Source organism: Rhea pennata, chromosome 4 (assembly GCF_028389875.1).
Source record: "Rhea pennata isolate bPtePen1 chromosome 4, bPtePen1.pri, whole genome shotgun sequence".
NCBI lineage: Eukaryota > Metazoa > Chordata > Aves > Rheiformes > Rheidae > Rhea > Rhea pennata.
In genome coordinates this window covers 26,030,200-26,102,288 of record NC_084666.1, presented here as the reverse complement: position 1 = coordinate 26,102,288, position 72,089 = coordinate 26,030,200, and the positions used below count along the sequence as shown (strand labels likewise).

General features: G+C 42.0%; 1 protein-coding gene across 1 annotated transcript; it reads left to right on the top strand.

The window, feature by feature from the left end:
• The first annotated feature begins 38,676 nt into the window (after positions 1-38,676).
• BEND4 (BEN domain containing 4) lies at positions 38,677-69,205 on the top strand. The gene is made up of 5 exons (XM_062574756.1): positions 38,677-39,061; positions 47,799-48,365; positions 61,322-61,413; positions 65,495-65,735; positions 68,988-69,205. Exons 1-5 carry the CDS (start codon positions 38,677-38,679, stop codon positions 69,203-69,205), a joined length of 1,503 nt encoding a protein of 500 aa, XP_062430740.1.
• Positions 69,206-72,089: the final 2,884 nt, after the last annotated feature.

The following is a 72,089-nucleotide window of genomic DNA, read 5'->3' as shown; positions in this document are numbered from 1 at the left end:
CAAGTCCTTGGAATTTGCTAAAGCAGCCTATGCCTGCAGCTCATTAGAACATGCTTTCTCTCCTGCCAGTGTGTGCAAACAAATACAAGTTGTGCCATGAAAAGGCATAACTGGCAGATTCAGGAAAACATTGACACATCCCAAACATTTACAGCTTTTTTGGCGTTGTTTGTAGTCTGAATAAATTAAAGCAACTGACTTCTTCTTGATATTCCTTTATTTTCCGACAACCAGATTACTACTTTGGCAGGCTTTGAATTCACCGTTAGGACAGCAGCATCTGTATTTATTTGAGGCAAACTGCATACACTGTTAGGTGAAATGCAGGCAAACATTTCAGGGACGCCCACTCCAAAGCTACCAGTGCAAAGAATCAAAATTATAAAGTACAGCATATCCTACCTGTATGGTATTGTCCAAATTGGACAATTTGGACAATTTGGACAATTCTCCATCGTCCAAAATTATCTGACATACAGAAAGGGGGGGGGGGGGAAATCCCATCTGGAGTTTAAGTTATCTCATTTGACCTCTTAATTCATGGCTTGTACTTTTCATTAGATTTCATGAAGTACTGGGTCATCTTTGAAGTTTCATTTCACCCACAGTTTCATTTGATATGAGGCAAAGGTGAGAGCAATCAGTACCTACATTTTGAGCAATGCTCAAACCTTTTCCAAAAAAAAAAGTAAAGGCTTTTTAACTAGTTGTTATTAAAATACAGGGAGAGAGGAGAGGGCAGAGAGGGCAGGAGGAAGCATATCAAACCCATCCTGAGCTGAGTCCCACTGCTAGCAACCTTCATGAAAGTCTGAACACCTTTTCTTTCTCCTTCATGTGCTGGCTGCTTCTTGAAAGGACGTTCATGATGGGATAGTTCATGCAAGATCCACATTTCCCTGTGTAACACCGCTGCAGTGAGTAGTAGTCCCCAGCTATTTAAAGAGTTTTGTACACTAATGAAAACTGTGCAATATGCTTGTATATTGCATACAGTGATGGTCCTTAAAGCAAAAATCTTTTCTATACACCTTCCTGCTTTCTTCAGGAAATTCATATGCTTGTGTTAGTAGCTTTTATTAACCAATATGGTCTATATTCAGCTACGCTGCACATGCACATTTTAATCCTGTTAAAATAAATGTCTTAAGTATTCCAGAACATTATGTATTTAGCTGGAAAGGAAAAGCGACTGTTCAGCGCGGTCCTGCACTTCCTCCGGCTGTGGGCTCGGCTCCCCGGCAAGGGAGGCCCTGTCTCAAACGGGATCCGCGAGTGCCCTCTAGAGGCACGCTGCTCTTCAGCCGGCGCGGGGAAAACCCACCCTTTCCACAAGCCGCGTCTTCCCTCCGGCCAACAGCTTTAACGTGTCGACACCGTGGGCAGCAGCTTATGCTACTTCGCTTTTTTTTCTGCAGCAGTCTTCTGCACACAGAGAAGTGCCTCTGCGGAGAATGCGGGTCAGGTTTCGTATTTAAGAGAGGGAATAATGTCCAAGTTATTTCAACCCCTCAGGGCTCATCTGGTTATCTGGCAATACTGCCTACTGTATAGTAAGAGAAACAGCTTAAAAGCTTCTAGTATCCACAGCAAGAATAAGAGTACAGGGTAGCACTTAAGAATTATCCCAAGCTGATCAGGTGAAGTATCGCTCGTTCGTGCATGTGCCCAAGTAACTGTACATATCCTGTCCAGTCTTAAAGGGGGATCTGTTCGGGCTCAGATCATTGGAAACTGTAAGCTAAAGCATCGACATCCAGCATGAAGGAAACCTGCTGCTGCAATTCTGCTGTCGGTTACACAGGAGTCTGAGCACGGCTGAGCTGCCCACGGTCTCTCCAAACAAGCCGGTCTCCCCAGCCATGCCTGGGGTGCACAGCATACAACCCAGCACAGCGTACAACCAGCCGTGCTCTCCGGCCCGCCAGCCTGCCGCTGTAGGGTGCACATGGGTGCATGTCACGCTGACAGATGGGCTTTGCATGCACCGGGAAGCAGCAGCTGCTCTCACCTACTGGCGCCTGCTGCATTTGAAGGGAAAGTTGTGCTGAGTCCAAACCCAGTGCAGCAAATCACCCGTTCGGAGCTGAAGAGGAACCAGTGAAAATGCTGCGAGTTGGCAGAGTTGCACCCCAAAGCGAATGCAGACCCCTGACTCCCGACCACAGCCTGCCACCAGCAGGGTCTGCCACGCCAGCCCATACATGGCAAACCTGCACTTGTATTTGTCGATTGACTTCAGGCACGTTCCACCAAAGAGGAGAGGAGAGTGTCCCCGGGCAGATACCCACTCAGTCGTTCACCCAGAGCCAAAGTCTCAGAAGTTTCCTGAGTATTTAAGATTTATATGCCATGTAACTGCTCATCAGGCTGGTAAGACCTGAGAGCCGCTGTCTGGGCACAGCGAGATGGAGGAAAAAACCTGCAGCTGCCCCCAGGTGCAGGGATATACAGCCACTCAAGGTGGAATATGTGAATGCACCATCCAGAACCTCTGGAATTAAACTCTCTATACACAGCAAATTGTGTTCACTCCTGTTTGGGTTGCAAGAGCTTCTTAACGTCCTGATCATAAGAAAGAAAGGGTGCTTTTGCTTGGAGTGTTTGTTAATTTACCGTAGGTGAGCTCTGAGTGAAGTAAAGTGGAAGTTACAAATATTACTCGTGTATTTATAAGCTCCAGTTCAGCATTCTCATTAGGTTAGTGCTGAAGAAATGACAGTAACCTCAGGTGTCTTTGAGCATAAAGAGGCTTCAGCTACCCCATTTAGCTGGGCTTTTTCCTGATGCTGAGTTTGGGAGACATTTCAGAAATCTTAAAATTGCCAGGTGGCTTTATGAGCCTAAAGTCTACTGGAAGCCGGTGGTCCTAGAGGTCTGAGGAATGAGGAGAACTATCTCCCAGTAGTGATCTGAGACCTCCAGGTAATGAAGAGAGAAAAAGAAAGTTAATGACTGTAACTGTTCTAGCTACAACAAAGTTCCTTGTTTGAACCATGACTGTAAAACAGTAACTCACTGACAGTCAGCTGCTTAGCAAAGATAAGCAGATAAGCAAAGACTTACAGTCCAAGCACCATCCCCCCAAAAAAGAGTGCTAACATAATCCAGATATACTCTAGCACTTTTCTTGCCAAAGACATTTTTCTGCAACATTCTCAGCTCTAAGAGACATAATACAATGCAGATTGCCTGGATACAAATGACTGTTTGACCTCTGGCTACATTATCAGTAGTGTTACCTACCACATACTTCCTTGGAAAAACTGCTCAAGAAAATGAGGGCTTTGGTACTGTGGCCATTTGTGACCTTATTTCTCGGTCACTCTGAACGTGTAGGATACTTGAAAATGTGCCGAATTCTGTGTAAACCAAGGCCACAGAACATCACCACTACACCTGCCTTCACATCCTAGCTGCAGTTCACCAGAGTTTGCTTTTCAAAGGCATTTAAATATATCTTCTCCAACTCAGCAGCCTTCCCCATTTTGGCAATTCTGTCCTACCTTTGGTACATCAGTCCCTTCAGAATCATACCTGTTATTTGGAGGAGCTAATTCAAGAGAAAAGGAAAGCAAAACACAGCCGTGAGTAAGAGACAAGGCAATATGAGTGTAGGTCTTCAGTGGCTCAGTTGTAACCTGGACCCCTCTGGCCAAGCCACTGCGAAAACACAGAGTGAGACAACAGCCAATGCTCTTCCTGGGGTTACCATCCCTCCTTGTGGGCCACTGTCAGCGGTGAACAGTGCTGCCAGAGAACCTTCTTGCCTCCCCAAACCTTTCTGGGCATGCTGCCTCTCATCTGCATCTGCTCCTCTCTCTTGCCAGTGCCACCAAGAGATCTTCAGGCATTTCAGAGGTGTTCATAGAATCACAGAATCACAGAATCAGTAAGATTGGAAGGGACCTCTGCAGATCATCTAGTCCAACCTCCCTGCTCAAGTAGGGTCACCTACAGCATGTTAGACAGGGTTGCATCCAGGAGGGCCTTGAATATCTCCAGAGAAGAAGACTCCACAGCCTCTCTGGGCAACCTGGTCCAGTGCTCCGTCACTCTCACATGGAAGAAATTCCCCCTCATGGTCAGGTGGAACTTCTTGTGCTTCAATTTCTGCCCATTGCCTCTTGTCCTGTCACACGGGACAACTGAAAAGAGTTTGTCCCCATCCCCTTGACACCCTCCCTTCAGGTACTTACCCACATTGATCAGATCCCCCCTCAGTCTTCTCTTCCCCAGGCTGAAGAGGCCCAGCTCTCGCAGCCGTTCCTCGTAGGGCAGGTGCTCCAGCCCTCTGATCATCTTTGTAGCCCTACGCTGGACTCTCTCCAGTAGCTCCATGTCTCTCTTGTCCTGGGAAGCCCAGAACTGGACACAGTACTCGAGATGAGGCCTCCCCAGGGCTGAGTAGAGGGGCAGGATCACCTCCCCTGACCTGCTGGCAACACTCTTCCTAATTCACCCCAGGAGACCATTGGCCTTCCTCGAGGCAAGGTGCAACCTGAAGAAATCTTCCATGTCTTTGTAATGCCACCATCTTTCATGTTTTACTTCAAATTAGCTGAGCATGTTCAGAGTCTGACTTTCTCATAAATAGACTACTTTCTAGAAGAAGTGACCCAAATGAAACAAGAAAGCTCACACCCCAAAAAAACAAACAAAAAAAATCCCTTAGCTTGTGAATCTGTAAATGAATCAAGAGTAAAAAAAAAAAAAAAAAAAAAAAAAAAGAAAGAAAAAAAAGAAAGAAAATCCAAACAGATTACCTTTGGAAGGCAATCACATCTCTGGAAAAAAACAGTGTGCACTGCTGTGCTTGTGTTTTGGGGTGAAAAAATATGGTCTAAGTGTAATTTCTTGAGCTTTAAGTACAATTTTAGAACACTGGAGTGATTCCAATCAACTTGCATTCCCTGCTCACCATGATTGACCAAATCTATTCCTTTGAGTAATATGCTCCGGATATATTTGTTCCTTATGGTCAATCATCAGGTTTCACCAGACAGCTGCTAGCAGGAGTGGAGAAGGAAATATCGGCAAATTTGTCAAAAAAATGATTATATCTATCTGACCGTGCTGAGTCCGAATATAATAAGTATTGACTCTTTTCTCTTTCTTTTTTATTTGGTACTATTAGTTTAGCATTTTGTTACCATATAATTATTAGCAAAAAACAGAATCAATATAAATACAGCCCTTCGGTTCTTAATTTTTTTGTGTTATGTACTCTCATTCATGCACCGGCTTTGAGTGTACACAGTTTTACAAAAGCTTCTTTGCTCTTGTTAAAAAAATGGAAAGAAACAAAAGTCCAGTCCACTGATAATGGTAATTCCTGGTATATTTGGGAAGGAAGGCACTAGCTGGTGTTAACAGTGAGGACCAAACTTTTACTTCTGGAGTCTTATTCTCAGTCTGGGGGTCACAAACTACTGTTTTTTCTCTGTGTTCATACAAGATCTAGACTGCTAATCAAGTAGTCATCCAGAAGGTGCTGAAAAGCGGTAATAATTATAGTGATAATAAAGGGAAGCTTCTTTAGAGATCTGTGTAGAGAGAAGTGAACATTTTATGCAGTTTCTGACAGACACTGCTGTCTGTGCCCAAACCACAAAATCTTTAAAACAGTTCCCAGTAACTGGTACTGTGTCATCACAGTAAGGTAGAAGCATAGGATCTGGATAGTGCTCTGGGTGCAGAAGAGACTGACTAATCTCTTTCAAAGAGAGAAATTATGGCAGCTATCAAAACCTCAAAGCCACAAACCCTCAGTGTTTCTTTGTTCAGTTTAACACTTGCTTTGAAGCACTGACGCTCAGCAGGAGAATACTTTGTAATCCTGGTCTTCCCAAGCCGTGCCAAATTTGTTATGACCAAATATGTTCTTTATTACCAAAAGCCTGCCTACATCCAAAGGATGTAGTACCAGACAGTCTGGTGAGGAGCACCTCTCCCTGGGCAGCTCTAACGAAGCCTCCAGCTCCATCTTTGCACAGTGCCGTCGATATCTGTCCCAGCAGCACTTCTTCTGTAAGCACAAACAAGATCCAGAAACTGCTCACTTTTCTGCCTGAATCCCAAAGCTATCCTGTTCACTGGGCTCTGGAAATACCTAAAACATAGCATCAAGATGAGGCCCTCAGAGCAGTTAAGGACATAGTTTTTTGGACAGAGCAGTTTGTATACATTAGCCTTACATTTAGGTCAATCTCTTGCTAGACTGGAGCTGCGAATTTGAACTGAATAGGCTTCAGCTCCTAGACCTCCCACTCCTTGTGCAGTCAGTCCAACCACAGATCGTCGCTAAAGAGCAAGCAGAGCCTTTGACTGCCCTTCATGCCCTTGGGGCCGTGAAACCCCCAAAGCAATAATGATTTCTGCTCCACCTTTCTGAGGAATGGATGCCAGTACTTAGCAACAGGAAAGACTTTGAGATATACATACCAACCAACAGCCCTTAGTGAGGGACTTATGAGTTTGGAAGCAGATGGTATCATTTTGGAGCAATCATTAAATGTTTTTTGGCATCATTCTATTGGATAGTAGTCCTCCTGCACAAACCTTCAGCTGTATTTGCAAGAAAGATTCACTGCATTCAGTGGCTGAACTGTTAGTATCTGAATTTCAAATTATCTGTAATACTACTACCCAAACTAATAAATGCTTACAGGAATTTTCCAAAATCCTGAAATCCTTGCCCCTCTGTCAGGTATATCTGTTCCATTACTTTAATAGTACACCCAGGGCCCTCAGGATCCTCAAATTATATTTCTGGCTTGGGAATGTGGAGGTATTTGGTATTTGGTTCCTTTGTCACCAAACTGCTCACCTCTTTCAAAGGAGAGATGCATGAAAACAGGAAATTTTTTTCCATGGGTAAAAGCAAATGTTCCAAATTATCTATTAATAGCAAAAACTTCCCCAGGAGCTTTCAGCTAGCTGTACCAAAAGCTCCATGTGGGAGGTTAGACTACAAGGAGCCTACAGACACCTATCCCTTAGGCTTCACGTGGACTTGAGCTGGCAAGCAAAGCAACTTGCTGGTCCTCATGGGCTCAGCAGGAGGCAGGGGGGAAGAGTTGCCCTTGCTGAGCCACACTGCAACCTTCAGCTTTGACTGATTCAGCTTTTCTCTCTGCTGTGCCCTTCAAGAGGTTTGAGGGTTTTTTACAGCATTCTCAGCATAAATTAATGAAAGCATTGCGATATATATGACTATTGTATAAAAAATAAGGCTCACAGTATACAAAAGCAATTACTCTTTCGGCGTGAAACAGTAGGAATATACAGGCCATTTTAAAAATACTTCCTGAGTTTACGCTGTCCGTTATTAGTGAATGTTGTCATTACCAAAAAGAGTTTCTTTTTCTTTTATTATCTTTATTTATTTTTGAAATTATAAAATGCATCAGAAATACTAAAAGCACATGCAAAATTGGAACATAGAGAGTGCATGAAACTTTTTGTGAGAAATTTTTTCCATTAGAAAAATTCCATAAGTTGATGCTGAAATGTCTTGCAGGAAATTTTTCAATAGAATTTTATTTCCATTAATTAAAGCAAATAGACACTTTGAAAAAACTTAGAACATTTGTTGCAACATATTTGGTCTAGAATAATTTAGTTTTATTCTTATTTAGTTTTGAAATTTTATAGTAAAAATAAAACTGTAAATGTTCCATAAATTTAAATCTTGCCAAACAAACATGAAATGAAACATGAAAATCTTATTCCATAGGAAATGTTGAGATTATGGATTTTCCACAAAATGTGAATTGAAACTGGAATTTCCCACAGAAACAGAAATCTGTGCACAGCTCTCACTGGAGACAACAGTCTTAGAGTCAGTTCTGTTGGAACTCCCTAATTTCACCTCTCCTCTCCCTTCAGTGGCAATGTTAACACCTTCTTGCCTTGAAAGTCAACAAATTGGGACCATTTTGCTAAAAGATCGCTTGACAATGGGGAACCAGGTTTCAGATCTTCAAGATGTGATCAGCCCCAGCACAGCTGGCTTCTGCACTCCAGAGAGAGATACTTTAAGGAAGATGTCTTTGGATACCAACTTAGCTGAGGGGTCATCAGTCTGGCCAAGTGTGACATGTAGACAGAAGTAGCAGGGCTGCTAAGACCTCAGCTCCAGCTGAGGCAGAGTCGATACAGATGGACATGAGGAGCGGTTAGGCCCCAGGAAGCCTGTTACAGTGCATGCCCAGGCGGGTGCTTGCCTCTCCTTTGGATCGAAAGTCATGAGTCCTTTCCCACAACGGGGCACCTTAAATAAGTCTCTTTCATGAAAAGCAAATGAGCCATGGACCCATTTACCTCCTGCCCTCTTCTGACAGTCCTGCTGCACAAGCCATCTGTCAAACAAGTAGAGGGAAAGATGGACAATGTTATCTGGGTTGGGTTTTTTTTTAAAGAAAAGGAGGAAGAAGTGCACAAGTTAGAAGGTAGCTCTGTCTATATGAAGTCTTATGTGTTAAGACACTGGACTGGCAAGTGAGAGATGTGGGTTTTATTCTGAGTCTGCCTGGCCTTGCAAAAATCATTTAGTATCTGTGCTTCAGTCTTACCATTGTACAACAGATGCCCCAGTCTGTCTCTACAGGCATGCTGTGAGGCAAAATTTGTCTTTCTGAAGTGCTCAAACTATAGAGATGGGTTCCTCAGCTTTGTCAGTGTGAGCGCTCCAGTGTGAAGCCCTGGGCTTCTCCCCAAGTGCCTATCACCAAGTGGAAACTCTCAGTCTGGGAGACTAATGTCACTCTGAGTGCTGTACAGCTCAAGGAAGTTAGTAAACTTTAGACATAAACAAGTTGCTTAGCCCATATAATTATGTTAGCGATCAAGCAAGCTAGGAAGAAAAGCTGGTTGAGCTCTGAGCAGGAAGGAGTCCCTGTGACTCTCGGTCAAGGGGCACTGGCTGCCTTTTGCACACTTGCAGGGAAGCACTGATGCTCTTTGTTCAACAGCTTGTTGTAAGGATCATTGGTTTTGGTCACAAGTTTCAGTTTTGAGCTACCTTGGCACATTCAGAGCCTCATAGCTTGCCTACAAATGGCATAGTTTTAAGTTGTTGATTTTAAATCTACTTATTTCTATATCAATGCGTTAACTGAAAGCTGACATAAGTCATTCTTCAGTAACAAAGTCCTATATTTCTTTCCTGGGAATGTAGAAACGGTTGTACATAGGGATACAACAATTGTAACAAGAATGTGTAAGAAATGGTTAACAAGGAATTGAGAACAAGGAAGAAAATATCATGCTGCTGTATGAACTGTACAAATCAAAACTACTTTGAATATTGTGCTGTTCAAGACTGGGTAAGGAGTTGAATGGAGAGGAATTATGTTAAACTTGGCTTCATTTTTAGACATTCATTGTACATAGCTATCTGTGTGATGACCCTCAACTTCATTGCTAATGTAAATCTCACAATTAATCATAGTTCTGGCATGTTCACATGTGTTCAGACAATTATTCTCTCAATTTCCTGGAAACCCATAAACCTAGCAAGGACTCATAAATTGCTGCTATCCTGTTTTGTCAGTCCCAACTTTTAATTACTCAGACCTTCAGTATCGTATGCACCCACATTTTACCACACACCAGATCTATATGATCAGCTTCATGACTTCCCTTCTCCAAAAGTCTCGTTAATTGACAGATACATTCATTTACAATTAAGTAGGTCCAGATTTACACAACAATCAAAGGAAGTACTTTTTCTCACAGTGCATAATTAAATTGTGGCATTTATTACCAGAGGATGTTATGAAGGCCAGAAGCCTAAATGAGCCCTGAAGAGATTAGACAGATATATGAAGGATGGGCCCATCAGTTGCTATTAAATACAGGGTCCAGAGGCAACCTCTGGTTTAGAAAGTCCTTTAGATTCTGAAGGAAAGTATCATGCTATATGTGCTTTCCATAGGCATCCACTTCTGGGCACTTTCAGATACCAAATACTGGGCTAAACGAAAGCATGTTCTTCCCAGTATGGTCTCTGATATTACTACTTTCTGTGTGAGAAGGTAGACACACTGCGCCTCTCCTGTTTATTAACAAACAGACAAGAAATATGTAGTTTCCAACCTGTGAACAGACTGGAGACTTGGTTCAAATAGGTAACAGAGCTGCCTTAAACAGCACTTCGGGAATCTACAGTACCTGGTGTCAAAGCCCAGCAAGGTTGCAGTAGGCATTTCTCTTATTTATTTCTCTGCTCCAAGCAGGTGGAGGGGGGCCAGACAAATGGAAGAAAATCCAGCCAAACTAGCACCAAACATATCCGTGGTTTTCATGCCACTGGTCACCAGTCCAAACCAGATCCCTAATTTACAGCTAGGGAATCAGTCAGATTAGACCCCTGTGCCCATGTAGCACCTAACTGCTTTCAAAGAAACTAGAGGATCTCAGCTCTACAGATACTGCAAGATACTGCAGATACTGCAACTGCAAGATCAGGACCTGGGGTGGTATCTGCCTCTGGATCTCATCCTGACATCCACATTTCAGCCCAATGCTCTATATTCCTGTTACATGTTATCTCGCCACTTGGGAACACACCTAATGCGCAGCCCAGCATCTTCCATGGAGGAGAGCCAGCCTAGCCTCTCCTTTTCTAGCCACCCGTTTGCATTTTGACAGCATTCATCATTCTTCTATGAGGCCATCCCTTCTTGTCGGAAACAGATCACTGTATCACCCTTTCACCATCAACTTTTTCCACACTGGGGAAAGCTGTGGGCATCAGGCTTAAAATCCTGGTATTTCATTTTAGCAGCTCTGCATGTTTGATCTCAAGCCTTTTTTCTCTAGCTGGAGCCCTAAATCCTACTTACAGCAATAAACAATAATAATCAATATATACCATATGCTGTCTTTCATACTGTTGTGTATAGATTGTCCAAGTCCCTTAAGAACTGGTATGGGAAAATACATTCTGTAGTGTTCTTCATAACAAAATAGTTACAGCCTATTCTACATACTAGGAATTCAGTGAGACACAGCAAGAAATCAATAAAAACACAAATTGCTCCATCAATACGTACATTCATTTATACTCTTCAAGGTTATCTTTGCTATGCCAGCACAGAGACACATTTTCTCCATATATAGCCATGCATATTAAACTCGGCAACAGAGAAAGAAACGGAAACAAAAGCTATCAGTACAAATCTAATCTAGCCAGCATGCAAATTCAAAGACTTCAGAGTTGGTTTTCCCCCCAGTTCAGCAAGCAGTCTGAAATCTGGGCACACCAGCTGATCACTGACTCTATTCTACTCCCTGTAAAACTATCTGCTCCCAAGGTAGAGCCTTGCTTAGTCATATAAAACAACTCCAAATTCATCTCATGTATGTATCTGCCCATCAGTATGATATCTATGAACAAAACTCCTTTTGCATCAGCAACAGAAGAATTGAGGCAAAAGGATTAAATTCTGGTCGATGGTTATCCATGGCAAAGGAAGCCTGATAATACCCACACAGGTGAATTTTGGGCACTCCATGTGTACAGACTTTTGTTGAAACCCACTGAGTCAGGAAAATCCACAAAGCTTGTGTCTTTAATTATACTCAGGTTCATAGATTATGAAGGTGATATTCTCAAAGCAGAATGGGGCTTGTTATGCACAAAACCAGTTTCTGTATATATTGAGCTTTGTGGTCATAAGAGTTCAAATAGCTAATCAAAAGTAGATAAATGTGAGGGTAGATGTGGGCTAGGAGGTACCAGAGCAAACAGACTAAAAACCAACAAGATAGTGATAGAGAAGGGTTTATTTGCATGAGGCTTCTGATGTAGGGGTACACAGCCAGCTAGAAGCACGAGAGACTTCTTTTTTCCTGTGGCAGTCAGCCACTGCAGAGAAACAGCATTTCAAGAGACTGCATTTGTTGGTACATGCACATGCACACCCCTGGTCTGAGACGTTATTAATATTATGCACAACAATATACTACTTAGTTGTGGAATTCTTATTGCATGATTTATTGCTAAAGAACTTTTCACAGTTTAATCAAAGCTTGACTTGCTAGTCTTGTGTCACTCATAATTTTCCATTCTGTCCAGTCCTGATGCAGTCTCTTGCCTCTTTTTTCTATTGTATTTACTATTAGATGCATATTTTGTGCAAGGTCAAGGTGAACATGCACCTCTCATTAGGAGTTGAATACTGCATCGTTTAGGCAGATACTCGTTCTTTTGGTAGGTTGTTCTTCATGGGGTGCTCAAGGAGAGAAAATGAGCCTTGAAAAAGTGTGGAAAGAGCTGCTTCCTTAATGCTGCTTTCCTGATGCTGACTATACACATAATATGTATTCTCATTGCTTTCATTTATCACTAGTGGGAGCCTCAAGGCATAGATGTGAATTTACTTGATATATTCTGGGCATCTCAAATCTTAGTGTAGGATCAGCCATGTGTTACTAGAGAGTGTCTTGTGGACTAGTTCCCCTTTTGTTTCTGTTCAGATCTCCCTAGGCAATTGTGGACATTTTTACATGCAAAAATAAAATCAGTAAGGCATGTCATCTGATGGGCAGTAATGCTCACTTTAGACACTGAGAACTAAAATTCAGATTCCTGGTACTTTACGCAGAAACAATCACACACATACACGCACACTCCTGTTCTTAGAGACATAAGAGATTTCGTTCATAAATCTCCTTTCTTCTGCTGGGCATGTGCAGAACCACCCCAACTCAATGTGGAGTAGATTTGAGCCAGTCCTGGCTGGATTCACCAGCTCGTCCAGCTGGTTTCCTCATAACTTGCTTATGTTTTAATTCATGTGAATTCAAATCTTCTTTGTTTTCTCCAGCAAGTAGAATAAGGCCTTGGGCTTGAGTCTTCTATTTCTCAGATGAAAACCTCACATGTGGCCTCACAGAGAGAGTTAGATGGAAGTCGATGTTCTTAGAAGGCATCTCACTTCTCTGGAGATACCTAAATACATCTTTCTGACCATGCAATACTAAATTCAAATCTGTTTCTTGTATGACTTTCCATTCCTTTACATACGAGATGTGTTTTCACAACTACTTGCTTTAAATACATTTATAGGGAAATGCCTTTCCACATTTCCCATGCTGAAATCTCAGCACATCTTGTAGACAGTAGCAGAAGTCAGTACTCCAGAACTCAGACAGACAGATACCAGAAAGATGCGGAGTAGTAGTACACTCTCTGAAAACTATGAAAACTTTATGCTGGAAAAGCTAAACAGAGCAGTAAGCAAACTTGTTTGTTTCCCTCTTCTGAGGCTGAAAGCAAACTTTACAAGTGTTTTCCCCTGCATGGGGTATCTCAGCAGTGCATACATTGTTATGATTTTTACCCAGTCCATGTTCAATATGGAAATGACAGCCTTGCAATTTTTGTAATCATCTCACAATCTATCCCTCTGGATTTCAGCATTTAAGCAGACAGGGGTACTGTAATGCCCCATGATTAGCTCTGATTGTGAAACTCCTTCCATAACAAAATGATAAAAGTGATCAATCACCTTAACAATAGTTAATAGCTCTTATCTAAAGCCATAATAATCCCACTTTGCAGTTTGACTATAGCAAGCTATTACCCTATCAGCTCAGCCTTGTGTCTGAAGCAGCACTGCTCTCCCTTGTCTGGCTGTCTGAAAGGGTGTGTTATCCCCTGGTGCCACTGGCTTCTTTCCACTTTCTTCCACATCCTGCACAGTAATTCCTGCTCCTTTCTGACTTGCAACCACCTTCTTAAAATCTCACTTACCTCACCTGTGAGATTCTCAAAGAAAGTCCCTTTTTAGTTGTCAGTGTCATCTCTTACTGCTTGACTGTTGTCTTTTACCTCACTGTATGTTGGATCAGTGCTGAAGTCCTCCTTTACACATCCATCTTTTTTCCTAGTGGAATGGGAAAACAACATGAGTCTTTCACACTTTATCTCTTGCCATTGGCATAGCCATCAAGAGCAGGAAAACTAACTTTCAGATCTAGTCCCTCCATGCCAGCGTATCATAATAAGCATGCTCTCACTGTGGTCCCCCCCACCAGGCCTGAAGGCAGTGGAGCAGACATGGTTTGTAGCATCTCATTCAGCAAAGCTCCTGCAGGTGAAGAGATGCAGTGACTCCATCTTTTCCAGCCCAGCTACTGCCTCTCTCAAGAACCTAGTGATATGGATGATGCCACAGCTTTGGGAAGGCAGAAGGCCATTCCACTGAATTGTCTTTTCCTCAGATCCATTTTTGTTCATTTCTAGTTAAGCCCAGCAGAGTACATTGAACATTAAAGGAAGTTTCTGTTACTTAAGGGGCAAAAAAAAATTCACCCTCTAGGTAGTGGCAATGTTTGTGTGGTTGGTGGCTAATGAAAAGACCACACTTTTCAGTCCAGAAGTGAAACCAGACTGGCATGAGCAACAGCAGGATGGGTCACTGTCTTTTATGCACCAGAAAAGACTTGCCTTCTTTTGTTAGGTTTAGAGAGCAGCAGGATCTTTTGTACTGGGGAGCCCTTTCTGGGCTCCCCAGGACAAGAGAGACATGGAGCTACTGGAGAGAGTCCAATGTAGGGCTACAAAGATGATCAGAGGGCTGGATCACCTGCCCTATGAGGAACGGCTGCGAGAGCTGGGCCTCTTCAGCCTGGGGAAGAGAAGACTGAGGGGGGATCTGATCAATGTGGATAAGTACCTGAAGGGAGGGTGTCAAGGGGATGGGGACAAACTCTTTTCAGTTGTCCCGTGTGACAGGACAAGAGGCAACAGGCAGAAATTGAAGCACAAGAAGTTCCACCTGACCATGAGGGGGAAATTCTTCCGTGTGAGAGTGACGGAGCACTGGACCAGGTTGCCCAGAGAGGTTGTGGAGTCTTCTTCTCTGGAGATATTCAAGGCCCTCCTGGATGCAACCCTGTCTAACATGCTGTAGGTGACCCTGCTGAGCAGGGAGGTTGGACTAGATGATCTCCAGAGGTCCCTTCCAACCCTACCAATTCTGTGATTCTGTGATTTAGCATCCTGTGACTGTGCTGATTACTGAAATCTGTCCATGTGCTTTCTAAGAGTTGCTTCTGCTTTGACACAGGACTGTCATTTCATTAACAAATCCAGAGCACTTGAGATGCTGATGTGAGGACAGAAGGACTTTTCAGTTAACAATATTCCTCAATCATTCCTCTGCAGTTTTATCACTGTGAGCTAGTCCAGCCTACTAGCCACCTGCAGGGGTGAAATCAGGAAAGAAAATAAAGATGTTGCTTGCTGAAATAAAGCTTCTTCTCTAACTCTATCACCTTTGGAGATCCACATAGACCTCTGTCCTGAGCCAAGGAAAAAGCAAAAGGCACCGCAGAGTGGGGTATTTCTGTAACCTGAACGAACTGAGCACACACAGTCTCCCAAGACTTGGAAAGTAGTAGATCTTCAAAGTATGTTCTCATTAAGTATCTTTTCATTAAGTAGTTCATTAATAATGGTCAGAATGAGAAGGGAATTGACTCACTGATACTGAAGCATAGGTATAGGACAAAGACCATGAATGTAGAGATCAGTTTCTCACCTGAGACAACAGAAAAGTCAGGTGTGGAAGGCTGGGGTTGTTGCTGAACTCCCCCAAGGAACATAACTTTGTTCTCTGGGCACCTGTAAGACTTTAGTGCAACATGCAGCTCATTGGCTGCTCCTATAGAGGACACTGAGGGGGGTGAGCAAATGCTCTCTTTCACTAAGAGATCTTGTGAGACCACACTGACGTATCACATGTAGAGCATCTTTAGCATGTCCATGTTTCCAAAGATGTCACCCTTTGAGAAGCAAACTTCACCTCAAGTCCTTATTTAACATATCCATAAGTAAGCACCAGTTCTCTTTTCTCCTACAACATCCAGGAATTGTATCCACTCTGGAGGGATGCTTCCTTATGCTGTGATTGAATAGCAAAAAATTTAACGAGTGATTCTTTTGCCTTTTTGTTTAGGATGAGGGTAAATGCTATTTTGGAGGCATTAGATGTGGTATCAGTAGGTTTAGCCTTATTTATTCCAGGCTTCTTTGCATCTCTCTTTCTCCTGTAGAAAATATCTTCAAATTCTTACCAAATAGGTTTGGCTTCATTTCACTTTAATAACTGTACTTTTTTACTAATCCAAAAATAGTTTTTTCCCCCCTTTGGCACATATGTTAATCTTTCTTTTCTTAATTTGTTATTTGCTCATACATTTAGTTCATACACTCCCTTGGTAGAGATAAGCTTCCCACTATAAGCCCCAACATTTCCAGCTCATTTCCTACTGCCTGTGGCTTTTATCTCCATGATAATATCTGTGTTTCTGGCCCCCACACTAGCTTGTCTACCTGTGTTCAACTTAAAATTCATAAATGTTCCATTTGATTTCAGGCTAATATTCCACTCGTCTTCTGCAGCAGCGTCCATTGTTCAAAGAAGGAATTGCTCTGAGCTAGTGATATTGTTGTCATCGTCTTTGTCCATGCTGTGCACACTCTGCTGGCGTATGCACTCTTGCACAGTAACATAATCCATTGCGGTTTTGCATATCTTCCCAAATGTCAAGCATTATCTTTGCTTGCACTGGTTTTTACTGCAGCTTTGTATGCTATTTTTGTCAGTCATGACTTTCTGCCACTCTCTTTTCATTTAATATTCGGGATTGCCCTTACTGGCCGCAGTGTGAGCATGTGTAGCCTCCATAAGAAATAGTACAGCTGCAGTGACCACCTTTTAGAAATGTTATTTCCTTTGCCACAGATTACTTTAAAAGCTGGAATTAATCTCTTCTTTGAGCATTTTGCCCCACATTCCTGTCATGATGTTGTCTCTTGCTAGCAACTCTAGACCCCAGAACCTGCTTATTGGCCTTAAAAGAATCACAGACAGTTTCTTTCTGCAGTTTTGGGGGTTTTATACATGCATGTATGTGTGTGTATACATATATATGTATATTTATTTATGTATATGTGTATGTATATATGGATACGTATTTATACATATGAAATATTAACAATGTGTTTTCCTTCTGGCTAGCACAATATACCTCACATTTCTGTATTTCCCAGTGACCCCTCCAAGAGCGAGCTAAATGAAAACCATTAAGCACATGAGCTGTCTCAGATCGAGCTATTGCCAGAAACAAAATTGCCTTCTGATTATCTTCCTGTTTTCTGGCTTCCATATCTTGTGGATGGTGAAGTGAGATTTAAGCCATCTCCAGTTGTCTGGCACGTTTTCAGAGAGTTTCAATATTTAACATTCTACATCCAGTCTTTTTCTCAGGGTATTTTCTTGGCTGGTTCTCCTCCTACTGCCTTGTTTCATTCAGTAATCATATAGAGCCAAAAAGCATGACAGATATTGGCTTCATCCAGTGCCTGAATTTACCTGAGCTACTATGGGTGCACAGTGACTGGTTCAAGGTGGCTCATGTAGGAGCCTCTGAAAAGTACAGTTCCCTGAGGTTTAAACGCCCAGTATTTCTCACTTGTAGGAAACAACCGTGAAGGTGAAGTGAGAGCTCACGAGGCAGCACTGACTTTCTAAATTGTGGAGCCAATCACCACATAGCGCTACCAACCACCCTCCTCCGAGGCCAGGGCATCCTGTCCCAGGCTGGCGAATACCCAGGGAGCTCCCACGAGCCAGCCCCTTGAGCACTCATTGGTACACTGGTTAATACTCTCAGTTCCTCCAGAGCAGGGTGAACTTACAGCCATTTCTACCAGAGACACATGAAGACACAGCAGCTTTGGGCCTGGGCTAGCAAAACCGGGGATTAACTCCCCAAACTACCCCCCGGCTTTGTTGCCTGCATTGAAACAGGCTCACACCAAGGCATCACCTGGAGGACAGGGAGTTACAGCAAGGACGACTGTGAGCAGGGACTTTTACCCAGAGAAGGAGCTCTGACTCGCACAAACCAACAAACAGTTCCTCGCTGCTTTTCTTCAGCGTCAGACCAGAGATCTTACACAGTCCCTAATCTGAGTCTCATGGCTGGTGAAAGACTCCAAATTACTTGAATACTAGTATTCTAGATCTCTGAGATCTCCCCTTAAACAATCCTGACTGTAAATCCACTCCGGACAAGAGCTGCTCTAATATATAGTATTTCTCCAGAACTTCCTAAAAAATGTTCCATAAGAATATCTATAAGATTTCACTGTCTCCACAGGAATTCCCCTTATTGTACTGATCCTCCCACTTTTCCTTAAATCCACCTGTTTGTCTTTCAATAAGAAAGACTGGGCCTTGGATGATTATGCTGGGACTAATTCATTTTTTCATTATTAAAAAAAATATCTGAGAGTACATTTTTCAGTCTTCTCTGGACAGACCTTATTTAATCACACTTTTTAATAATGTCATTCTTAATAATGACAGTCCAGTGGGAACTTGCTGTGTCCTGAATTAAATCCACTAGTATATAAACATAACTAAGTTGTTCTCAAAGTAAATACAACTGATCAGTTTTAAAATGGTAACTGGCTTTCATTTTCCAATTGGGGTGACATTTTGCAAGGCCATTCCTTGGTGAATTTCATATTCTTCCATTCTGCTCTGCTTTTTGTATATGGATAGTGTTACCAAGGCATATATAAAATGTTTCAAAGTACAGATATCAGCTCATTTACAGCTAATTATAATAGGCAAGTGGTGCAGTAAATGGAACACCCGATTTTCTCCCCTCTTTTTTTTTCCCCTTTGGTTGAAGCTTTTGTGATGTTCTCCAGGTGACTCCCATGCATAATGTAACACTAGCAATGCTGTTTGCATAATAAGCTATTTTCTACCACAGAAGCAGAAACATTTTATCACTATAGAGAAGGCTTGGGTTATGAATACATTTTCATATAAGTTGATTTATGTGAAAATTACCAATAAATGCATTCTAGCCATAAGTAAAATGTTTGTTCCTAGTTTAAGGAATAGTATTATTTGAAACTTAGGGGGAGGGGAAATACATATCCCACTAAAGGAAAATTTTTTTTTATTAATATGATTCAGATGTCAGAGCTTGCTCCTGCAGTCACCTTCCAAGGTGCTAAGCCCCCTGTTTTCTCCAGTGAAGTCAATGAGAGTAGAAAATGCTCAGCACTGGATAGAAGTACTCTGCATCTGGCCATATCAAACGCCAGTTCTACAGTGCTCCACATGGTCCTACACCCATTTCAAAATCAGTGCAGGATCACAGCTCGCATGTGTGGTCACAGATGAAATGTGACCTAGATGCATATAAAACAGTAGCACCAGCCTTGAAAATAGCACTGTAGAGACTAAGCTGGTGCCCTTTGAAGCCGGCAAAATAGAAGGCTTTGGATCTGGCCATTTGCATTGGAGGGTATCCCGGAACCAATTAATTGCCATTTCAATTCTGATGGAATAGGGTAAAGAGACATTCCTCAGGAAATGCTGGGGTTGCGTCCTGCTAGCAATTGATGAGGAGCAGATCCTGCATGTGACAGCAGTGAGCAGCCCCTGGCCCTCCTGAACATGCAAGGAAGGAGGAGCTGCCTGGCACAGCGAGGGTACACCCGCCTGGAGCAGACCACACCACTACCTTTGAAACAGTGAATAAATGTGCACTTCACTTTTTCCAAACAAGACGTGGTCCAGACCTCTTGCTGCTGTCAATTCAGGTGGGTTTATTGACACTGGAGGAGTTCTGTTGATTAACCTGACCAGAATGTCTGCTCCAATGCTTATGATCATGATTATTTCTATTTAATAGAGATGCCTCACAGAAGAAAACTTTGCACACAACATGTGAATGACCCTCAACTCTACAAAGTTGAAAGGCTAGTGCTCTAGTATGGGATGAGGGGAGGATTAACTTGTGCAGATGTACAATGCTTACAACACGTTTTGCTTCAAATATCATTCTAGAGTTTTAAAAATTCCTTAAGGTTATGATTTTCCTGCAGATATTGTAAACTTCTGCAGAAACACTTTCGGTAGGAACTCACTGGTTTCATCTCCATTATACCACACAGGATGGTATCCAGAACAATTTTCATGTGAATTTCTTTCCAAATATATAGATTTTTCTAAATGCCTTGCCAGTTTTACCAATTAACTTCCTTCTCTTTTCCCAACAGACCAGCCAGTGTTAGGAAGAGCACTATTCAGCAGACAGCCTTGAGCGTTACACAATGTTCTTTAGTTCAGCTGCTGGGAACATGCCGCGAATCGTTAGCAGGTTTCACCAGACTTCAGTGGGGAACCTGGGCCCTCTGCAGCAGGCTCAGCGGCGCGCGGGCCCGTGCCGTTTGTCGGCAACAGGATAGACGGTGCGCTCTCTTTGTGTGAGATCTGACAAAATTGCTGCCCTGGGTTGCCTTCAGGCAAAATACACTGTCATTCATTCCCACTCGCGGCTGCCCGGTAGTGTCTTTCCCTGACTCCGTTTCTCATTTACATTTGCTATTAGGGTCGCCTTATAGAGCCCGACTCACTGCATTTCTCACTGAAGTGTGAGATGCCTTGCATAAAAAGGTATCTCCCTTCTCCAAAGGGAGAAATTCCCTGGGCACACCTGCATCTCAGCTTCCCAGTGCGATCAGGGCTGCACTGCTGTGCCCTGACATCTGCTGCTTCAGTGGGACCTGTGGCCAGGGGAGCTAGCCAGCTCCATCCACACCACCAGCCCAGTGGCATGGGACAACCAGACCTCTGCTACATGTGGCACATGCTGTGTTTCCATCAGGAATATTGCTTGTTTTGGCTAAAGGTCCCTTTCTGTGGGCACCACCAGGCCTCCCAGGCCACTGCTGTGTGGTGTCCCCTTCTGCTAGCATTCCTCCAGTGCCCCCTGCAAATGGCACCCACTCTCTCATCTGCCTGTCAGCTCTTCCTCCATGGCCACGAGACTGGCTGGTACCTTCAAAGACGCCTTGGCAAAGCTTTTCCCCCTTGAGACTTTCATCTGCTCCTTGTATTTTGAAAAGCCTGGTGTTGTTAACAACCATGTGGCAGATCCTGTGGTCCTTCTTGTGGGTCATCAAGTCAAGAGTTCTGACATGAAGAAGTAGCAGATGCAGTTACCCAGCCATAGGCACATCAGGCATTCCCAGCAACAGATGCCACTAAAAAATCGCAGTATGAGCCTGGGGATCCCAGTGTTAGGAGGCTGTTTTGATGCCCTGATCTTACTCCCTTGAATAACACTCCTGAAGCTAATTCCCAGAGTAAGATTTGCCTCCAAATCTTCATATTTTCAAATTTAAAAAATTAAAAACTATATTTTACTGCTATTAAATAAATTTTTGTCTCTAAGAGTGTAGCTAGTACTGGTGTTGGAGAATGGATTCAAAAATTAAAATAATTCATATTCAGATGAGATGATGTGGAGATTAAAGGTGGGCAGCAAGCTACAGAATAGGGGTGGTTAGATCATCCATTCTTAGTTACACATTTACTATAGATATAACAGCTCACTTTTCTATTTTAAACCCTACTAAGTGCAGACTATTTAAATGTACTGCTGTAGTAATAAAGAAAAGGTCAACTCAATGTCTGTCTTGGCCATTAATCAATCTTTCCCATACTTTCTAATTATCTTGATTGCCTGATTGAATGAAGCATGCAACACAGATCATCTATATGTTCGTTCGTTATCTCTGCTCTTGGCAGACTCTTTTTGGACCCTTTTTTGGGGGACGAGGATAATTTCATATGGCAACTTTTTTTTCAAAGAAGACTCCCCCAGTCATTCTCTCTGATAACCAACTCCTTTTCTGCCTTGTCTCTCACCATTTTTAGTAGCAACTTTGCAGACTGTTCCCTATAAAATTCTGAAGTGTCTTTAATCATCTCAGGCACCAATTTCATGTTGTTTTTTCCTCTCCTTTTCAGTAATCTGGGATTCCTAGCATTATTCTCTCTCTCTGATTATGAACTGTAGCTCTTTATTTTTAGAGGGAGCTTAATGCAATGCAATAACACATAAACACAGGAAAAAATTATAGACATACAACTATCACTATGAAAAAAATCTGATCTTTGTATCTCCCTCTTGGATGTCATATACCCAAGAGGGCCCCAGAACTTAGGCAAGAGCAGCCAGATAACTTGTTACCAAACACCCAGGGGCTGCACAGCAAGTCTCCATGCCCAGGCAGGAAAGCCTTAGGGAAAGAGGGTGGCAGGGGACAGGCACAGGTCACATGCAGACTGCTGAGACCCAGCTCAGGGATGTAAAACGCATGTGATGGATGCAGCACAGAAGGGAGGGACTGCACAGCTCCCATGTGAGCTCTGGGAGGCAGCTATGTCCTAGTTCTGCTGTATGCAAAGTGACCAGGAGGCAGGAGACCTACGAGGATGAAAACCCCATCTTAATGCATCTGTACTGAATTCACTGGGAGATGTTTGAAAAATTCAGAACTGGATCCTTTTTCAGCCCCTTTGATTATTTCTACAGCATGATAGAATGAGTCATGCGATCGGGTTATTCAGATATCCATTAATGTCAGACAAAGCCTGCTCCGCCAATCACAGCTGTTGGTTTTATTTCTTTTAAAGAAGAAAAAATAAATAAATAGCTCTTCATAAATAACTTCTGAACAAGTGCATTCATTGTTTGAAATCTTTGGTCGGTAATTTTTGCAACTTATACAGAGTTTACGACTTTCTCAAGCAACTTACGGTGAGCACTGTCTTCCTCCAGTGCTGAGTAACTGGGCAGGCAGCCGCTGCAGCCTTTCAGGGACTCTGCAACACTGGCCAACCTAATCCCCAGGGAGAAATACCACGCACCAGCAGAGCAAGGCACACCCTTTCCAGAGCTGGCAGAGCCATCGGGAGCTGTGTCCTGATCCGTTGCTTAACGTAAACATCTCTAAGACATCATGTTTGGAAATCCATGTCTGGATAAGACCCAGAGAAACATCAGAGCTAACTGATGGGTTTAGGGAGATCAAAAAAGCAATCCAGAAAGTCCCTTAGACAACAATCTTGCACCAGCACTTGGTGCTGAGCTTTCTGACTTGCCTAAATTTAGATGCGTGTTACTATGCAGGAGCTGTGACATAAGAGGCTGTCTGGTTGTCACCGAGATGTGCCTGGCTATCACCTTGCCTCCAAAACCTGAGGCCAAATTTTCCTGAAGAGCCTGTGCCATGGCCAAGCGCAGCCCAGGCCTCCTGCATCAGCAGCCCCAAGCTAAGCACAGCATTTGCAGCCGGACAAGGAGCTCGATCCTGCTCCCCAACAGAGAAAAAGAGACAGAAGGTTTTCCATTAGGTGGCTGCTGGATGCAAAACGAGAACAAAACCAAGTAAACCTCTCTAAAGAGACCAAGAAGGAGGACTAGCCTCTATTCAAGCAAATGGCCTCACCACCAGGCCAGAGAAAGATGTTCACTTTTATCCACATTAATCCCCCTCCACTCTTTCAAGACATTTTTTTTGTTTCTTCTCCACTTTTCTGCATCTTAATGTCAAAAACAATTTGCAAAGATGTTTAGATACAACCCCCCTGCTCAGCATACCCTACTAGCTAACTCATGGCACTTTCCAGCTTTGTTTATTAACCACCTATCAAATATATATCGTATCTATATTTTATTTATATATATATATATATATATATATATATATATATTCATTCATGTACATATGTATATATATAATCCCATTGAATAACAGAAGAGCCTAGGAATCTGATTCTTTTTTGATCACTTTACTTAAAAAAAAAAAAAAAAAACATTAGAGAGCCCACACTGGCTGCAGTTGTGGTTCCTTGCCAAATCTCAGCCGTAGTAAATACTAGATGCTACTAGAAGTAAGCAATATAGTCCAGTTAGCAAGGGTTAAGGGGGAGTATTGTTACTTGACTTTTTGTCACATTTCCTGTTCTTCCAAAGACAATTACATAATGATAAATGAAATGGTACATCTTATGGAGAATTACTAGGTGCAAAATTACAAACTTTAGTTTCGGTAATAGCATATTCAGGCAATATTTACATGACAAATAAGAAAAACCCCTGACAGAAGAATCCTTCATGTACTTGTCTGGTTTTATCACTCTGCTCACAGTTTTATCTTGCATTTAATCATATTGCCCTTCATCTGCCATCCAGTAGCCAAAGTACTAAAATAGCCTTAATCTCTCTGTATCTCATTACAGTTTGAGACTATGGTTTTGCAAAACTTTCCGTTAAGTATGATATATTTCAGCTGCATAAAATATATGCCCAAAATGCATAGAGTACATGGAATAGTACTATAAATTCTAGGACCATCTTAAACATGAAAGCACTAGGTAAAATGATGCAGAAAATACAGACTGATGGATAGGTAAAGTGTTATTAATAGATCATAAGGACAAATGAAAAATATCAAATGCAATCTCATTTAATAAAGAACACAGAGAAATACACATCACTGGGTCTGATGGTATAAGACTTACTTTGGAGACAGTATTCTTGCTTCCTGAGAGCTTGCACCATAAAGGGCACCATGGCATCTGTTTAGGGCAAACACAACTGTGGAGAAAACACTTCCTTTTGGTTTTAATCTCTAAATCTGCAGTCAGTATGATACAACATGATACAATAAGTCAACAATATTTATAAAGATCATTATTTACTTAATTGATTACTCATCAGCTTTAGGTCATAGGTATTCAGGACCACACAGCACTAGATCCTTAACTGGGTGTGACTGTTGTCACACATTGGTGTTACACTTACTCTTCACCTGCCTGGGATTTGCAGGTGAAAAAAACCTTTAAGCAAATGTATGTGTGATTAACTAATTATTAGTATTGCTGTCATATTGGCCTCAAGTTGGTGGAGATTTACACTCTGAAGAGTAGGAAGTGGGCACTGTGGGGCTCTCTTGAATGACTGCATTTTGGCTCTAACATTAGGGCGTGCATAGTTGGCAATTTATTAGTTACACATTCGATTTGTCAGCGCTGGTTTCCATATATTTTAAGATCGCTGCTTTTAAGTATCTCTAAGACCCCTGTTGTTTCAATTACTTGTCACTGTGGCCTGAGGTGTCATTACTATGCTGAGGATAACAAACAGTAACTTCCATTTCTGTTGCTAGTGCTGAAGCCAACTTAGCATGATCACGAGGCAGCACAGGATGGAGAAATGAGTGCCATAAGGTAGGTGGTTGATCCTAAGCCATACTCTGGTCTGTTGGTTTTGCTGTGTAATCTTGGGCAAATCTCTTAAACCTTGCTTTTCAGAAGCAAGTGCTACATAAGCCTACACTGTATACTGACAATGCAAGAATGCGCTGTGCTTTTGAAATTACATCTCCTCTGTAGCTTCTTTGTAGCAATAAGAATGAGGCATGATGCTAGGAATGACAGAGGTCTATTTAATATAGCAAATTTAGAAATCCAACACAGAAGGACTAAGTAACAGAGTCACTCCATTTGTATTACGATCTGTGGCTGGATGTCAGTGCACATCCTGATGGGGACAGCTTTAATACTTAGGTTTTAGGATTTTCATCTCCTCACACAGAGTCTTAATGCTTTCAAGTAACAGTTTTCATAGCTGTCCCACTACCCTGCTGTTGCCATCAAAGTGTAGGTAAAACAACATCAAGTTCTTTCTGTGAATGTCTTATTAATGCTCTCTCTGTAGCTTCTGCCTAGTTTCTTACAACCAGTACTAACATTTGACCCATTTAACATAGAATATGAGCTATATAACTTCCAGTAATTTACTACAATCATGTTCATCCTATTGTTTAAAAAAGTCTAATCTGCACAAAGCCTGTCAGTCCTGAAGAATGCAGCGGTTCAGAGTTGTCTCATCTGTATCAGTTCATCATCTAACTTAAGTTGCTTTTAGGGGCAAGAGTTATGTCATCTTTTATTTGCTTAAAGTATACATTTATGATGCTGCAGAGGTTATACATTAAGTGTTCTTTCTCATATGGAGAAGTGGGAAAAAACTATAAATTGGTAGCTCGTACAGAATCCTGCTGTTATCATTCTTGCAATCATATCTTTCAGCTAATTTGTTCCCATTAACTATAATGTTACAGAGAAAAACTACTTTGCAAACATTTAATGGCGTCTGTTAGTCTGAAAAAAAATGAATCCATACATTCCTTCCTCTTTGAATATCAGTTCTGGTTTTGATATTCAAAATAAGCAGTCTCCAGTTACCCTTACCTGCAGGCGCATGATTATGCAGTCTCAGGCCTTTCAATATTACTTCCTTTTCTGATGTTTTGTAGACAGAACAACCAGCAGACTCAGGCTGTGAACCAGACAGCCACATTGCAGACCATATTCCTTCCCCTGTAGTAGGCTACAGGCACAAGAAACTTTGGTGGTGAGGCCAGGTAGAGTGCTGAGATCACATGAATCTTAAAATGGTGTCTCTAATTTATTAAAAGACACTAATTAAGAGTCCAAAATCTTTGACCTTGCCTTCCCCTATGAATTTTTCTGTCTGAGATTGTTTGCTGGGAAGGGTGAAGGGAGAGACCACCGATAAGTGAAATATCCCAAAGCAAGGGGAAAGCAAACTGGAGGGAAATGTGAGAAGAGAGAGGAGGGAAATGTAAATACGTGTAGGTTCAGCTTGGTTTTCGTTCTGGAATAAGAACTGGTCTAGGCTGTGTAAGGAATTTAAATAGTGCTAAGTTAGGATTTGTAACACGCTAACTAACTCCGCACAGACTGTACAAACAGTGCTAGTAGATGTCAAGTGCAAAGCAGGACTGCGCTTTCAGAGAGTAGCGAGCTGCCTTGGACAGAGCCAGCTGCCTGTGTGAAACACATCACACCGGTCCTCAGTGCCAAACTGCTAGTTAGCAATAAATCCCTACTCTAGCACACCAAGATTAACATGCACAAGCCTCCTCCCATACACAAAACCATGATGTGTGGTGCTCTTTCTAACACTAGGCTGAAGAGGTAGGTGGTGTTTTCTGAGAGCCCATCCAGTTCGGTAGAGGGGATTTTTAACAAACAGTAGCACACATGGGAATATATTTGAGAAAGGACATTACTAAGTGGGGTTTCAAATGCAATTTAAAATGATTAAAGCTTCAGCCTTGTTAGCTGGCCAGAAATCTTGATTTGGCATTTAACTCACAAGCTACCACGGGGAATGCATTCTGGAGTCTGTGCACACACCCATGTTTCTGGTGAGTTAAGCAGAACACATGATACCAGATTTATGCTGGCTGAGAAACGACATACGACATGCAGTTAGGCATGAGGTCTATGAGAACAAAACTTTCTTCTTTTGTGTGTTTTAACACATTAACTAGCAGACTAGCTGTACTGGCTCAGCGCTTTTCAACACATGCTGAGATATTTTTGATCCTGTCCTAGCTGACCTAAAACCAGATTTCCCATCCCAAAACGCTGCAACTTCAATAGGAAGAAGATTCAAAATTCTGCTCCAGTGCTCCACCTGTGGATATCACCAATGCAGTAACTATAGCAGCACAAACATCTTAGTGCTTTATTCCAATGAGGTTGTCACCTGCAATATGGGTGCCAAAGACGGCACCTGGGCACTGACTAGGGAAGAGACCCTGGAGCTGCATCATCTTGAGAGCAAGAGAGCTGCTTCCAGCTACATCCATCCACAGGGCAGGTGAGCTCCACAGCCCTGGTCTGGGAGGCAGTATCAGCCACCAGAGCTGTGTTGAACAAGGCTGAAGTCCTTCTTTTAGAAGGGAATTCAACTGTACAAGACGGAAAGATGGAAAAAGTCCACAGAGGATTCACAAAGGTCCCCTGGCTGGATGATGAGGAGACCAAGTTGTGCTCTCCAGGGACAGCACTTGGCTCTGCTACATCGCCCCTGACAGTGAGCTGGTAGCTGGGTCTCTTGCAGAGACTAGCAGCTTTTTAGCTTTTGTGGGAACACTTAGTCTCTAATTTGGGAGAAAAAATATATATTGTTGATAAATCAAACAGCGAGACCAAAGGGATGTTTGTGATCTCCATGTTAAAGATGAGCAATGGGACGCAGAGCCAGATTGCCCAGTGCTGTGAGTGTCATGCAGTGATTTACTCCAGTGCAAAGTGTTTCTAAAGGGTGTGTATTTTACACCCTGCCTAGGTGGCAAAACAGAAGGGAGTCAACCCCTCAAGTTATTAATAGCCTTATTTGTACCATACAGGAAAGGGAGAGCTCCGTGCAGTCAGCACTATAAGTTTGCATCCTCACCACAAGATTGTCTTTCCTCTCACATTTATTTTCCCCCTCCCAACTTGAAAATCCTATTGTATGAGCCAGTGTAGCATGGCAGATGTAAGCATCAAGTTTGTTTTTCCCCACATACAGAAAATTAACTCCTCCCTTGATAAAGATAGACTGGCTTTTATTTGATACCTCACCCAGATATAGTCCTGAGATGTTAAAGATAGATCAGCACTGCAGACAGTTAAAGACATTTTACAGAATAAGAAATTAAGAATTCAGGCTTTTAATAATGCAAATTGACACTGTTTTTATACTGCTCTATCTGAAAGGCACAAAGAATTCCAGACTTCCAAGGAAGATAAACATCATCAACAATATATTTTACAAAATATCCTTACTTCCCCAAATAATCTTTGTATATACATAATCTTTAAATTATGGATTGTTTGATGGTAATTATACTTAATACCTTACTATATATCATGACTTTTCACAAAATCTAATGCCCCTGAACTTGCTTGATCTTTAACTACATAAAATATTGACCTTAACACCAATGAAGAGTGAAATAACAGATCTTAAAACACATGGATGGAACAACACCGTCATTTCAGACCTGTCAGTGAATGAAGGAAGGACTATTCTGCATTTTGGAGAAAGAAAGGACCATTTCTCTATCAACTCAGATTTTAGCAACAATTGTTTAAAGAACTTCATTAGCATGAGAAAAAGACTCTTGGTAGAAATGAATTAATAGTCACACTGCAGGTGAAGCAGGCAGATAATATATGCGAGGCAAGTGGAAGTTATTGTGAGTATGGTCTATCACATGGCTGCCATCTCCACACGCTTTTCTTCTGACATACCCTCCCATGTTATATGAAAACAGCCCCACTTAAGTTTCCAGCCTTTCCCATAGCAGTGCTGTGACATGCACATCACTATTTTTGTTTTGTATGGAAATATTGGTAACTGCTACTCTTTTTTTTTCAAGCAGTCAAGATCAGCAAAGACTAAAATTCTGCAAAATCTTTTGGAAAGAGAAGACAAGAAATAAGAAATGAACCTTTTCAGGTAGATCCTCCTAGCTCTTGGCCATCCACAATTTAGTGACTTCTTGCCATGGACATTGTATCCACATCTCACATATAATAGTCATCAATGGCTCTGTCCTCTACACATTTCTCTGGTATCTTCTGGATACATTATACTTTTGAGCTCTGTCCTCTGTACATTTTTCTAATGCCTTTGGATATATTTTTTTTTTACCTCCTCAATAGTCTAAAGCAGTGAGTTCTGCAGACTGACTACGTATTTCATGTAAAAGTTTGTTTTTAAACGATTAGTTGATTATACGTCCCCTAGTTTTTCCAATGGAAGGAATAGTCAATAATCATTATTCATTCTCTCCATACCACTCATGGTTTTATAACCCGCTGTCAGATCCCTTTCATCAGATCCTTTTTCCAAGCTGAGGAGTCCACGTTTATTTAGAATCTCTTCATATGGAGATTTATAGATATCTAGCTAAGCCCTGCCTAATTCACTTTGCACTTTGTAAGATGAAAAAATGTAGATATTATACAGTATAATCTGAGAAATAATATTTGATCATATAATTAGACTGTATCATAGGAAATGCACTAGGGAACAGAGTTAATGTTGCGTGCACAACCTTAATTTTATTTCCTGACTTTTAAATGCCAAATTAGGCAACTTTAACATTTTCTTAATGTAATTTTTGTATGGAATATTATATAGCCTATTACATATGCATGCATATTGAAATATGGAATACATTAGGCTGTAGCATGCAGATTGTGGCGCACAGATCTGAGCACTGCATGTTGGTATTAGTCTTGGCTGGCAATGGCACAAACAAAGTTACACAGGTCATTACAGAGTTGTGCTCTTGCTGCATTTGTGTGTCACTCCCTGTTGTTTTATAGAGTAGTTTCATAGAGAATTTTCTTGAAAAAAAAATTAATGAATTTGTGCTGCTTTTTACAACCTCCTTCCTAAATAACTAGTCTTATTCCAGTATTTAGGCTTGAGTAGCTTAAGAGAAAAAGTACATCCTCAGAAGCTTTTAAAATTATGCAAATGTAAAATAATACTATAAAAAAAATCATTTTCCAAACATAATGATATCATGGCTTAACATCCTGATCTCCTAAGACCTCCCTGGCTATGAAGGCAGTACAATAGAAAGCTAGGAATCTCCCTTTTCAAGCGTAAGTGTAAGAAGTCCTTTTCTAGCTACAAAGGGCTATAAGATGATTGACTTCAAGGCTGACTTGTAAAGGATTAAACACTGTCCTTTCCGCTTCTTGTTCCACACTGTAATGTCAGGGTTTCTCTCTGAAGTTACAAGACAATTTTAGGGGTTAGAAGAAATCCTTTGCAGAGATGTACTACTAAACAAAGTGCAGGAAAAACACTTGGATCAACCAGAATGTAGGATCGATTGATGTAGCTAATCTAAATAATTTGATATTCACTCATCAAATAAAAAACAGAGCACATCATACACATGTTATCACAAATGTGTGACACACAAGGGTGCTGTTGGACATAGGATTTTATTTCCCCGATCAAAGAAAGTCAGTATATATCAGGTTTACAAAAGGTTAATATCATTTGACAGGAGCAAGAAATCTACTGTCTTCAGATGTTATTTTGGAAGAATGTCACCATGGACTGGATGGAAACACCACTAATAAATCACAGCGATGTTCTTCCAATAAACTAAATGATTTTTGAAAAGGGCAAAAAATATCAAATAGCATATTCAGCTAATAGGATTTGATCAGCCGATCATCTAGTGAATATTAAAAAAAGCTGATCTGATGAATAAATTATTCAATTAAAACAGGAAAAATTAGCAAATTACATATTTGCTGAACAACAGCTAAACCATTCAGCATATATATAATTAAAAATTCATCCATACATATTTATATAGTTTTTACACTTTTTTTTATTTCATCTAGGTAAATAAAATGTCCAAACTCTTCTTTCTTTCCTCTGAGGAAAGCAGAAAGAACCTGTCTTTGCAGAGCTAGATCTCAGGTCAGCATCTCACAGCATCCAGCCTCACTTGCATTTTTAATTAGATGGTGATGTTAGTGAACCTGCAAAATCTTAATATTGCAAATTTCAGATTTTAGTGTTTAGTTTTCCAGTTTCCTTGATGCATGTATGTCTGCAAGATAGTGTAAAGAAAGAAAGAATATGTCTGTGTTCATACATTGGCCAGATGTATCTCTGCAATGTATTTTATTTCAAATCTGGACAGCTACCTTCCTTGTTACCTGTGTTTTCCAGGAGCTGCAATCTCTTGCTTTCATGCATATGTATGGTCTGAAATCAACAGTTAGTTAAGGTACATGCCCATCGATGGGTTTCACATTTTGCATGATTTCCTCCATCATCAAAAGAGCTGAGCAGGAAGGATTTTTATCTCACCAAAGCAAAACGACAGAAAACACAGCACTGAAAACTCTAAGCAGTTGGAGAATGGCACAGAGACCAAAAAAAAAAAAAAGAGAGAGAGAGAGAGAGAGAGAAGAAAAAGAAAGAAAAGAAAAAAAGAAAAAGTCAACCTTTCTTTTTTTCTTAACAAGCTAAATCGTATGTAAGTGAAAAGGATCTTTGTGGAAGGAGAGCAAGAAATACCATCTTCCTTGAAGAGCCACTTTCCTACCAGCTGCAAGGAAGTTTTTCATAAATCTTTGAGTACTGGTCCAGATTAACATAATGTAAATGACCTAAATTCTGATCTCCTTTAGTCTTACTAAAGGTGGCAGAATCTGCACCAAAAACAGCAGATTTTTCCAGAGGTGGTAGATCTCATAAGATTTCCTGAATTAAAACTTAAGTTATTCTTGGTCTGCACGTTAGCTAATATTAACTGTCACCTCTCTGTTGATATCATTGGGCAAGTATCTCTCCTATTTTAAGATTTAAAGCAATTGTCACACAGCAAAGAAATGAATATTACAGAATAAGTAGGATGTTGAATAACGGCCAGGACATAAAGAGATTCAAATGATAGAGTGATCACAAAAGTGAAGCTGATGTATGCTTGGGATATTATCATAATATTACATGGGACAACCACAGGCTCATACTATCACTTTTATGTTATGTTCTTAGCATTTAAACAAGTAAAAGCACACATTTTTATAGCATGCCATTTATTCATCATGCTGCTTTGAGATCGTCTTTGTATGTACACTTTTAGAGCGAAATTCATCTGTGTGCAGAGGGCCAGATGTGAGTGATGCACCAGGTGAAGTTCAGCCTCTGCAAACACAATATCTGTATGTTTACCACTGAGCAAATAGGATTTTGGCCTTTTTTTCTAAGCAGATGCAGCCCATGGTGGACATGTTCCTGGGCACACAAGCACTTGTAGGGTGACGGAATTTCTTCTCCCTTGAAACTGCAGGAGTCTCTTGGCCCTGCTCCCACACAATTTTGCATTTTTATGCTGTTAATCTCTTTTCCCCCCCTTTTTCTTTTAATGTAGCATTTGGTTCCATTTGTGTTCTAAAGATCTTAGCACCTCTCCCAACTGAGTCATTTTGTGTTGCACTACTCTCTGCGCAATCAAAGTCTCAGGAGACTTAATTTTTTGTCCGTTGCTCTGCTCCTTTCTGGAGTGTAGACAATTATTTTGCCCCTGAGGACAGCATTTTAGAGTTTCCCACAGGATTCCTTCTACAGGACCATTAATGTACAGGAAGTCCTTTATTTCAGCTCTGTGAAATGTTTGGACTGTGCATTTAAGAATGAGCTGTTAAGTTGCCATGATTTAATGTTTAGTTTTAGGAGTTGCTTGAGAAAGGAAGAGTGATGAAGGCAAATGCAGCAGAGATTTTACACCCTTGAATTCCTTATATGCCCTGTTTAAAGCTGGGAAAGGCACCCGCTCTTGAGCAAAGCTTATCTTCAGCAAAGAACCAGGTGTCCTCCCCATGCTTCCAGCACCAGTGGTACCTTCAGGCATCTGTCAAGCCTATGTTTTTCACTAAATTAAGCCTAGTTGACTCTATCCCTTGTAAACTCCGCATGGCTGATCATGTATATCCTGTAATGTTTGAACCACCATCAAAGTCACCAGCAAATGAGTTTAAGGAAGCTTCTGCTTCCAGCTGCTTTCCCCAAGCCGTCCCATCTGCGTTTTAACCGCTATTGGTATGCACAACTTGCTTGACAAAATATGACAGTATTTCTGTACAGCAGTTCTGCCTAAGTGCTAGGCCCTGATGTAACATTTCAATACAAAATACCCAAAACATCTCTGCTTGGGGAAACCAACATTTGTTTTCTGCACTAGCTGAGTTTCAGTCCTTCCTGGCTTCCGCTGCTCTGCAAGGACCACCCTTTTGTGCCCTGCAGCGCTGCGGCTCTCCCTCTCCCGACACGGCAAGCAGACCTCTCCGGGCGCTGCTCTCCAAACGCCAGACCCCGCAAGAGGAGGCCTTAACGCTGCAAAGAAAAGGTCCTTTACACAGAGCTGGCCAGCGTGAGAGCACCAAACCAGTGACGCATGCAAGTGCTCGTGTGGCGGGAGGGTGAAGCTATTCGAAACCACCCCAACCCAGACAACGAAACCGTTTTAGAGCAGATCCAAAGCTCTGAACATCCTATGTCAACTACTTCGTCCACAATTTATTTCTCAGCAACAAGTTCACTGTACTACTGCTCCCTTCTTCAAACTGCTTTATGTAAGCTATCTTTAATTAAAATGAGCTTTTCCATGTGTCCACAATTGATTCCTTAAAATATTAATAATTTTTCCTACATTGGGCATCAAAGCCATTACTTTTTCCTGTGTCCTTTAACTATATTTAAATAATTCATTTATCCATTTCCAGCCCTTAGGGAGACCAGTTCTTTTCTTTTACACAATATGATCCCATTTAAAACATAGGATATTTCCTCTTCCCAAACATATAGATTACTTTCTTTCTTACCATTATTTACTCAGCGTAAGAATTCAGCCAGCTACCGTTTTATTAAGATACAGATGTGGCATGGAAACATATATCTGCCTGTGTATAAACGCCCTTTCCACTGCTCATCAATCTTGAACTAATTAGAAAGACAAAAAGATTTTAAATTCAATTAACGTCATTGAGAAATATTCCAGTTATTCTCAAAATATGGCGTGGCTGTGATAGATATATTTCAATTATTTCATAGCATTTCCACAAAGAACTGAATAAGCATAAAGGAAACCGGGGAACTAAAAGCCCCTGGCTTGGCTGATGGATCTCTGACATAGGATGTGGCTTAAGGTTTAAGTGAGACCTGCAGTTCATGCTCTCCCTCAAAAAGCTCCTGAGTCACCTGATTAGAGTGCAACCTTGACAAATATGCACAGCGTTGTCTCTCACAGTTGGAATCACCAAAGAGGCTAAAAACAGAACCATGCACTGCATAATCTCTAACCTCAGGGGACAACAAAAACAGAGAATTGCTGTGTCAATCTCATTTCCTTGTTAGGCTCATTATCATAAATGCAGGCCTTTGGTTCTGAATGCCACACTTCAATAACATTTACCTATCAACAGCTGCTGAAATATTGAATTCCACAGTCATCTTTTCCTTTTGATGCTCCCCCTTTTGTTTCTTTATCCATAAACATGAGCAACTGAGCTAAGCTTAAATTAACTAGCTGGGGTTAAATGTTTAGGGCAGCAAATTATGGCTAGCCTGCTTGCAGAGTGGTTTAGATTGCAGGGGAGAGTTGCCAATCTTAGCTCTCATCATACACTCCAAATGTGCCGAGCAATATTGGCAGTTCATGGCCGAATCCTGCTTGCTTTAGTTATTAGAGTAGCACTGCTCCCGTGAATAAGTGGAGCAAGATTTAGCCCCTGCTCCGAAGATGGAGATGAATCACGCTTTTGTTCTTTGAGTACCTCACGGTACCTTCAGCACCGGCGTGTTCAGTGATTGATAGCCTGTGTCTAGATTGGGTATTTTTCTATACACTGACAAATATTCTCTTTGCAGCGATACCTAGGAGCAGGAGAGTATACATTGCATCAATGCTGAGTTTCTTCTTTTCTGATGTAATGTGATGGTTTCTTCTTGCTTTTGATTAGTCTGATTTTTTTTTTCTGGGTCAGTTATTTCCCTGCGTTCCGTCCTTTTCCCACTCAGAGTGTTCTGAAATCATCCTGTTACAGATCCCAAGCCCGTGGTGTCAGTAACGCAACACAAACTTGCATCAGTAAGCAGATAGCAAAAGACACAACCTTCACTTCAGGGTCAACCCCAAGTGGTGGCACAGACTAAGAGAAATGAAAAGGGTTGGCTTACTTGAAATGAGCTGCGGGTGTCAGCTAGGGCTTTTCTTTTCAGACTGTAAGATGATCACGGCAGGAAGCATGTGTTACTTGTTTTAACCCAATGCATAACCAAAATGGGACTGTAATTCAGGAATAAATATTTGATCAATAGTAATCATTTAAGGACTACGTGCTGTTACTCATGAGACCGCGCAGGCATAGCAAGATGTGGTGGAGGAGAGGCCCCGGCGCAGAGCAAGGGGGCAGCCCACGACTGCTCTGAACCAGTACCAAAGCACCACCCCACACATTGGTACCATAATTTGTCCTCAGCCTGCTTCTTTTGCCAGTTCAAGTCTTTCGTCCTGGGTTTCAAAGCCAGCTTAGTGCACTTGCAAGAGTGACTGCATATCTGTAGGTAGTCCCCACAGTTGTTAGGTCTACATACCCATAAGAATCACGGAGAGCAGAGCAGGGCAAAAGCAAGGACTTCATAAGGACTGCGAAGGCAAATACCATGAGTATCTGCATTACTGGGGTGAAACTTCAGGCCCTTTGAGAGTCCAGTAGTAGGCACCAGTCAAAAAAATCAACAAAAAGAAATTTAGTGCATAAAGCATGTATTCCCTTTGCGTCCTAACTGAACTCCCTACCCTGTTACTCAAAAACCTGCTTTTCTCCTCATGTCCACAGAGTCCCAGCATCTGCCAGGAGTCAGCTGGGTTGCAAGGGCTCTGGATAGATAGAAGATGGCAGCAAATGGCTTGGAGGCTGCAATGTGCCAACCTGTATTTTCTCTCTCGGTTCATAAGAAACTTGTGGTGAGGGAAGGTTCTTTTCTTCACCAGGATGGAGCAGGAGGTGCTAAAGCAGAAGAATAATGAGGTCCTAGGAATGTAGTTAGCACTTGAGCAGCTAATTTGGGGCCATTCATTTGAATTCATTTGAATCTAGCTATTAAGAAGCTAATATTAACTTTATAAATTTCATTACCATACTGACCTCATATAGCTGCAGATCAATATTGATTTGTAAAATTAACTAAGTAGATTAAACTAAAACATAACTAGGAACAATTTACACCTCTGTTTATCATTGTCAGGTAAGAGAGGTTTGAATGGGCATGGAAATGGCCCAGAAAACCCTCAGCCAGGGGAAAAGCAGAGTTGATGCTGATCCAAGGATGCTGGCATAGGTCTCTGGTGCTGTATCTTCTTCAGGTTTAGAGTAAATATGAACATCATCTCCCAAAGTCCCCAGGCCAGGACAGTTCAAAAGCACACCGAATTAACACACTCGCTCCACGGTGGAAGCTGCATCGCTGGCAAGTCCGCATTTGAAAGAAGGGAGCTGCCCACGAGGAGGTGATTGCCCTCACCTCTCCGGCCATGCGCCAAGGGCCCGAGCCAGGGCCGCGGATGCACTGGCCTCCGGAGGTGGAGCGGGGCCCTCCAGCGACGGGGCGCTCCCTTGGTCACCGCTGGGCCACCGGGACCACTGGAGGAGGACGCGGCCTGAGCCAGCTCTTTGAGCACATCTGTGCCCGTTTTCGGCAGCTTGCCAACACTAAAATACTGAAGCTTGTCATCCAAGCGCTTCACTTCTAAATGGAAGCACAGTTTCTAACACATTCATTTCCATTCTCTTTTTTACATTATACTACAATATTTTTTAAAGCACAGGGGATCAAAGAGTCAGTCAGAAAACAAAGACTTATGATTGATTTTGCTTAAGTAAAATAGTGATTTCTATCACAGTAGCCTTTATTTAGAAGCTTTTGGCCACTACAAAGAATTGATTTATTCTACTTGTCACAAAAATCAAAATCAGAAGGAGCTCTGCTCCTAGTACACCCTGCGCGAAATAAACGCCCAGCTCATCGAAGTTAGCTCCGCTTTTTGCAGGAGCGGGGCTGAAGACCGTGGGAGTTAATTACATCCGTGGAGAAGGGGCGCTTTTCATTTCTAGTGAGCCCAAGTCCAACTAAATAAATAAAACTGAAATGGGAGAGCGATGACCACAATAAGTAGCCAAAACTCCACATGATGACAGAGAAATGATTTCCCACCACCACTGCTTAAATATAACTAAGGTGTTCTGTAATTTTACTTCCAAAAGCCAGAGGGCTTATTGTAATCCTGATAAATTATAGCAGCAAAAGCAGGAGAGAAGTGGGACAGAAGAAGGGAAATGTTAATGCAAAATATAAAATTGCCTCGCAGAAAAGAATGGGGAGAGTGAGCGGTTTGTTATCGTTTATTTTTCTTCAACATATCATTCAGTTTCAGCTGTCTCCCATCTCGCCCAGATCTCCACCATTTCTCAGAAACGTCTCTCGATGGCATCTCATTCTCTTCCTGTCTTTCACCAGCATTTCATTATTTAACTGTCCCTGTAAGGGTCTGGGCTGGCGGCGCAGGGAGGGGGACGGCGGCGCCCCACGTGTCCGGCTCATTTAAGCAGTTTGCAAAAAGCAGCCGGGGGAGGGGAGGGGAAGGGAGCGGGGGGGGGACATTGCAAATAATGTTAAATGTGATTAATCTCCCGGATTCCTGGAAATCTGACATGCATGAGTTACAGCGAAACCTCTTTTATTTCGCCATGAAATGATTTTGCATAATGAGAAAGAAAATGTCCTCTGTGCCCTAATCAACTCTGACAGGTCCCGGACTCCCCAATACTTTTATTTATGGCATTATTTATTGCATCTCTAATAAACGGGGCAGAGCGGTGGGGGTGTGTGTGGGGGGGAGCTCTCCGTGCGGCGGCGGCGGCGGGGTTGGGGGGCGCCCACCGCGGGGGCTCCGCGCCCGGCGGAGGGCGGCGGCGGGCACCAAAGTTTTGCGGCGGCTCCGCGCCGGGCGCAGGGCGGTTCCCACGGTGGGGGCAGGGCGGGGGGAAGCTCCCGCCGGCCGCGCAGCGCCGCGCAGCGCCGCGCAGCACCGCGCCGCGCCGGGGGCGTCCGGGCGCCCCGCGCTCACCTGCCCGGCGGCGGGGGGGCCCGGCGGGACCCGCCTCCCCGCGCCGCGCCGCCGGCGGAGCTCGCCCCCCCCGCCCGGCTCGCCGGCTGCCGCCCGGCTCCCTCCAGGCATTGGCGCGGCCGCCTGTCAATCAGGCCGGCGCCCCGCCGCGCCGGGGCTCCGCCGTGCCACAGAGACGAGCCGCGGCCGCGGCAGACGCAGCCCCGGAGCGGGGCCGGGGGATGATGATGATGATGATGGAGGAGGAGATGCAGGCGGCAGAGGAGGGGCCCAGCATCCCCAAAATCTACAAGCAGCGGAGCCCCTACAGCGTCCTCAAGACCTTCCCGGGGAAGCGGGCGGCGCTGGCCAAGCGCTACGAGAGACCCACCATGGTGGAGGCGCCCCGCGGCCGCGCAGCGGGGCAGCCCTTCGCGCACGCCGCCGCCGAGCAGCTCCCCTACGCGCCGCACGGCCCCTTCCCCGGCGGGGCCGCCCGCGCCGCCGCCCCCGGCGCTGCCCACGGCCCCCCCCGGCCGCCGCCGCCGCCGGCCCCCAGCTCCGCGGGCCGCTACGGCCCCTGCCCGCCGGCGGCGGGGGGCGGCGGCACCAGCAGCGGGAGCGGCGCGGAGCTCAGCGCAGGTACCCGCAACTCCTCTCCCTCTCCGCCGCCGCGCAACTTGGCGGGGCACTTTGCAGGAGGCGGCCGCGGGATGGGGGCTGCGCGGCCCCCCGCCCGCCCCGCCGGCTCGGGGAGGCCAGGGGCGGCCGGCCCGGCCTCCCGCGGGGGCGCCGCGCCACGGCCGCGCGCGGGGTCGCGCGTGGGGAGGACCCGGCGCGCGGGGCGCCCGCCCGTCGGTCGGTGCGTGGCTCGGGCGCGATAACTAAAGTTCCCGCGGGCGCCCCGGGGAGCGCGGCGCGGCGCGGCGGGGGCGGGCGGGCGGGCGGCCCCGCCGTCGGGGCCCGGGCCGGGGCCGGGGCCGCGGCTGCGGCCGGGCGGCGCGGAGGCAGGGCGGGGCCGGGCCGGGCCGGGCCGCCCCCCCGGGGCGCTCCCGCGGGGCGCGCAGCCCCCGCGCCGCCGCCGAGCTGGCGGCCGCCTCGCCCCGTCGCGGCCGCGGTGGAAGCGCCCGCCGAGCTGGCGGGGAGGGCGCCCGGCCGGGGTTTGCCCCCGCCGAAACGCCGCCGCCGTGCGGGGCAGCGGCGGGAGCCCCGGGGCCGCGGCGGCGAGCCGCGCCGCGCCGCCGGGGAAGGCGGCTCGCCTGGGGCCGGCTGCAGCAGAAAGCTACTGGTAATGGAGAGGCTGCTGTTCGAGAGGTGGTGGTTTTAACAGAAAAAAAAAAAAAAATCGTCTGCTTCCTTGCACTGTTTTCACAAAATGCAGTGAGGAATGGGAGATCAAAATACATCTTTTCTTCTTCTTCTTCTTTAAAGGTGTAAGATACCGAGATGCTGAACACATATCTTTCTTCTGGTGATGGCTTGGAGTTAAAACCCACGTAGATCTTGATATGCATCCTAAATTTGGCATCAGGAAATGGGAAATTGCATCTTTAAGCAGAGTACAATCAAAAATGAATTACAATAAATCCTATATAATTGCATAGGTCATTCTCTTTAATGAGATTTTATTAACCTGACTGTCAAGCTTTTGAGTCAGGCAGATATTTTATCTTCTTCAACTGATAAAAGTGTCAGCTATAAACCACCATATAAATATTCATAAATCTACACATCTGTGGCAGCCTATCAGCATCATTCTTTTGGACATTAAAAGCATTCTAATTACTTTCTGTCTAGCAGAGCTGAAATGCTGCCTGTTATAGTATGTGCTTGGCAGGCATGATTGCTTTTGTTTGCCATCACAAATAGCAGCATCCTATTTTATATACTGATGGTCCAGAATATATTCAGTGTTTGACTGAACAGGATGAATATTATGAAGTACCATCTGGTTTTGATAACATCGGGTATATTAACTCATCTGTTAATTTTTGACACATCATTGATTTATTTATTTAGAAAAATTGGATCCTGTTTTGGTATGTTGCTGTTTGCCTTTGTAACAAATGTGATGACATTTCTTTACTAAACAGGGAGACATGCTAGTTAATAGAATGTATGGCTATGTTTTAATGTATGTTTTCACTCAGAGGCAGCCTTATACTGAATGAATTTATCATATCTTGTTAAAAATAATTCACATACTTTACCAAAAAAGTTTTATTCTTGAATAGATCAGTCTGAAAATTCACTGCTTTAATAGATAGCTCCATAACCGTGGCAGTAGATCATATTTTCTTTTTCTTGGAACTAGTTTTAAATGCCTAAATGGTGTTACCTCAGGATTTTGCAGCCCACAGTCAAAACACTGCTGATAAATGTGACACCTACATTTCTTCACAGAAGTGGATTACACCATGGAAGACATTCAGCTGCCTGTAGATGACCTAACAGGTACAAGGCCCTGTTCAGGGCAAAGCCCTCTGTGTTTTGATGAGCAAATTTTGGACTTCCTCCTAATAACTGGTAGCTAGAAAAGGCTTCAAAGTTTGTCACTGATTTCAGTTGCTTGCTAAAAAAAAAAAAAAAAAAGAAAAAAAGATAACGAAGGAGCTTGTGCACATACTACTTGTGCACCTCAGCAGGCAAGTTAAGTTTTTGCCCCATCTCCTACATATCCATACTATCCTTCACTTTACATTTACTTTGGGTTCCAACATACCCTTCTCTCAGCTAATGCTTAGCTACCAAGCAAAACAAGCAAAACAGAAGACAACAAACCAAAAATCTGCTACAGTGTATTTACATAAAAGTGGAATTTTGTTCAAGTCATAAGCAGAGCCTGATAAAGCAATAGGCAAGGTCTAGACCTTCATGCTTGCTGTAACCTCTGAAGTATAGCTGCTTAACCTGACTAGGAAGTTAAAGTAGTCTAAGCTAGCCTTCCTGCTCAGGGACAGTTGTCATGGGATGAGCCATAATGCCAGTGTGCAGGGAGCAGGGAGCTGTCTAGGGCTAGCTGGTGGAGAAGGCAAGGCTGTATGTGAAGCACTGCCATCTAGAGCCCTGAAGTCCTATTAGGGATGTATGAGCCAACTCATACGTAAGGATGTATGAGCCTGATCTAACGACTCAGGCTGGGGGAGCAGAAGTGGGGTTTTGTCCTGGAGAACAGCAACATTTGTGCATGTTCCGTCCCTGGGTAAAGTGCAGCGTGCTCGCAGCATCTCTACCTGACTGGCTCCTGTATTCCTGCGTTGTGGCCCCACACCAGCAAGAGGCATAGGTTGTGCCTCTGGCAGAGCACCTCCTTGCCAGAGGATTGTCTCTCAAGTTGCAGGTGTTGTAGGAAGGGAAGGATCCTTCCCTTGTCAGGAATTCAGGACCAGGTCCGCTGAGCTGTTTTGCAAAAGGCAGGTATGGTCAACATCCATAACTTAAGCAGTGGTCCCTCCTTGCTCAGCCCTAGCACTTGGTAGATGGTAGATGAGGGAAGGGGCGGAGGGCTGTAGGTCTCAATTTTATAGTGGTATCTGTTTCACAGTTTCAGTTTCAGGGACTCCCCTCTTTTTGATGATACCTCTTTGCTTGCGTAGGCAACTATTAGCTTAGCAAGCTGCCTGGTGCAAATATCATTCTGGGACGTCTAACTGTATTAGTAACTTAAATGCTTAATGCAGGTTTGATCCTTAATCTTTAGGCATGGCGGTGTTAAGTCCATTTAGAGTTTGACTCCTGAAGCAGGGCTACATGGGGCATTTCTGGCTCCTTGGCATTCAAAGCACTGAGTTTGATTTTGAGAGTGAGCACCTAAAAAAGCCACTAGGGAAGGAATAAGGATGCTTCCATATTTTGAACAGTTTCCTAACAATTTGAGCTCTTGTCAGGAATAAGTGGTTTCTTCCTCAGTCCCACTCTAGGAGAATGCCCTGACCACCACAATCCCGGATGATTGCAGGAGGAGGGACTGTGGCAAGGAAGAAAAGCAGGTGTTCTCCACCCTACCTTTGAAGCTATAATAGAACAAGAACCAACAAGAGGAAGCCTGGAAACAGCATAGTGGAGGTCGGATTATTTACCTGTTCTGGCTACCTGCATTTTAACGCACAAACCATCTGGAGAGCAAAAGCCAGCATCCTCAGTCTGTCCTTACTGTTGGAGTGTGGAGTGAGGCTTTCTATTGCCTGCTTGCCATCTGACTTCATGCCTTTTTCATTCCTGGCCTGTTTCCATCCCCAAAGCCGTAATTTGGACAATTCTGACCAATGTGGTTGGAAGTCTTTAAGATATTTCTCCTCGACTAGGCTTCCTCTGTCAGCTTTCAGCATTCCTGCTACATATGCCTCAACTGCACTCAAAAGGAGTTGTTACTAATTGCACCAGGGAAGAAAGAGTGAAAGAAGCCTATATAGCCTTTGTCTGGTATGAGAAACTTCATCCTACAAGGAGGTATCGTGCAACACTACGAAGTTTTAGAAATGGGGAGCTGCACTAGAAACAACCTGCCCCTCTTCATTAGTGGATAGGGTTACCGTGCCCACTCTTACTGCAGGGTAACGGATACATGCCCCAAATCAGAAGATAAGTGTGTTCTCATTTAGAGTTATTCATCCGTTATTAGTCTATTGAGATTATTTTCCTGGTAGGAAAACAGTGCATATCTTCGTCTGTGGTTGCATGTACATTAAACGGTATCATAGTCCACAGATGGAGTTCCTTCCACTTTTTGCAAGTGTGATTTAATATGTAGACCTTTCAGTGTGCTTTGAAATGTAAGAAGGGCTTTCTTGGAAAGCAGAAAAAGAAGAGCAGAGCAGTCTTAGAGGAGGCTGCACTGTTGTTATTGTGGTGCTAAGAACCTGGCATGTCTAACAAGACTAGTAAAGCAAGTTCTATATAAAAAAAACCAATTGTTAAGTAACCAGAGATAGGGAAGTATCATCATTTTGGCCTCAAGAAGCTGGAAGGCCCCGTGTGGAAGCAGATAACAAGACCAGTACTGAAATAGCCAAACATTTGGAATCTTTATCTGCTGGCGTATCTGGTCTTCATGCAAAATGCCCAAGAAAATGTCCCTTAAAACCATAGTGGGAGGTGTCAAATGTTCTCAATTTTGTGATTCAGGTGTAGATTAGTTGCAGCATTGTCTTGAAAGTTTGTACACATGGACAAAGCCATTTGGGAGGTATAGAGCTACCTCCAGATCTAAAGTAGTGTTATTAATAAGAAGATAATAACAATCCAACAGATCAAAATATAAAAATCATCTTATGGTTTGTCTATGAGTGGGCTGAAACACTGCAATGTGAAGAGTGAGGTTATTGAAATTGCCAGGGAACCCAGACCTTCAATTCTTGTTGAAAATTAAATACAAATGAATATATTCCCCTCGGGAGAGAATGTGTGGTATTCAGACCCTCTCAATAGTTTTCAAGTTTTTTTTTATACCGTCTGCCCAAGTTCACAAAGGAAACTACAGAAAAGCCAAGACCTGAATCCAGATCCATTGAGACCAGAGTGCTTTATTAATAAAACTGTCTAGTCTTGGTATTGAAAAGAAATCCCAGATGTAGAAAAAGCTAATGTAATACCCACCAACCCTTTCAGACAGTTTTTCTGATGCATCAGCATAACTTGTCTGGTTGAGTTTTAGACATTTGCTCTTACTGAAACCCTGTTTTCAGTCTGGCGGTCGAATAGCTAAGAAGCTATGTAGTTCAGCATCAATGAGAAAAAGTTGTAAAGATGAATGCTACATCCAGCAATTGGTATGTGATTTGCCACATCATAGTCTTGTATTGGTTGCTTGCATTCTCGAAAGAAATAACCTAGTTAGGAATACTCATACTTTTAGCAATTTAATCATGATCTATTAGCACTTTATGGGCCTAATCTGACAAGTCCACCTTCAGGCAAAAGTCTAGTTAAAGTCAATAGAAGTTTTTTAAGACTAAAGACTGCCAGGTCTGCCACATTAGAATTAATGGTTGGCGATCATCATAATAGAGAAAAGGGATATCACAAAAAGATTTTAACGAACTGTTTACACTACTTAGTCCATCACAGTCATTTTAATAGAATATTCCATTCTTAGAAAATATATACATTACATTAAATCAATTAAGAATCATAGATCAGTGATTATTCAGTAGTATTCACATAAAAACAACTTTTCCCCATCTCTTAGTGATTAGATATTGCACAGTGCTTGCCTTTCAAATTACAGTCAGTCTGTAAAAGCTGAAATCCTGATTACCACAATATGTGCTAAATGGGCAGCATTTGTTTTTATTTTTTTTCCATCACAGGAAATAACTGCAGTTATCATTCTCATTTAGGGTAGTTCAGACTGTGGGTACGTATACTGCTTCTGGTGTACAAGTCACTTCAAAGCAGTACGTGCTTCAGCACAGAGCTAGATGTTTCCAGAGCCAGTGTTGAGAGCATCCCCCACTGTTGCTGCCCAGCGGTACCCACAAAAAAGCATTTGTGAATCTTTATGTTAGCTTTTCAAAGGCAATCCTGCTCTGTCATTAGTTTCATTTATTTTTGAGTATTGGTTAAAATTAAGAAAAAAATGAGTAATTGCTGTTAGTGTATCTTTATAGTAGATCTGATACTGAACTGAAGATGAAATCAGTACTGTCATTTCTGTATAAAATTTCGGTTATATTTTAAGGCATTATCACAGTGAATGTGCCTAGTGCATTCAATTTTATAACAAAACTAATCATTAATTTTATCGTTACTGATGGTAATGTGTCTTATAATAGTCTTCAGAACTGGTGCCTGAAATGTCAGGTTACTTTTTGCCATATTTTAGGGGAAACCATAGTATTAGTATGATATCTCTTATACTAATCTAATCCCATTTCAGCTTTTCCATTCATATTTTGTCCCCTTGAAACAAGGATATGCAAAGAGTGAGTAACTGTTTTGTCAACAGGGACCGTAATGATTAAAATGCAAACAGTAAATATGACTTCAGGTCTAGAATCGGATTACAGGATTAAAATGAATGAAAAACTGCTCTGTAGTAGGATTGCAAAGTTCCAATCAATATCATCCTTTCATATTTTTTAAAAGGAAAATGTGGGAAGTAAAGAAATGAGGCAAAGAAAGTGCATCTTGAGGTTGTTAGTGATGCTGTATTTTCTTGATTTCATTTTGTTTTATCTGTAGGTCCCATTCAGAAAGCTGCAATATCACTGGCATTCCATGCTTTTAATTTACATTACATCTGTTCTACTGTGCTATATATTTTGCACTTGCATTTTAAGGGTTAAGGACAGCTGTCGGTAGGTTAATATGGTAAAAGGGAAGAAGTAACAACACCAAACACCTGCACGTGAGCAAGCGTAGAGCTGCCACAGAACCCAGCTAGTCGCTGCGGGGTGCCTTTACCCACTTGAGATTGGAGGCGGCTGCGCCTGTGCATTTATCTGCTTTTGATTTTCTGGTGTGGATGGAGTACGTCATTCACCTTTTTAATCAAAGAAGGATGTGTTGCAGAAGTCTTTCCTGGTTAGTCTGAACCCACGTACAAAGACAGGGTGAGGGATATGACTCATGGATGCAGGAGGAATTAGTAGTGAATCTGTTTTAGCTGGTCTTAGCGCTCTCCCTGCTTATCCCTGGGCATCCTGCACTGCCCTTGGTCTGTTCCTTCCGCCTCTCCCCACTGCTGCTGCCAGCACAGCTCCTGTGCCCGCGTTTATGATGGAGTCCCCAGACAGGTCCTCAGGTTTTGTGCCAGTGGCATTCTCCTCCAGCTCTGTTCAAGACTTAAGTATTTACATGCTGCTTCAACCTTTTCTCCCATTGTAGATGGCTGGAGGATGGTAAAAAATTGAATCAGTGTTATTTAAAATATTGTTCAGGACAGCTGTACATCTTACTTCAGTAAAATGTAGATTTTCCAGCGTATCTCCTGAATCATGGGGAAGTACCATGAGAAGTGCCACCTCATAAGGAACCAGATTCTGAAAGCCTCTGTTCTTTACATATTATCTGTGTGATGAGGCCATGTTTTCATCTTGAACAGTCAAACTAACATAAGTGAAGGTTGGGGATGCTTCTGTAGTTGGTTGCCTTTTCAAAAGCAAAGGTGCTTGTTTCTAAAAACAAGCCTGAGAAGAGCTCTCCAAAACTGGCAGCACTTAAACCAGTCTGGTTTTTTTTTTGATCTTACACAAAATGTTAGTTACATCTTTTTAAACACCTAGAGGGACTCAGCTATAAATACATTGTAAACAAGTTTTTTAAAGGCATTACTGTTATCGGAGAGTCTAATCTTAGCATAAATCAGGTATTTTGGTCATTTTACATGTTGAGTTGACTGTTCAGGACAGTTTGACTCTGCATACGTAGACATTGTGACAATTAAACCATCCTGCTATTTACATTTAGATTGTAGTTACAGTTACTGTTGTTCCCTGATATTTGGCACCTCCTGTTATCAAAGGCAGGTCCGACTAGGTGCTGCATCACAGGTTTATAGTGCTTCCAAAACTGAGCCGCTACTTCCAGAAGCTGCTGCATAGCACCACGTATAGTTTCCTGATCATCTTACAGTAGCCTGAAGAACTCTGCACTACACACCACTATGATACTGGCCTGTCCATAAATTCACAAGAAGCCAACAGCATAGATAAATTGTGCCTGTCACCAGAAGAGTTTCATGTTGTACGTTTGATGCCTTGCCTTGGTTTCAGAAGAGGGTCCTGCACTCATTCTTCTTGAGCCAGTGAAACCTGGGCCTGTTAAGCAGTTAGAGCAAATGGAAAAGAGGATATTCAAAGAGTGGTATCAGATGAGAACAAAGTGTATTGACCCTCTATCCTCCAAAATTGGGTTCATGTGGAGTGGCCCAGTATCAAGCATATAGTAAAGATGAAAGGGAAGAAAACCGAAGCTTGGGAGCTTTACTGGAGAGAAGTAGACAACAGGGCATAGGAAGACAGTGCAGTATAAAATCCTGCAAACATGCACATGCAATGCCCACAAGCAGCTTGAAACTGGCATTAGAAGCAATACTTACTTGAACTTTGGCTTGTGGCAAATTGAAGGGAATTTGTATTTTCTTCCCTGTTTTCCTGTCTTAATCCCGCTGAAAGAACATGGCACTAAGCAGTGACTATCATCACAATGCATTTCTGATTAACAGCAAGGGCACAAGGGCACTCTCAAAATAGAAACAAAGTCAGGATTGTTTTAAATCACAGTGTTGCAGAAGTATTAAAGCAGAAGCCATAATTTTCATGTGTTCAAAAATAAGATGCATGCTACTGTAAATGGTTGTGTACAGTCATCTAGCTGCTACTGCCTGGCATAACCTTTTGCATTAGGTTTCTGTGATTCATCTTTTCTTTTGTTTCAGAGAGTCGTATGATTCTGGATGCCTTTGCCCAGCAGTGCAGCCGAGTTCTGAGTCTTTTAAATTGTGGTGGAAAACTACTGGACAACAATCACTCTCAGTCCATGATTTCTTGTATAAAGCAGGAAAATCCAAATTATAGCGAAAGACAAGAGCAATGTCAGCTTGGGAAAATGGTTCATAGTCAGACATCAGACATTTTAGACATAGAGATGCAGTATATGCAAAAGAAACAACAAACCTCAGCCTTTCTGAGAGTTTTTACTGATTCCCTTCAGAACTATTTGCTTTCTGGGAGCTTCGCTTCTCAGAACACCTCATCGGTAAATGATTTTACCCATTTGGCAGATGTGGATCCGCTTTCAACCTCTCCAGTACACACTTTAGGTGGATGGACATCTCCAGCAACTTCTGAATCTCATGGCCACCCATCATCTTCTACACTTCCAGAAGAGGAAGAGGAGGAAGAGGAAGAAGGTTACTGCCCTCGCTGTCAAGAGCTAGAGCAGGAGGTAATTTCATTGCAACAAGAAAATGAGGAACTTCGTAGAAAATTGGAGAGCATTCCAGGTAAATAATCCCCTGCCATATCATGTTTTCAGTCAGTGATAAACATAGTTTGGGTAATAGATTGTTGTAAGTTCTAGTCATTTTATTAAAGGTTGTGGTCATGGTTATTGAACACTGGAACTTGTCTTCGACCAAAATTCCGATGACTGAGCCCAGCAGAAAATTACCTGCTGATACTCATCCGTATGAATTGTGAATCCTAGGCTCATGAGCTGTGTTCAGGACATACGTGTACTTGCAATCACAAGTCCCAAACTATCAGTTTGTCATAGTAATCTGAAACTTAAACTTTTCTGCCTAACTATCTGTGATGTTGCAGCTACAAACCTAATTCCTTTTTCGGGGTCCGTTTTGGTTTCTTAAAGAAACTATTCGAAGTTATGTCCATACTTCTAACAAAATGGATTTTTATCTTGAAGTGTTTCTTAAACCTCTCTTAGCTCAGTGGAAAGCATAAATCTCCTCTCAAGTAAAATCTAGGAAAGGCTCCACAACAACTTCTCCAGTTCAATGGTCACTTTAAGGGGGAGAACGAAGCAGAATATCGTACCTAGTAGAAAAACCCTCTATAAAAAAATCCTTCCACACCCCTTTAAACAAGAGACTTCCATCATTGAGAGGCGCTGAGATATTCAAAGAGTGGTATCAGATGAGAACAAAGTGTCTTGACCCCCTATCCTCTTGAGTTTAAGCACAGGCAAAAATGCACTCAAATAGTAATACTAAAAGCAATTGGAGATTAGTAAAGATAAAATAAACAGGTATAAAATACACTTTTTTTCTGACATATCTATACACACTAGGGAGTTGCAACATTGCTAGCTAAAATTTGAAACGCTTAAGTCAGCACCATGCAAAGTTCATTGAACTAATCCCTAGATGAGAGAAAAGCATAGATAATTTAGCTGGACTGCAAGTGAGAGAAAATATTCCAAAGCTGCTAGCTATGTGGAGAGGAAAAAGACAGCAATAAACTGCTGTCTGAAAATGCAGATGCAGTTTCAAAATCTGAGCAAAAAGGAATTAGGAAAGGGAGAGGAGTTTTCACCATTCTTCTCCCCAGCTATTGATGTTCTGTTATTATTTATTTGTATTACGTGGGGTTGTTCTTTTGTGTACTGGTCTGTAGCTACTACCAGCAAATCTCATAACTGACATTGTCCAGGGCAGAGAAAACCCAGAACTGCCTCCAAAAATCTCAAGTCCCCATAATTCGTACACAGTGGACATTTATGGATTCATATACCACATGGAAGCACTGTATGACAAGGGGAATCCCTTGGACTTCATCTCCTGTTGAGGCGTAGTTTCAGAAATACAAGACCAAAAATGATCATTAAGGTCTATAATTTGACCTACAGCTTTCATCCAGTGATCTCTATAGAGTCCATAACTTCTCTCTGACATTGACTAAAGCACAACTTACGTTTAACTAAATAATATCCCAGAAAGTCTCTAAGATTCTGAGAAGCAGTAGATCTACAGCTTTCCCTGACAGTTGACTCCTGTGATTAATCACGTTGTTAAAAATGAGTGCCTGATACCCTGTCTGATTATTTGAAATCAGCTCTTACCTGTTGATTTTTATGCATTGCTTCACTAAATGGAGTGCTATTTAATACCAAGTACTTTTTTTGAATAAAGGTACTTTCATACTGAAAGCTGACTTAATTTCCCTCTTTAGATAAACTAAGCAAACGAGCTGTTTAAACCTCCCCAGATGAGTTTTCTCCTCTCTGCTCATTTCTTTAAAATTTGGACACTGGCAATACATGTAATATGTTCATGTCTGCCTGACTGAAAGTGAATAGTCTCTTTGTTCCTACTCACTGCTGCCCTGTTTATTTGGCCGTAGGTTGTGCGACAGCACAAGTCTCCAGACAGCTCCCAGAAAACAGTTTCTTGTTCTGTGTGCATTTTTCCCTAAACAAGTAACTTTGTATTTGGCTGTATTAAGCTACTAAGTGATTCAGATTGCTTTGACTGCCCTGTTTTCCCATTATTTGCTGGATCAACAATTTTTGGATCATCCAGTCCTGGTATCCTAGACCTTGTAGACTGCTGCTAGGATGTCTTCTGCTCATGAAGATCCTCCATTGACAAAGACTTGAGATGACAGTAGCAGGTTCTTAGTCAATGAATGTTACAGTCTACTGGTGTTGTGTATTGCTGCTTTTACAATCAGAGTGACACAGTCATAGTAAGTTAAATGCCTTTCAGAAGTCTGGGTATGTTACATCTATTCAACTAAACTTTTATCAGTCAAACCTGTAATATCATCAAAGAGCGACCTGTAATCTCATCAGGTTAGTTTGACAAGATTGACTTTCCATAAAGCCATTTTGACTGGCATTAATTATGTTCATATTCTTTAGTTCTTAGTCAGTTGAATCCCATGTGTGATCTCCTGTATTTTGCCAGGATTAATGCCAGGCTAAGCAGACAGTATTTACCTGGGTCATCACAATTACACTTCATCTTACTTTAAAAGAGGATAAAGTTACATAAATATAGTCCCTTTTCAGTATCTAGGAATGATAAAACACCTTGTCAGTGGCATATCAGTGGAAACAGAAATATCTAAAATAAATATACGAGGATATAAGACTTTGTTAGCTAGCATAACATCATCATGAAATGTATCCATTGCTGTTTAGGTAAAATACATATATATATATAGGACTAGAATGAACCAAATGTTTGAGGAAACATTAAGGACCACAGAGGCTGCCATTCTGCTATTGCTACATGCTAGGACATGTCTGAGCTCCTCGGTTAGTCCCTGCAGCTGCCACTGAGCAAGTTTAGTCAAAAATCAGGTAATGGAGTAAAGGAGGTGTATGATTTTTTTTTTTTTTTTTTTTTTGTCTAAAAAGGTGATTTTACTCTGGTGTGGTTCCAGAGAAGTTGCCACAAATTTCCTTTTGACTTGAAACACCCAACTCTGTGTGTAAAGAGGTACAATGCTGATTCTCTGCCCGGAGCACTTTTGCTGATCAAGGCAACTTTTGCAGGCCTCGTGAGGGACACCAGAAGGCCACATCAGAGGATTTTGGTATTGTTCGTCCCCATTGGTAATGTGAGACTAGCCTCAGTGAATGCAAAAACTTCCTTCCCTGCTTGGTCATACATCTCAGTCTGCGTGATTAATGCGGAGGAGAATGGCTTTAAAGGCCACCAGATTAGCATGGAGGCTGTTACACTGTCCTTTCAAGTTGCTGGAAGAGGGGGTTGTTGGCTTCGTGGTTTTTGCCTTTCACCTTGTGAGAGCAGCTCCGTTAGGCTCTTTGGGGAGAGTAGGAAATGCACACAGTGCCCTCAACCCAAGAGCTGGAGGCTGCCTGTAGCAACTCGATAAACATGATAAAAGTACCAGCCCGTCCCTTCTGTTCTATAACTGTCTCTGAATCATTTTGTCTTTTCTTCCTGAAATACTTAGCATTTTTTCACTTTCCATATGCAAAGGCCCATTTAAAATCCATGAGAGTTTGCATTCTAAAAATAGCTACCACAGTACAGCTCTAACTGTAGCCTTGCAAAACAACATTTGCATTGCTCACAAAAAGAATGCCAGGAAGAAGAGTGTTTTCTGACGAAATGTAAAGGCAATGACATTTTTGTAACAAATATTACAGAGGAAAGATGGATACTCCTGCATCTTTTGGACACAAAAAATAAGTTTTTTCTGTTATCAGCACTCCTCCCTGTGGCCCTCTGATGCAGTTATAGAAGCCCTCCAGTGTTGTAATATCTTTTTGGCTATAGCCAAATGGCTATACCACTCTTTGGCACATCACCACTGGAGAAAAATAATTACATGGGTGAAATACTGCATAAGTTTTGTTTCTTGTATTTTTTCCTCAAAAAATACCCATTTGATTTGATGGAAACAATGCATCAATTTGTGTGAAATCACAATTGTTTCAGATATGGAATAAATGAAGAAAAAAATCATATTTCAGTGCTTTTGTTTTGGAGCAATGTGGCAGTTTGGAATTTGTGCAGTTTTCCCTCTTATTTCTTTTAGGCAAATGCATTGACTAAACATTCTCAGATTTCATTTCAACTGAAAAAAAGAGAAACATTTTCATTCAGTGTGTTGTTTTGTTTTGGTTTGTTAAATAAAATCAGATCACTCCTGGAAGGAATTTGGCTCTTTAAATTTTTGAGATCTTAAAGAACAGAGCAAAGTAATTCCATCTATAGGAGGAAGAAAATGTGACCTAATCTCTCTCCTCCGTTCAAGAATTATTAGGGTTTTGGGGCATTCCCACTAGGTAAAATTAAAGAGTTATTTGTGAAACTGCATGTAAGACTTGCATCTAGACCAGATGCTATGTAAGAACCTTGTGCAGTACTCCTCTGATTCTGCCACTGTGATTTTCTCACAGGTGCAGGCCTGAAAGGGAGAAAATATTTCCCAGTGGTTGAAGCAAAGGCCTGGAGTCATGAGTGAGGTTTTGCCTCCTGGTGCTCTGCGCTTTGCTGCATGATTTCAGGCAAACCAGCCTGAGAATACCAAATGGGTGCAAAAAAGTAAGAGAAGGCAGTGGATGGTTAACATGGTAGTTGTAGTGACCTTATGGGCCCAGCAGCAAAAAAATATCCCAGCATAGGAAGGTTGGAGATGAAGAAAAAAATGAAATCTAGAGAGATGATAACATAAAGAGAAGAGGTGGGTGCTGGCTAGAAGTAGAAGCAAGTGGGATTTGCAGATAGAGTTAATATCAATGTAATTGAAAAAGTCAAAGTGTTCCAGAAGGGCTTGTGTGCCCAAGGCTTGACTGTTTTTTTCCTGGCCATATCAGACAAGCTAATAAAAGTATTCCCCTACAAATCCTGTCCTTTATGTTTTTGGAGCATTACATCTCCAGAGATCCTACTCCAGCAACAGCATAGATAAAGCAGCCATCAAGGGTTATGACAAAGATTTTTTTCATGTCTTTTTTTCCCCCTCTTTTTCTTGATGTTCACATTTCACTCGTCCTTTGGTTTCCCTTGATGTTCTGGATGTTTTGGTCTGATCTCTGGCCTTGCTCTGCTGTTCAGCTTCAAAGAGGAGGCTGTAAGGGAGCCTGTGCAGTCACCAAGTGCTTTACCAGGGCTGTTCTGCAAGACAGCCCCTGTGAATTGGCATGGTGTAACACAGCTTTAGTTTTAGATTTGGCCTTGTAAAAATCTGTGTGAGAACTTGTATCGGAAAGTTTTTGTTAAATGCCTTGGGGAATGAAAGCTCTTGGGAATTTTGTAGAAAATTCTGATTCAACCTTGCTAGACTGAGGAAGCCCTGGAGAAATCTGTCTCAAATTTGGTTTGTGTTTTACGGGTCAGCAGTTAGCATTTTAGTGACACAAACTACTGCCCCTACTCATCGTGGGCTCCTTCGTTTCATTATGACTTATTAGGAATATAAATGTATGTAGAGTTTTGTAGGCGAAGTCCCTGTCCTGAAGTCTTTACAACTGAAAGCGAGACTTCAAGGACAAGAAGAGGCAGCTTCCGCTAGGCAGAAGGAATGTGAAGAAACTTGCACAGAAGTAAAAGCCACAGAAGCATGTGGCAGCATTCCTGAGCTGGGAGAAGTGCACAGCTGCCTTCTTTTGTCTTTTTTTTCCCCTCTATTATTGGTTTGGCGGAGGTTTATATCCCAGGGGCATACGGAAGGGGCACATTCTTCTTCCTGGAAGAAATGCTTTGCACGAGGAAATTAAGGGAAAAGAAAAAAAAGAGTTTTCAATACAGATTTACAGAAGTAAAAAGGTTTTGCATTCCACCTGGAAAGCACAACAGAGATAAACATTTTTTAAAATAAAGGGATATTTTGCTATCATTTTTTTCCCATCCTGCTTTTGGCAGCCATGGTAGGTCAGTTTAGCCGGTCTTTAGTGCCCCTTTGTGCATAGCGTTGATTCCTCTGCTCTCAGCTTTCCGCTGGCTGCTTTCTGTCAAAATGTGTGCTGGTTTTGGTTTACCATCAAATTATAAAAATCCGAATTTGTCAGGTCTTGAACACTCAGATCAGTTATTCTTTAGTGAGTAAAGGGCCTTTTTCTCTATCTTTACCCTTGTCTCTCCTTGCTCCTCTCCTTTTTCCACCTCACCACATCCCAACAAGTTCTCCTCACAGGCTGTCCATGCAACTTTAGCTAGCTTTCAACTCACTATTGAAATAAATGAGTGCGTGAGCTAACACGGTAGAAGCCATGCTATTCCGCCCGCTTGTCCAAATCTCAGCCAGAGCAGGGTCTCAGTTTATAGTATAAGAAATTCGCACTACCACCTTTTTCATCAACAGGCTCTGTATTATTTGTTACATCTTTTTGGCAGTCAAGCCTCAGTTTAGAATGGCCCTAAAATGAACTTGAAGGAAGAATTGCTCAAGGTCACAGGGAGGAGGAGGAGGAGGACACGTCGCAGTGCTGTACAGCTCTTTACCCAGCAACTGTCAGGCTGAGCGGGCAACAGGCAGTTTCATGGAGCGGCTGGGTACCTCATTTAAAGCAAGCTCAAGTGTCTCTTCATTTACCACTCTCTGTTACGGCAGCATAACCAGACCTTGAGCGTACTGCAGTGAAGGCCTTATTTGGGGGGGGGGATATCCTCGTTTTGACCGATATCAATACAAGTGATCATGACTCTGTTACATTTATAACAAGCAAAAAGAGTTCAGCCCAAACCAATAATACAAGTATTCTTGGTACTTTACAAAAAGCTGGTTTCATAAAATCAAAAACAGTTATCAGAGCTGAAGGAAATAAAGAAAATAAGAGTGAGTGATAACTGAGAATCATTTAAAAAGGTTTTAGTGAAGGCCCAAAAAAGATGTCAAGGAGAGGAGGAATCATGTGGGTTATGAAAACAATGAGCTTAGAGGGAAAGTGAGGAGCAATTTCAAACATACCAAGTGAAGGAAAGGGGAAGTTGACAGAATTCAATAAAAATCAGAAGTTAGGGAGCAGTAAAAAATAAAATGGGAACAAAAGAACATTTGGAGCATTCTGTGGGCAGCGGCGTTAGGATTGATCCAATGCATTCTTTCCCAGGCAAATTAAAAGAAATAAAAGGAGTCCTAATACTGATACTGGTCCATTACTGGATGGAAATGGTAGATTTTGCCCATAATATGGACTTGTTCAGTAAATACTTCTGTTCTCATGCTCAGGAAGAGTCAAATGATGCAGTCATGCCACCATATGTCGATGATGGTAATCAGGAAGAAATATTTCATTTTCCGCAGTTAGCTCTGGGCGTTAACACACACTGAATAGCAGCTTCAGCTGGGTCTGCAACCCCAGCTGTCTACTGCTGCCTCCGCCCAGACAATCCGAGGCAGAGGGAGAGCTGAAGAGCTTGTGAGTCAGCACCAAAATTGCCGCTGTTTTTAGAAATGGCGAGCAGATGCTGATTTCAGATCAGGCCCGTACAGTTCAGGTTGTGAGACGAAACTGTTCAAGAGCTGTTCAGAGACCACCAGCCGCAGGGCAAGCCGTGGGGCATTGACACCGCGTGGGCACACCAGCTCTGCACCACTGAGCAAACGTTGGCATCTCAGCAAGAACATTAGGCGGCTGCTACCGACGCGTGGTGTTTTAAAGATCAAGAGATTAGGACACCTCACTTTAGGAGCTAAAACAAAATGGAAGTAGAGGGAAAGGGCCCTAACTATGATATTCATTAAGTTTGGGGATATTTGGGGTGCTCCCAAAGCCTGAAAGCTGCAAATATTGTATCAGGTGTTTGTAAAAGGATACATGAGATGGCCCAGACAACTGTAGGTCTGTTGGCCTGATACTGATCACAGAAAAAAAAAAACTGCACAGCTTATCCAGGATTCAGTAATAGAATATCAAATGAGAATAGTGGAATTAGGACCAGTCAACATCTTGCCAAATTATAGTTTTGATGAGATGAAAAGTTTGGTTGATGAAAGTGTTGTGGAGGTATTCAAGGTGTTATATAACACTATGAACAGAAACAAGGAGTGATAAAAGTGAAAAAAAAAAAGTAAATAGTAAATTGCTGTGAGGCAGCCGAATTTCTAGAGGGATCCTCTGTGGCGCTGTTCATAGCCTATGTTTTTAATATTTTCATCTGTGTCCTGAAAGAAAATACAAAATCATTGCTAAGAGTTTAGAGATGCTAGAGATAGCAGTGAGTGAGGAAGTTGACAGGTTATAAACTCAAAAACTGTGCACATGATACAACCCAGTGTAATTATTTAGGCACAAAGACCGTAGGCTTTATCCAGTTTCAGCCACTGGGAAGCAGAGAAAGATTTGGAAGATGCGGTAGATGTCTGGCTGAATATTGCTGCACAGTGTGGCCGGAAAGGCTAGTGTGACTTTGGATGGAGGTGGGTATAGAGACTCTGCTTTTAGCACTGACAGGCCTATTACTGGATACAGATGCCCACACACGAGCTCAGCAACTCAGGAAGGTTAGCGTTAAACTCGGAAATGTTCAGCCAAGAACCACAGATAGCAGCAATGGCCTGGGAAACTTGCCTAGAAAGAGAGAGAAATTAAGTTGTTTAGCTTAAAGCCAAGACTGAGAGATGATTTGACCACTGACTATAGGTACGTAACCAGTCCTTTTGTCATCCAGGAAAATTAAAAGATGCACAGGCAGACTGGAAATAAGGCTTACCTTTTTAAGGGAGGAACAGTACACACAACTAGCTAAGGGAATAGCCAGCCTCACTGGGAAATGGTGACTTGAGTTTTGCTGGTTGTTAGAGCCTGGTGTAAGGAGGATTTAATGTAGGGAGTTTCGGTGCTGTGCAGAGCAGGAGGACAGGCTAGCAGATCACACCCTAGCTTTTGTAATCAGCACAGTTTGTAGGAAACATACCATTCAACTATTTATTAGAAATTACGATATTCCACAGAGAAAACCATAACATGCTTTGCCAAAGAAACACTTATTACAGCATATAATAGAAAATGTTTACCGCCTAGAATAGCAATGAAGTCTTAAAACTGATCAACAAGCAATGAAGACCTGCCACCTCTTGTGCATGTCCTGTTTATTCACTGCTTAGCATCTGAGCATGACCAGCTTTCCCCGAGCATACAAAATGGTCTGAATTATCTTGTTCTCTCCACTTAGCTTACTTGAAGACCCCCCCTTTTTTCGCTTCCTGTGGGCTAGATGACTTTGCCACTTTCAGTACCTTCTCTGAGTCACTGACATTTACACTCTCAGTTAGAAAATAAAGACCGTGGAAACTCACCACCTGCCTTCAGGGTTTCTGTTAAATCATAGCAGGCAACTGTTATTTCTAAATTAGCATCTTTTCCATTGGTTACAGCAAGCAGGGATCCCTGTTGTTAGTGTCATTGATAGTGGGTATATGCATAAGCACGCAGAGAATCAGCTCTCTAGGTCATGATCTTAACTCCCTAGTGATCACATCAAAGCAAAATACATAAGCAAGTAGGTTTAAATGATTATTCACACTTCCATTTGGGAGCCATAGGCTCTTAGAAAGTTGTATGTGCTACAGGCTTTGGAGGAAACAGTTCCACTTATGTCTCAGCAATGAGAACATTTGGAGAACCGTAAGATGGACACAGATGCAAAACTAGAGCTTTGGCGCTCAGGCCTTGAGCTGGCCTTTTGGTGATTTCCTTTAGGGTTCTGTTGATACAGCAGTCCAAGAAGCCTAACTTTGCAAATAGCGTCTGTTCTCTGAAAGGTTGAGGTTATTTGTACCCAATAGCTTGTGTGATGCATGCAGGTTTTATGAGTTAAAAGTCCTCAAAATGTGCTCCAATGATTAGAATGATATAAAAATCATACATTTTTGTGCCTGAAACATTATTGTTTTTATGAAGAGGACGTGTAATAAGCTTCAGCTATCTTTTGTTTCCTTCATATTTCTGGCTAGTAATGAGAAAGCACCAGCATTTTATCATCTGGATATAGCTAAAGTAGAACTCATGTGCTGGGAACACAAGAGGCTAAATAGTTTTCTGTTGTCTCCTTGCTTGTGCCCTTTCCCTTTAGAAGAACATAGGTAAATACACTTTTGAAAAGTCTGGTGAAATTACCTATAGCGGTAAAAGATCACCCTGATCTGTAAGATCAGATCCTAAAATTGGAAATTTATGACACATTATATTTTGCACTCTTTCAGTGCCTCACATTGCGCCACGTAATTACAGGTAATGAATGGTACCAAAGATGGCTGACAGCTATCATCAGCAGGTACTTTTGTGATAGAAATAACCAGAAAAGCAAAGGCAAACTTAAAAAACTCTTTTGAACCCAGGTTCGTGAGGACCAAAGAACTCCCAAGCTTCCAGGTGTTGTTGATGCTTCAGCAACTGTGTGTTCAATAAGCTTGCTAAGTGGAAGTGTCATATTTAGATAGGACAGTGTTTTCTAACAGCAAGAAAGGGATAATTGAGAAGCTCTCAGCTATCCTCCGTGTGCAAGTATCAGGCATCTTTTCTTTCAAGCAACAGTATAGTCACCTGTCATGGCCTTTCCCATCATTATTTCACCTCCAAGAAGGTACAAGGAGATCAAGGTTGCCCACACTAACTTCCACCTGACCAGGAGTTTATGAGAACCTCAGCACAGAGACTCTGACGTTGTCCAGGACAGTGAGCCTTGCTCATCTATGAGCCTCTTCCCTGAAAACCAGGCTAATAACAGAGTAACATTATAATTCCCAGAGTAACGGGGAACATGATGACATTCCCAGTTTAATCTTATGTTGGCCACATCACACAGCAAACACATACAAAAATACAAAGCACACTCCAAATTGGATATTTTGAGTAGGGCACAATTTCCATTTGCACTCACAGAGCTTCTACTAGCACAATGCACCTCCAACCTAATGCTAATCAGCAGGATCATCGGACAGAGCTTTTTCCAGCTGCCCAGTCTACACCCTCAGTTAGCATTTTATTTATTTTCAGCAGGGGCTTGAATAGCACTGGTGTAGTTTGTCCCTATCATCATCATTATGGTGAGCACCGTGTGCTGAAGAAAATCAGCCTTTGTCGGCCGAATCCCCATCCTTCTCAGACGAGGCTCTCCAGGCAAGTTCATCCAATTCCCTGTGACAGTCAGATGGTGCAGGGTACTGGCCACAGAGACTTGCTTGTTCTGACAAAATGTGTAATTTTGTTCCCCAAAAAAAGGTTCCCAAAATATGATCTCATCCTTCAGACTTGGAAAAAAAGAATTCTTCCCCCATGACCTTTCCTGTATATAACATTGGAAAAAAAGCAAAATCTTCTCCTGACGCAAACACCTCCTCCAAACGTCCAGTGCTCTCAAACATTTCCTGAGGTTATTACATTTGTCTCTTTTATTCTACCTAGGAACTTGCTGTATCGATTGAATGTTTTGATTTCTGCTATATGCTAAAAATGCAATTCTCATTACAAGAAGGTTATAGAATATGTTGGTGAGATTATTGAACTTGAATAACCCTCTGACTTTTTCAAAATTGAAACATTTTCTAAAACCATCTGATGACACTTAGAAGTGCGCTTTTTTTTCCCCCCCTGCAAAAAAGTCATCCATGCTCCCCTGCTCAGGTACTGCAGCAATGTCGCTGTGTAGCAACTACACGTCTGAGGCACTGCACAGGCCTACCTATAAGCAATTAAGCCAGTACTTGACATACTAACTTTTTTCTAATCCACAACCTTGTAACCTCATACAGCAAAGTAGATATCAAATGAAGCAGGAGCAAATACATGGATGGTCTTTGCAGTGTGTGGTGAAATGATGAAGGAATTTATCCATATCTGGCATTCTGCGCTGACTTGCATATCTGGCCAACTAAACATCATAGCACTTAGTCCACATGCAAAACAGAGTGAAGTACCTAGACAGGGTCACAGTTACTCTGCACAGTATGCCCAAGAAACAGTGCAAATATCTGGGGAAGAGCACTGCAAATTAATATCCTACCTTAACACATTTTCAGCGATTTGAGTGCTTTCTTTTTGATTGCCAGTTTAAGACAAAAACAGCCCAAAAATACTGGATTTTTACAGCTGTAAAGGCTGAATTCCAAAAAATAAAAAAGAAGGAACACTGAAATTTTTTTTCTGGATTTCTTAGCTGAAGTTAGGAAGATCTCAAGCATTTTACAAAAACAACCCATAGAAATTGTAAGATTGACAAGGTACCTTAAAAATGATGCTCATTTAGTCAAAAGTCTATCTTAATGTTGTGTTAATACCTGTTTAATTCTCCTACTACATTTCAGGCTCAGGAGAAAAGTACAGTATCGCAGAAATACTCCAGAGTTAATCAGGGATATGGCAGCATCTGCTTAAGAGAGACCCATAACTGAATCAGCCCTAATTAACCTGTCACCTCAGCAGAAGGGAATAGGATGTTGGTACCACTGCCAAAAAGGAGGAGGGTGATGGGACTGGAAGGAGGGAGCACAAGAGCAAGAGCAATAAAACAATTTGCCTAACTCCTAGTTTTGTAACAAATTTGGGAGGAGGGAGGGAAAAGAAATTGAAGTATACAAATCATTAAATCTAGTCAGTGTAGTTAATCAGACTGTAGTTTCAAAAACATTTGAGCATATTTACATGTTAATCGATGCCTGATTTAGGTCTAAGAAATGTTTTCTCCTTTGTATGGTTTGGGCTGTTTACCGTATTTACAGGGTTTTTTATTATCATTACTGCTTACCTAATTTATATTTGTAACTGTAATAATTTCAGACTAGAAAGAGCTTTGAAACTAGTGGGCAGAAAATAAAAGTGATGTCAGAGTTCTCAGCATACAACGCCTATTTTATGTTTATTGAAAGAAATGACTGCACAAAACAAAATGAGGAGTATCTCCTATTTGAAGTAAATCTCAGGAAAGTACCAAACAGATCCTGAAGAACACTGCTTGATTTAATATTGTTGCTCTATTTTGTGCTAGATAGCTAATATACAGTAATTGCAATTTGTTTCATGCAGTGCCCTGCCAGACTGTTTTAGATTATTTGAAGACTGTACTTCAGCATCACAACCAACTTACGATACCACAGCCAGCAGACCATCCGACCGAGGTAGTATACAGTGAAGACAAGCTACATATCTTTATGTTTGAAAATTCTTTGAAAACATACAGGCAAATAAATCAGTAGGTGCTGGAAGAATATATTTAGTAAAATTATGTAAAATCTTTATGAAACTGTCATTCTTAGGTACAGTAACGCTCCACATGGAAGAGAGTCATCACTAACGAATCTGAGATGACTTTATGGAGCAATGTATAATGCCCTCTAACTGTGCCAGCTGCGGCTGTGTCGTTCTGGATAATTTTTCTCTCCGCTTTCCTCAAGAACGTCGCTTTTACGGGTGGCCTTTAGACTGGGGCTGGTCTGGTGAAAGCCCTGCGTGGGGCTGGGAGATGAGGCAAGGAGTGGGCCCTGCCGAGCGCCGTCCCGGTCCCGGTGGCTGCAAACGGGGCGGCAAGGGCCGGGGGCAGAGGGGCTGCCTGGGCACAGCGGGGACCATCGCTCCGGAGACAGGAAGGTGCCTCTTAGAGCCTAGTTGGGGTCATACTGTCTACTGCAGGGGTGAAAACCGAGATACACATTTCCTTCATTTTACTGACAGACCCATAATAGAGACTTCTCGTAGTGTTTGGATGGATGTTGACAGTTACATGCTAGATAAAGAATTGGGGGATTTTTCAGTTTTGTTACTTCGGAAAGTGCCGCAGTGAAATAGCTGGAAATTTAAGTCCTCCTCTTGTATAGCAGATAGGTATATAGATTTGGATAGCAGCTGCAGTGCAACTCACGTTAATTTTGCTCCACCATGTTTCTACCCAGGCCTGTTAAAATGTCTCAGGTGGCTTTTGGCATTGAGACTTTCCTGGCTTAGACTGTGCGTATTTGAGGCGTTTACCATGCACGTTTTCAAATGTTTGGTGTATATATGTCACTGGCCATGATTCATGCAAACAAAAGCCTAAGAGGGAAGACATAGGTCTAGTCTAACCTTGCACTGCTCTTCACCTAAACTGTATGTGGTACAAGTCTCACATAGCCTCAGCTTCGCGGAGGACACCTTGCAGCAGCTCAGGGCTTGCATCACTTTGTTTCTCCACTCAGTTTTATCCTGTGCAGATTCATATATATGTGTGTGTGTATATATATATATATATATATATATATATACACACACACACACATACATTATACTATATATAATAATATATGTGTGTGTGTGTGTGTGTGTATGTATGTGTATGTATGATATTATATAATATCATTATATATATATTATATATAATATCATGTATAAAATACATGTGTATCATTAGCTGTTATCACCCAAATATATTCCAAGCTTTCATTTTCCTTTTTATTATTATTTTCTTTTGCTTAACTAACATTTTCAAGCACTACAAAAATGAGGCTGTTCTGTAATGTCCCACATGGAATAGCTTGTCATGATGTGACAACATTTTTTATTCAATTAAACACATAGTAAGATGCTAATCTTTTATTCATAAGCTTAATCGTATACAAATATAAGCATGAACACATTTGTACATCAGTTCTTTTTTCAGGATCAGCTTATTTCCTTTCCGGAAGGCTTTTTGTTTGTTTTAGTTTAATGACTGCTGGACGCACCGAATTGCATCAGATATTTGCTAAGAATCTTTCGTCCAGAAGTGCTTTGCTTTCAGAGGAAGCAATGAAAGTGTGTCTGCAGCAGAAACACAGTAATTGTTTAACAGAGCATCATAACACTGTATCATGTCTTTGGAGAAGAACGAGGGAAAATATCCTAAATTTCAGTGGGAGTAGAAGAGAAGTATAATATAGTTTGGGCTGAGGAAATTACGCAAATTTTATTACCCTCTCCCCAGTTAATAGGAATGTGAACTCTCATTAAATTTGCATGTGGGGCCTTCTGCACCAGATTTAAGACTGTATCTCCATTAATACAACACACCTGAACACAAGGGTAGCTTTTTAGGGTAGCTTGCTACTTAGCAAAGCCACGCAGGAACATCCATCCCTAAAACACATAAGCAGGCCTTGAGCCTTACACTGTGCAATTACAAGCTAGCGTTGAATTGCACATGGGTGGCCCAGGCCCACCGAGCAGGACGAGGAGCCTCGAGAGTTAACCAGAGTTTGTAACGTGCTTTGGTGTCCATAAGAAAAGTTCTTGCTTTGCTAGATTATTATTTAATAGGGGGGAAAAAGTAAGCTTTGAAATCTGTAGTCGGAAAATTATTAACTTTAGGTAGAAGTGATGCTGAGCAAGCTGCTGAAAAAAATAAATGATAACATGGGGATCAAATGGTCCTGTGTCTTGCCACTTCAATGGAGCAAGCTAAGGAAATATTGCTTCAGTCTAAGAACATAATACTACCAAAGGGCTTTCTGTAGCACCTATCTCACCATGTTCACAGAGGAAGAGTTGAGCTGGATGAAGGAGAACGTCCTTTCCACAGCAGAGCTCCTCAGCCACATTTTCGGCTTCCCAGGGACATACTTACCTGGTATAAATTAAAGCAGCTTGTTGTGTCGTGATCGCAGAGGGAGGAACTGACCCCGTCCCTTAGACAGCGGTGAAAGCTGACAAATAGTGTGAAGGGAAACTCTCAAACATTAGAGGGTTCAGCTGTAGGTAAAGGGCCTTTCCCTTAGGGATTACAACACTTGGACTTAAAAGCAGTGGGAATGAAGGGTTGGACTTTGGGTGGAGGAGAGGGGCCCAGCAGATGGACACAGCCCATCTCATCCTTCATATTTTGGCTGCCTTGGCAGGGTTTGGGATTTGCTTACAGCTGCCTCTGCCAGCAATTTAAACCAAGCTAGCTAGCTTTACGATGAGGCGAAAAGAAGCACATGAGCACAGGGATGCTAACATCCCGCCAGAGAGGCGGTGACATCCTGAGTCGTATGAGCCCCATCATCACCACCCAGCTAAATGCAACCTTCCACGTATTTATCAAAAAAATTAAAAGCAAATACCCAAGGAAAACTTCATGCTCCCAGAAGACTTTTATAAATATATGGAAAAAGGCGAGGGTATCCCTTAAAACAGTTTCCAGACACTGAAGATCTGCAGACAAAGAGGGTGACTCTGGAGGAGCTGCCCGCAAGCGCGGCGCACAGCTGCCGGCCCCGGCTGAGCAGGGCGCGATGCTCCTTCCCTTCCTCCGCGCTGAACTCCTGCCTGAGCTGCTCCTTTTGCTAATCCAGCCTGCAGATTTATGTCTCAACAAATAAGTTGCTGTAAAAATGAATGAGTCTCTAGGAGGGTTTGGGCTTCTTTTTTTTTTAAATATACTTTAATTGCTTGGGAATAAGAATATTAACACTACCATCTTAGGTTAATTGACTTATCCTGAGCTACACTATTTTATCAGTGGCAAGAATTAAAGTAATACTGTTTAGGTACAGTTGGCTAAGGAGGGCTTATAAATGTGTGTGGGTTACAGGAAGCTCCATAATTAGTCCCACAGCACTCATTTAATGTTGGAATATTGAAGCACACAAATTACGAAGGTTAGAAGTAAAATTTGTTTCCAGCTGACATAGTGGCATTTGTGTAAAGCTATAATTTGAGTTAATATGGCATTCATTAATAGTAATGAAGCTTTTAGTTTTCATAGTTGCTTTATTTATTTTCTTTATATTTTTCACAGTAACATAACTGCTGTCAGGTTTCAGGTGTATTCTACAGAAGTAATAAATTTATAATAAAAATAGAGCAAAAAAGTCATCTCTGAAGTAAACCATCAGCTGCCATGAAATGATTCGTTTGATCACTCTCTTCAAAGACCTTTTTTATACATTTTAAAACATTAAGAGGAAAGGTTATATTTAAACAGTATCTCCAGCCACTGGTTCTTAATACTTTTTAGCCTGCCTGTTAAAGTGCAAATTATAAATAACCACTCTCTCAAAATGCATTCCTTGTCCCTCACCAAATTCTGGTATAGAAAATGGAAATGTAATTTTAGAAGTACTCATTCTCTGTAACAGCAATTGCTTATTCACTACAGTGTGTGTGTGTCAGTATCTCAGCTAGTTAAAAAGCATATTTTTTATTACAACTGACATCTTTTCTTATTTGCCTTGTAAAATATGAAATGGAAATATTTCACTTTTTCAGGGGAGCAAGCAGTTGCTGAACAACTATCCTGTCTACATCACTAGTAAACAGTGGGATGAGGCTGTAAATTCTTCAAAGAAAGATGGAAGACGGCTACTTCGCTATCTCATCAGATTTGTTTTCACAACCGATGAGCTTAAGTACTCATGCGGCCTTGGAAAAAGGAAAAGGTCAGTGCAGTCAGGAGAGACAGGTCCTGAAAGACGTCCTCTGGATCCAGTAAAAGTAACATGTCTCAGAGGTACTGCATCTTTTCGCTCAGTGTCCACCATACGTGATCTCATTTCACCACATTGGCTCTGGCTCAGTAGAGGCGTTTGGCTGACAGTTACAGATCTAGGAGGGGTTTCAGAGGCAAATGACAAGCAGATAGAAACCTTCCACACATATAAATGTGTGTGTGTGTGTGTGAGTGTGTAAACATACATATATATATAAATATATATATATATTTATGTATATATATGTTAATTTATAAGGACAAAAAAAAATGGCTGCTTTTTTAAGACAGGGGAAAAATACAAGAGCACATGATACTAGTAGACATGAAACACCCAGAAGGTAAATCAGGATCTTGATTACTCCTTTTTATAAGAAAACAACAGGATGACATTCTTTGCCACTGATACACAACAAAATGAGCCCAAGAAATATTTTTAGCCCAAAGTATAGTTAATATGTGACATCAAGGCCACAATGTATCATTGGAGCCAAAAGCTTACCAAAAGCTTCAAAATAGGTTTGAACATTTGTTATGGCCCAAAACATCTACAGGTTGATTAGATAGAAAGTGTATACAAATACATTGACAAGGATGTAACTTACTTTCTGGAGCACTGACGCAACGTAAAATGAGAAAAACAGTGAGAAAAACCCTTATGTTTAGCAACAAAAGGAGAAGGAGTTTGCGAGCATTTCACAATGACAAAGAGTGAGGATGCTGCACAAAAGAGAGTGGCAGTTCATACTTTGGTTTCCTAAAATTCTTAGAAAGACTTATTATTGGGCTTTATAACGGGACATACAAGATACTACTTTTCAAAGCCCAGCTAAAAACATGCTTTTTGTTTCAGTGTCTGGCTTTCATATGTTTTGCATTTCTTTAATTAACCAAAAATTCATAGTATTTTTATAACCGTAAAAATACTATTTACAACTGGCTTCAAGTTTTTACTAAGCAATGTAATGAAAAAACTAAATTTTTGGTCAGCTGATGATAAAAATATTTGTATTCATATAACTGGAATCCAAAAGGGTTACACATAAGGTTGAGCCTCTGCCCATTTGGATTAGAAGTATTCAGCAAAGCCATGTAGATTAGACTTTTAGTTGTGGTATATTGATGCAACCAGGTAATGAGCTCGGTTTTCACACACAGACAAATTAAAGCAAGTTTTAGTGGAGGGGGGTTATTTTTTGTTTTTTAACTACACAGGAACTTCAACATCTGTTAATCTGCTATATGGTAATACACTACCTCAGAGCGTAATATTAAGGGAAGGTACATTGCACACATCGTACTGCACAGAGGTCTGAAGCAAGATTCAGGGTGTCAGAAGTTCTCTTGGAAACTAAAGGCTAATACAAGCGTATTAATCATTTATTAAATGGCTTTATTCTAATAATCTATGCACAAGCACAGAGTTAATACTCTTTCCTTCCACTTTCTGCTCCCTGCCTCCCACCAAGACCAACAATAAAGCCACCTGCAGATGATCTTTTGTTTACTACTGCTCTCCTCTTGGAGGTACTAAACACAGTGAATGTGTGGAGCACTCCGTGGGGAGAAAGGGAAAGGCCAGTTTCCTTGCTGCTTGGAAGTTCAGACAGGAAGTCAAAATGCTCAGTGTCTGTGGACCAGTCAAGAGAGCAAAACAGATAGCTGTCCCTTTGGGCTTTTGCGTCTGGGTGGGAACACTACCCTTTCTGCAATGTCAAGAGTCTGATAGCGGCACCTACCCATTTGCAAGCCAAGGTACCTGGTGTCTGACTAATTCCCAGCACATCCAATTATGCTTTCGCACCATAGCAGGAAGAACAAACTGCTTCTCTCTGCACACTCAGAGTAGATTAAACTTCTATAAAGATTTTAAATGTATTCCTATAACTGACTGATGTCTGGAACTGTTTTAAAACAGCCTGGCAGGCCTAAATTACAGCAATGCTCCTTTACATAGTAACCATTTCTTTGAGAAAAGCACCGGTCTGTGGAGCCTCATGTGAACATAACAAGCTAGGAATTGCCACTGCCTGTGCAGATTTACAAGGAAATGACTCTAAAACCAAGATAGCTATCACTTTTGCAGATACACCGCTAGAGGAGCTATGCAAAAATCATGTCCTAATTGTCCAACAGATGAGATACCTTGCAGGCATGGTAACTCATGTTAAAGCACAGTATTCCCTGGTCTCGAGAGGTTGTGACAGCCATGAAGTTACCTTATGCCACTTATTGTGCTGTTGGCTTGTCAACAGTAGAAAATAGAATTCAAAAATATCCTGGGAGACTCAATAACACATGAGGGAATAACTAACGTTATAAAATAAATAAGAAGTTCAGGTTCCATGTAAGATACAGTGTATCCAATATATCTAACAAGATGCACCCTCTAATTTAAAATTGTATTTGGATATTTCAGAGTCCAAATATGCCTGTTTTTGAGATATGACTAGCATTTATATCTCTAGAATTGGTAAGGTGCCTTCTGCAAGTTTAGCATATTGCATGTCAAAAATCTGAAATTATAAAAAATGTAATCATCTCATACAAATAGCTATACATGCAAGCAGTAGCTACTTAAATAGACAAATTACATGTAGTACAATTCATTTTCTTGTGCATTGAAAACTACTGCTTGGCTCCAAAAGAACAAATTAGTCCTCTCATCTCATTTAGCTATTTCTAAGGCCAATTTAGTCTTTGAAAAATAGGTGTCATATTCAGAAAGATTAAAAGAGTAGGACTTAAAATGAAAGATATTCCAAACAGAATAGAGCACCAGACTGAAATAATGGAAGTGACATTTTCAGGCACATTGTAAGGCTACTACAGTCTGCAGATGTTCAAGTAGCCAGCAGAGGGAGATCATAAAGATCCAGGAAAGTAATCACAATGAAGTACAAACACACTGCAGGTTTCAAATGAAATACATCCCTTTTCATATTAATTTCTCCATGTATCGCACACCTTGAATTATAGCAATCACCTAGAATTATTTCTTTTTATTTCTGCAAGAAGAGATTTTATCTCCTGGTCCTGTGCATCACATAATTAGCTCAGCAATATATATTGCATGTGGAGAAATGCACAGAAATAAAATAGGTCCAACTAGCATTATCATGGCATTTCCCATAAGGCTCTACTTCCGCTTAAGTAGAACAGTAATGCCCTGTTTCTTATTTCCTGTTACCTTTTGATATCCAGGCAAGAACATATGCTGCAAAGACAAGTTGTTTTTGTTTTTTTTTTTTATCCTTGCATGTTTTCCTGCAGAGTTCATTAGGATGCACTGTACTTCCAACCCTGACTGGTGGATGCCCTCCGAAGAACAAATAAACAAGGTATTCAGTGACGCGGTGGGACACGCTCGGCAAGGGCGCGCAGTGGGGACTTTCCTTCACAATGGGAACTCATATTATGAAGGGACTGACCATCCGGGATCACAGGACGAGGTCTTCAATAGAGGTATGCAGGATGGATCTGGCGATTGATGGCAGTGAGAGGAAACTCATACAACGGTAGCAACCCCTTAACTTAGAAGAGACTATTTGTTGAATATACCCTGAAGTCATTTAAGAGTCCAAAGCATGTCGAACACACACAGCACACATTCCAGCTCCTCCATCCTATAATGTCCCAGTTACCAGAAAGAAACCCATTCCAAGACCTACCCTGTGGGACTTCTTAGTGCCTATTATTTGCAAATCCTTCATAACCCCCTTAAAGGGAAACTACAATTTCATTTCATATAGTTCTAGGGGAAACGTGATACTAAAAAAAAATTACAAAAATTTCTAAAGAAACAACGGCCACCCTCATGTCTGCCTACTGATAACAAGCCCAGATCTGGACTCTGGGACGGAACAACTAAATGCTGTTTGCTCTCCCCAAGTACGAGATACAAGAACAAGTCTGCATGCTTGTGACAAAAAAGAAATGGTCTCCCACTTCATAACAGAAAGTAGCATAACTATAGAGGTTACATTAAAATACCACACAAGATGGAAAATTCAGGGAAATCCTTTAGCCAACTATCCCAGGAAATTAAGCTTCCTGCCTAAAACAGCAGCATTCGTCAACAGCAGAATCCTCCAAAGACTCAGAACAATAACAGGCCCTTCTAACAGAAAAAAAATGCTTTATATATCACATAGACACTACATTTATCTACATTTTTAGAGGATTAGTTAATCATAACAGTTTTCATTAAAAATTTGATTACTAAAAAACAAATTGCCCCATCAGAAGACAAGTTCTGCTTTGTCTGTTCCTATTCTGCTGCCGTACTACTTAGCTTTAGAGGTTTTAAATTGCCTTTCCTCGTTCTTGCTTTCATTTGTGGTTTGTACCTATTCCTTGAAATAAGAGATCAGGCAATGTGCTGGTCCTAATAGTCAGATGCTCCATGGTGCGCTCAGGGGAGGGTTGTGTAAGAAGAGCCTAATTTAGCCTTTTGGTTGTATGGCAGGTTAACATAGGATATAGACTGACCGAGAGCTGTAAAACACAACAAATCTGTGCTGAAACTGAAGGCAATTCTCAACAGAATATAGTATTGGAAGCAGATACCAACTTTAGAAAAAAGTCAGTCCACTCAAAATTTTTATCTTAAAAGGCTTAAGAGCCCATTGTCACTCCAGAAGTTTGGAAAAATTGATACACTCTAGAAACACGCAATGCCAAAGAAACCATCCCCTTTCTTTTCTGTGTCAGGCTGCTTCAATCGATTTCCCCTTGTCAGGTCGCTCAGGCCACGGTTGCCCTACTTCAAAGCCTGAATCAGCTCTTTTTGAGGCAGCATTTTCTGACCGACAGAGGCAGGGAACTGGTTTTTGGAAAGAACATTCACTTCACGTTTGACCATCTCTAGCGCTACCTCATCGTTGATTCTCCTGAACGCATATTTCCTACGCCCCGGCTCTCCTAACTGCCTTGTGCCAACCATTAGGGAAGCTACTAATTACTCCTTGTTACCGTTCTCCTCTCCTTCCCGACCTCCTCCCTCGTGCTGGGCAGGGAAAGGTACACCCGACCCTTTCCTTAAAGATCCGGGGGGCTTTCTGGTGTGAAGTGCTGCTCTGACTGCTGCCTGACCCTGGAGGAAGGGCTGAGGCAGTCTCTCAAACGCCCGCTCACTCGCACGATGATTTCTTCCTGTCATCCGCCTGCTCTTTGCCTGCTGTTGTGAACGGCCTCTCGCTGCCAGCCACGCAGGGCACGCTGCCCCTGCAGAGCCGGGCCGGGCCGGGCCGTCCCTCCCGCATCCGCCGGCCAGGACCCGCGAGGAGCTTCAGGACGCAGGCTGCAGCGGGCACCACTGCAGCTGTGATCTCTCCAAGCCAATATATGCTTTAGGCCCTTAAATGTCCAGTACCTCTTAATTCAGTAGGCATTTGGTTTTTTAAAAAAAAAAAAAAAAAATCTTATTTTTTAAAAGAGTTTTGAAAGGCTCTCATTTACTTCCTAAAAACAAACACACAATTTAATCTCATTGGACCTTACCAGGCCATCAGGTTTTGAACAAAACCCCTCACTACAGGCAGGAGGCGATTTCATCTAAAAGGTCAATGGCATGTAGTGGCCTACTGGGAAGAAATTCCGTGTATAAAAATGTCACAGTACAGATATGCTATAGTAGCTTTTCAGTGTTGAACTTACACTTTTTTAAAAGAACTATAATAGAAGATGTTACATTGCTCAGATGGTGTAAGTCTTGCTGGTATATGTTTAATGTGGTGACACTTGCCAGAACTACTTGGTAAAACATGTCAGAATGTGTGAGTCGACATTATACTGTAAATTTGTCCACAGCCGTATGTATCATGCTGTATTTTTGTAAACATTGTGATGGTTTCTTTCAAATATTTAATCGTATGAGATTAAAAATAAAAGCACTTCATTTTAAATAGTCACAGAACAGAATTACTGGACCTCTCTCAATAATCTAAAGATTTTGCTGAAATAACTAGTAAGTCTAGCTTTATCTTTAGTGTAGAAAAGTGTAGCCAGCCTCCTGGTGCCACTCACAATTCTGCATTCTCATACTGTGCAAAATAACCAAATGTGTATTTTGATCCTGAAAGCCACTTTAGCACTAGAAATGGCTTTGCAGGTTTGGACCTTTCTTTATAAATAAAACTTTGCCCTCAGCTGCTTGTGTGCAATCGCCAGTGACATGAATAGCAGTCACAGATAGGCATTAGAAGACAGGAACTCATCTTTTTTGTTCATGTTTGCTTTTTAAACAATAGAGTGTAACATCATTTCTTGTTCTGTTTTGTTTTAAGCTGCCACCATGGCCTCTCGCCCTAAGCCTTTGCGTTTATAAAAACTTATCGCAACTGCTTTTTCTGATTAGTTCACACATGAGGCATT

What these genes read in the sequence shown, in the direction of transcription:
- BEND4 (XM_062574756.1), top strand. Translation starts at nt 38,677, where the DNA reads ATGGAGGAGGAGATGCAGGCGGCAGAGGAGGGGCCCAGCATCCCCAAA. An exon ending in CGGCGCGGAGCTCAGCGCAG is followed by an intron (nt 39,062 to 47,798) that starts GTACCCGCAACT and finishes CTTTTGTTTCAG; the next exon opens with AGAGTCGTATGATTCTGGAT. An exon ending in AAAATTGGAGAGCATTCCAG is followed by an intron (nt 48,366 to 61,321) that starts GTAAATAATCCC and finishes TGTTTCATGCAG; the next exon opens with TGCCCTGCCAGACTGTTTTA.